This window comes from Phocoena sinus, chromosome 4, assembly GCF_008692025.1.
Source record: "Phocoena sinus isolate mPhoSin1 chromosome 4, mPhoSin1.pri, whole genome shotgun sequence".
Classification (NCBI taxonomy): Eukaryota; Metazoa; Chordata; class Mammalia; order Artiodactyla; family Phocoenidae; genus Phocoena; species Phocoena sinus.
Genome location: NC_045766.1, coordinates 20,240,852 through 20,312,940, shown reverse-complemented (window position 1 = coordinate 20,312,940; position 72,089 = coordinate 20,240,852). Strand labels below are relative to the sequence as shown.

The window sequence follows — 72,089 nt, the reverse complement described above, 5'->3', positions numbered from 1 at the left end:
AAAGAGGGCATGAATTTAAGCAGGTTAAAAAACATGATATCAGGAAGTAAGCACTATGGGCACTATTAAGAGACACCACCTGTATTAGGGTTCTTCATGAAACAGGACAAATACATGTGTGTGTGTGTATATATATATATATATATATATATACATAAAATGAAATTTATTATGAGGAATACAGTTATGGAGGCTTAGAAGTCCTGTGATCTGCCATCTGCAAGCTGAAGGCTCAGGTAAGACAGTGGTGTAATTCAATCTGAGTCCAAAGGTCTGAGAACCAGGGAAGCCAAAGGTCTAAGTCTCAGTCCAAAAGCAGAAGACTGATGTCCCAGCTCTAACAGGCAGAGAGCAAATTCTCCCTTCCTCCACTTTTTTGCCCCACACTGGGGAGGGCCATCTGCTTTACTCAGTCCAACTCAAACGCTAATTTCATCTGGAAACACCCCCGCAGACACCGCCTCCCCCCAAGATAATGTTTAGTTAAATAGCTGGGCACCCATGATCCTGTTAAGTTGACCCATGAAATTAACAATCGCATTACCCTACCCTGAAAGTTACAGGAACTCTAATAGCCGTATACAAAGATGAATTGACTGCCCTCTATGTCAGCTTCAACACACCTATTGAAAGGGGCCAGTGTGTTCTCTGGACCTGTCTAGAGTCAAGCTGCAAGTTGTCACAAATAGTTGGGTGACAGTGTCACCTGTTTCTAAGGTGCAAGGAAGATCCACAGGGGTAGGGAGAAAAGGAGACACATGCTGTAAACCATGGCCAGGGCTAAGTGCCTTGTTTGGCTTCAGGGTCACTTGGCATAGAGAATAGTGAAGCCCATGATTTGAGGAAAAGCTCTTCCACTCTACATGATTGCTAATTGTCCAAGGAGAAAATCACAGTAGAAATAACAGGCAGATACAAGACTCCGAATGTTGGTGATAACTGTATTTCACCTTTCCTAAAGGAACGTTAGAGAGGCTTTAATACTTTGGTTGGGGGAACCCCAATGTGTGAAAAAAGAAAGAGCAATTGCTGAAGAGTCACTTTCCACCCGAAGGAACCATGCCAGAATCAGTTTCTAATAGGAGGGAAGGGTAACGAGAGTGCATTGTGGATAACAGTCACATTCAACATCACGTTCTACATCTCTAAAAGCTTCTCTGGACAGACTGTAAATTACTCTGACCTTGCAGAAAATGTTCACACTAAGGCTTTGGTTTTTATGAACATTGCACCTGGACAGTCTGACCTGGCTTCTGATAAAATAAGAAACCAACCAAGAAATCAGCTGAGCCACACAGAGCCGAGGGTCAGGCCTGGTTTGATGGTTGATTCAGATTGTTTCCTTACCACCCATATATCTAAGAGAGAGAAGAGCATAATTTCCATAAATGATAACCAAACCCAGGGCTAATTTGGAATGGCTACTTGCTACCCCAAACTTGCTTTGGCTATTGTTAAAATCAGTGTGACATCTGGGGCTTTCTTTCAGGTTTCAAAACTACGGTTGAGAGGACCATACCATCTTTTGTTTGTGGGCAGGTTATTGGACGCTGTACTACGCAGGGCTCTTTATTGGAAACAACAGACACTAACTCTAGGTTTGTATCAGATGCATATTTGCTGGGGAACAAGGCCCACCCATGATTCCACCAAGGATCTGTGTATGTAGCATAGTGCCATGGGCACTGCGTAGGCATCATGGTCCTGCATCCTGTCCATTGGTGCTACTGCAACTTATCACCCTGGACATGCCCGCTATACTGTTGGATTCCACTGTGAATTATCACCAGCTGACCAGTCTCTCAAGATTCAGCTCGGACAGGAACACTCTGACAGTCTGTACTGAGGCCACATGGCCATGCTTAAGTCCAAGCTGCCAGGGGATGGGGAAATACCCCACATGGGAAGGACATACTGAGCACACAAACATCTACTCACTGTAGATGAGTTAGAAAAAAATAAAAATGGCTACCCTCACATGATATCCAGATAGACAGATAGATAAATATATATGGTGTATTAGATATATACCATATATTTGTGTGTATGTGTGTGTGTGTGTGTGTGTGTGTGTGTGTGTGTATTTTTTCTGGAAATCAGTCAACAAATATTTATAGATAGTAGGTTTAGGTGTCCTCGTGAAGATCTTATTTTCAACTCCTTAGCAATAGAAGACCAGCTAGAAACCTTTACATGGGATTTGCACTGGGTCCTCTTCCAGCCTGCCATGCCCCAATGATTTGTACCAGTTTCCTGCCCTACACACCTCAACCCCATCCTCCAGCCCATTTTTTCTTGGTCCTTTTCTTAAACATTTACTTCTGAGCTAGATGCTGTAAAGAGACACAATATAGAAAGATGGGAAGGGAAGCCATTTTCCAAGTGCTCGTTTATTATTGAGTGTTCTGGGACCTGGTTAAGTTAACATTATCCTTATAATAGGTAGGGCTGTTACCTTACAAGACTCATCTGGATTTGAGGCCCAGCTCTTTCACATACTGTGACCTGGAGCAAGTTATTTAACCTTTGCAACCACCAGATTTCTCATCTACAAAATGGAGATACTTTCAGGATTGCTGGATGAAGCGCCAAACCCTGTGGCAGATGGCCAACTGTTGTTACTAGTCATCAGCTGAAATCTGGACTATTCTCAAGTGTCTCCTCCTCCCAGAAGCCTTCCTCAATCTCCCAAGGCAGGTGGTATCCCACCCTCCTCCTTTTGTCTTTGGTTTTCACCTTCTCGGTGAAGCTCAATACAGGCAGTTAAAACTATTGAATACCAGGAATCTTCACCAAATCCCCAGCAGCACCTAACAATGCTTTGCACACAGCAGGTCTTCTATAAAAAGCCATTGAATTGAAATAGTCAAACTAAATTCTTCATGGCAAACTATCCTTTTAGCAACCTAAATGTGCTAGTTAGTTGTCTAAATTGCTCTTTCTCAACAAAAAAAGGAGATGTTTTGCACTTAGAGTCACACCAGCAAGGTTTGGATTCCACATTTAGCATATTATACAAAATCATGACAAAATAACCCTTAAACACATCCTTAGAAAGGAGCCATGCTGGAGACTGACATATGGCCTTCCCATAAATCCAGCATAGCCATTTTCCACTTTGATTACTGTCAAGTACTAGAGGACCCAGATGGATTGCATTTAAGGACAAGTGATAGGAATACCACCTGTTTTTAAACCCCAGGCTCTCATCCAGTGAGGGAACAGGTTCTCATCATGGGCGGTACAAAGGAACTGAGGTGTTTGGAAGGAAAGGCAGATTCACTTCTGGCTTGTGTTCATTCCAAGAGGAGAGAGGTACTGCTAATATCATTTAAATTATTCTTTTATTTCTGAGATCAAATAGCTGAATTTATATAAATTTAAGTGCGTGATGCAATTTCACTATGCAGTCACAGACTAAAGAACTCACTCTGTCTTAACTCACTGGTGAATCCTACTCAGGGTTTTGTTGTACACATCAGCCTTTCAGCAAATTGCAAAGAAAATGGTAGAGAATAAGACAGAGGGAACACATTTGATCTGAAAATGTTCTAAAGCTGCATTAAGAGCCCTCTTCACTGTAATCTTGACTGTTGGAAGGTGTGGCTAAATTTCTAGTCTTTCTGCCTTCTCCCCAAATATCAAATACAAGACTGATGTTCCTCCTTGTCCAGGGCTCTTAGGGGCTGTGCACACCTTGCATTTCTCGTTGCTGTCCCATGGATGCCCTCTTACCACTGCCATTTGTCCCAGCTCCGTATGGGAACATGGCCTTCCATGTCCAGGGTACAGGGGGGAGGAGCCTCTTGTGTAAGCACTGCTGATTCCTGCAGTGTGACCACTGCACTGTGTCCTTCATTCTTTACTTCTTTAGCCATGTGGCTACAGGCCATTAAAATCTGTAGCTAGCCCGCTACTTTTTCTGCTGTAATTGGAATTTATAGTGCATCCGATCTTCCTGGGTTTGGGCAGGTTTTTTTTAAGCAGGCAAAATAATTGTATAAAGTCCTTTAAAGAGTACTCACCCTGGATATGTTTGTGAGGACAATGTTTTTATTATATTATCACAGAAAGCTCAAGCACCTTTAGGATAGGAATGGTGTCTCTTTTATCTAGATCTAGAACTCTGCATGATTCCTAGCACATAACAGGTCATCAGGAAATGTTTATTGAATTTGATTGCATTGTCTGTATCATAGTCTTGGTGCTTGGAGTTTTTACACGGTTTCCATGAAATCTTGAAACTGTATGAAAAGTACATGTATATATACCTTTTTTCCCCTTGGGAGAATATTCCACTGTAATTTGGGAATACTAGTGACTGCTGTGAACCTTTCCCTCATATTCTGACCCAGGTGAGAGAGGCGGCAGTGGTGGAAAGAATGGAGGGAGAACCTGAGACAGATGATTGAACAGAGGTTGTTGGAGAGTCAAGGCTGAGAGATGCTGGCAGAAAATAGGCACATGAAGGAACATGGGGAAAATTCTTGTCAAATATGTCAAAATGTTTTCCTGCCACATCACCCATAGTGGGGTCAGTTTTCAGGAGTACTGTGAAGGGTTCTATCTCACCTCCTTTAAAAGCATAGAGTTAGCATATGCTCCTTGCCATTTCAGCCTAGATCTCTTTCCTCCGTTCTAAATTGGGATAATTTCTCATCGTTTTTGTTTTTCATGCCCAAAATGCCTTCATTAAGACCCAATTATAAACTCTCTCGAGGCTTCTGGTTTCTGTTAATAGCAAGCTGGTTTACTCAGATCAAAACTCTTGCTGAAAACAACAGTAAAAACTACTGCTAAAATAGATTTAAATAAATACCACTACCTTAAAATAATCAAAGATTTGAAAACACAATAAAGAACTTCCAGGTCAATATCTGGATGAAAGCCTGCTATAGAAATGGCGGGAAGACTATTGGATGATCAAAACCCCTAAGATCATCTGTCATTACTGCTGTGGCCACAACGGGCTAGATGGGCACAAGTAAAGGCCTGGAACCCACAGAAACTGAAGAGTCTTATAGGACATAAGTCTTATAATTTCCCCAAATTAATACACACACAGATTGAGGATAAACCAGATCTAAATCTGCCTTCCCTACCCCTCAACATCAAGGGACTGCAGGAAAGCCTGCCATGGCAATAAGCAAGGCAAAAGAATTAAAAAGAAAAGGGACAAAAAGTCTTCAAGAATTTGTAGCCACAGAATACCCTGTTGTGGGTTTGTACTGTGGGTACACTTAGCCTGGGTGGGCCAGAGGCATTTAAGCCATGAATTCGGTGTGAAGAGATCTAAATTGTTATCAGGTGCCTGGAAAAAACAAAATAAAACCTCTCTGGAGGGGGACACATTCACACAAGTCTTCAGAGTACCCCCCAAAATAATTTAAAGACAGTGACCAGTTATCCAATCAAAGATAACTAAGCATAAAGGGAACAAGAACCAGCAAAACGACAGACAGAAGAAATATACCCACAGAGACTTCTGCTGTTAGAGCCAGGTTTAAAAACCCAGGTTTCCATGTTTATGGAAATGACAACCTTGAAAAGAACTGTAAGGAGACTATGAAAAGTTACATACTATATCTGAAAAAAAGAACCAAACTAAAAATAAAGATAGTAATTGAAATTTAAAACTCAATAATCACGTTTGCAACATACTGACACTATGAGGGAGAAATAATGAACTGGAAGGTGGGGCAGAAGACCTTATACAGCATGCAGGACTGAGAGAAGAAAATGGAAAAAATACACAGAAGTGTGGAGAAGATGTGGAGAATGCGGTACAAAGTTCTAACTTTGGCATGCCAGGAAGAGACAAAAGAGGGAAAAGAGGATAGGGGTTGAGAATCTCTCAGAACTGATGAAAGATACCTATTCACAGATTTAAGACACTCAGGGGATCCCAAGCAGAATAAAACAAAACCCATGCCTCAACAACTCATAATGAAACTTCAGAAAACCAAGACAGAGAGAAAATCTTAAAGCAACCAGAGAAAAAAATTATCATCAAAGGAGGAACTGACAAAGGACTTTTAACAGCAAGTCAGAAAAGGGTAGACTGATACAGCTTTAATGTGCTCAAAGAAAATTAGTGCTAACCTAGAATTCTATATACAACCACAAAAAAAAAAACGCCATTCAAAAATGAATTTGGTCCCCTTTCCTAGAGTGTGGTCCCCTATAAAATTCTGGACACTCTGAGAGAGGCTTGAAAAACCCATGATGATTGATTACACTTTAAAGTGATGGGCTAGGTGATGAGTTTATCAGTCCGATATTTGAGAAAGTCATAGAACAAGTCCTTGTAACCACACACAGAGTTGGTGGGAAAGGGAGAAGAGGGTACCTGAAAGGTTGGAAGTAGCTGCCAAAGACCAATTACGCTTATTTGCCCTACCGTGAAGATAGCTCGTCAGTGTAAAATACCTGCTTTCTCCTTTCATTGATTCCTCAAATAGATGCATCAAGGACCAGTTCATTATCCTTACCTTACAGGCAGGGTTGATGCTCAAAATACTTAACAGTACCCAGGCACCAGCACTCATCAATCAGAAGAGTTGTGTAATATCAGACTAGATGCTGGCTGTTGCACAAGATCAGGGGCCTGGGGGCCTATTGCAGTGTAAATTGTTATCCCTTTCGTGGCCACAATAGGGAGAAACCCAGGGGAGAGACCTGATCAGCTTCAGCTAGGATGGTGGAGTCATTCAAGGTAGCAGCTATCTAATAACTTGTACATGAATACATTTGTTGACATACAAATACATACCTGCTGAACATGAGCCCTTCCAGCCCTTCCACCAGTCTCCTTAGTGGGTCTCATCCTTCCCCTGCTCCCTGATCACTGCCTCACCTTTCTCCCTTGCAACTTTAAACCTTTCAACAAAGCTGCCTTCTTGTCTAGTTTTACCAGGAACACACCTTACCAAAAAAATCCTTTCTCAAAACCCTCAAACAAGGATTGCATATTCTACCTTGGCAACTGTTCACTCCTGGATATGACCATACGATTTTGTTGCACCTCAAATGGGCTTTATAAAATGAAAATCACGATTTATGCAGAAAATAAGAGGTATTTCTTTGCTTTATAGTCAGATTCAAACTAAGCTTCCTTTAAATGAAAAGCTCCTTTGCTACATTTTATATTTGCATAAAGTAATTTATTTTCTTTATTATATATATTATAATATATATTATTATATATTATATTATATTAGATATATATTATTATAGAAAAGTTAGAAAATATAACCAAAAGCACCTGTAATCTTTTTCTACCTCCCTCAGATATTGACTTTACCTATATATGTATGTCTGTATGTCTGTATGAATGGATATATATATATGATCCAATTAACATTCACTTTATATATAAATCTTTTCAGGATAAAGTTATCTCTGTATTCATTGTCACTGTCAGATGCACCAAAGTATGGCCATATTTAGCAAAGAAAACACTTTCTTCTTCCTATATTTGGATTTTAATGACTGGATCAAGCATTATCAATATGAAGTTGCTTTGACATCAAGTGAAAAGTCCTGTAGCAGCACAGCTCAGTATAATTTGGATTATCATCTTCAGGTACAAAACCATATCATGAGTTCAGAGCTCAAGGACTTTAAAACTTGGAGCTTGAACTACATTTGAATTCAAATTCAGTAATGCCCTTAGATCAACTTGGGCTGACAAATTCTTTAGAAGACAGTGGAATAAGGCAATTTGATCGAAATTATACTGTGCAGTGCCTTGTCACTCCAGATATTTCACTTTTACATTAAATTTTTTTTCAATTAATTTAAAGGTAACTGCTATGTGCCAGATATCCAGGCTATTTGTCATTATTATTCATTTATTTATATGCAGCACTATCATTTACAAGCACATAATTCTTAAGGAAACATCATTGCTCTAAACCTCTCAATTTGCTTATATAAAACTTTGTAAAGTCTTTTCTCTGGAAAGAAAGTTAAGCATTGATTGTCAGAGAATGTCCCCCCAGGACCTCTGCATACCATGCACACTTGGGCATCTGCCGCTGGTCCCCTCACACCCACCAGGCTCCTTGCCCTGAGTTCCAGGACCCTCAAATTTATACAGCACCGTTTCAAGCATAATAAAGCCTCAACAAACATTTGCCGATTTAAGGTGGCTTCCTGAGAAAAAGAGCAATGCATACTATAAAATATGCAGGAAGAACTACTTCACTGGCACATGAATGAAGTAAAAAATGTCTAATATATCCTGCAGCCACTCCCTTTGCCCATTTCATTTGACGAAAATATAGAATCACAGACTCAAAATTCTAAAGAAACTTGGAGTAGAAAGGGACTTTAGAGTTCATTTTTCCAACATTATCTTGTAGGTAACGAAACTGAGACCCAGAGAGTTCATTCCACAAGACAACCCTGAGTCAAAGAAGTCTCCAGAACCTGCTGGGCATGACTTAACCACAGGTTGTCTTAGCACTCCACATGTGAAGAGCTGGATATAGAATGTCCAGGGTGTGGACCATTATGGAGGTCACTAAATGACCAAGTCCCAAAACTCTGCTGCCATATTTACAATGTGTAGAATTGCTACCTATGAAATCACTGCCTTCATTCATTCAAAGCTCACTTTAAACCCTGCCTCCTCTAAATAGGTTTATTAAAAAGACAAAGTGAATGCCATTTTTAAGAAGGTAAAATATACTCGTGTCAAAAACATGACTAACAATCTGGATATTTACACTTTCAAGTACACAAAAGTGAACATTCCCTCTATCCCAAATCCCACGTCAAACTCACACGGAGTAAATTGAACAGATTTTAAATTCTGAGGACGTAATCATACAAAGTGTACAGCACATTGTAATTGATCAGTGCTTTTGCAATCCGTCAAAGCTTTGCCTCTGTCAGGCAAGCTTATTAAGCTTCATTCTTCTTGGAAGACAACTCAGTGGTTCTCCAATTCAATTCAGTCTCCTGCTGGTTAGTATGTGATTATGTGGTCAAGACTCCAACTTTCATTCACTTCATGCAGAAATCCAGCTGAGAACCTTAACATTTCCTTTAATAGGGAAAGTAACTGACATGGAATGATGAATCAATACTAGAGCGTGAAGATTACCCTACTTAACATTCTTCAGTGCTTCCCTAGGTCCTTCAGGGTAAAGTCCAGACTTCTTAAACTGGCAATCATGGACTTTCAAGGATCTGAGCGTCATCTATCTTTGTAGTCCCATTTCTCACTCCTCCCCCTTCTTACTCTCTGGTCCAAGCATGCCAAACTACTTTTAGTTCTCTGGAAAAATCGAACTCTCAAGTCTCTCCACTTAAAATGCCCTACATATACCCTCTTGACACTTGTCTGGCTAGTTCCTAACTCATACTGTAAAGGTCCATTCAGTTGCATGCATCCACGTGGAGTGTCATCATGAAGTAATTAACGTCAAATATACCCCAAATATAGGAGCAATCAATCCACTTTCCGTAGGACATCAACATTTGTCTTTCCATGACTAAACTTTTGGTAAAATAGTTTATACCCACCACTTCCACTTCTTTATCATCCAATCCTTTCTTAATCCCTTGCAAACCTGCTTCCCCTAGCATTACTCAACTGAAAAAAAAAATTTTTTTAAGGCTACTAGTGTCCTCATAATCATCTAATTCACTGGCAATAGTTTTTTTTTTTCTCCAAACACCAAGTTTCCTTAAGTTCTCTAAAGCCATCTACACTGCTAGTCACCCTATTATATTCTACCTCCCTTCCCTTCTGTGGCATACAGTTTTCCTTGCTGCCTTATTCAAATTGTTCCTTTACTGTGTCATTTACTGGCTCCACTTCTTCCCCTAATTAAAGATATTCCTCTGGGTTCACTATTTTCAAAACATGAGCATTAGGATGCCTCTCAATTCCCTAACTCACAAAACAAATGCAAATTATTTGTGTACCCTGTTGATTCTAGCTTCTTAGTGAGAAAGGAAGAACTCACAGTCCAGTAAAAAGAGCATTCATTTTGGAGATAAACTTGGGTTCAGATCTCAAGTATGTCACCAACTCTGGAGCAGTGTGGCATGGAGCATATTTGCTCAACTCATTTGGGCCTCAGTGTTTCATCTATAAGTTGGAGAAAATAATGGCTATCTTTCAGTATTATTATATGAATTGCAGTAGGCAAAGTGCATATTTCAATGCTGGGTACAAAACTGGGCACTCTGAAATCTATTCAATATTATTATTTCCACACCCACTTCCTACAAACTTGTATAGTATCTCACTGTTCCAATCTATTTCTTCATACGCATCAACAAAAGATAAATCTTATAGAGGGCATATATGAACATGTTTTTTTTCTGGCTTAATTGTTCCCGAGTGCTTACTGAATCAAAGCCCGATTCCTCCCTATTAAAATAAATTTTCAGATTTTAGCCCCATCCTTCATTTCCAGCCTTCTCCCTCACTGCCATTTTAAATGAATACCATTTTCCAAACAAACTGGATTTTTGTGGTCCAAAGGTCCACCTCAAATTCTGCCTGCCTTATGAAAATTATCTCCCCAGCTGGTTATTTTATCCTGAGTATTTTATTGGTACTTCTTATAAATTGTAACCCTTTTGAAGGGAGAAACTAGGTTCTTATTCATTCTCCTACTCACCACTTTGCTAAGTGATGAGACATGTATATATTTTAAAAATACCAACTAGACTTTTCCTCAAGGAATTATTTTCACTTCCTCAACTTCTCATGAAAGGGTGGGAATAGAATAGGGAGGGAAGGGTGTATGTAGAGTACTGACAGAGACACTGCTGGCTGAACTTCCACTTGGAATTCTCCCAGCAGCAGCAAAAAGGCAGGGTTGAAACAGTCATCCTAGAAACTGACCAGGTAAGACTTTAAGATCTGTTGATCAATTGCACTCAAACTCTTGGGAAATCCTTTCCCAATTTGCTAAGCTTGTCCATATTTCTTTTCTTTCCCAGACTTATTTTTCTACCTTCTAGTCTTCTCTAAACTGAAGAGTAAACAAAAGATTTTATTTTAAACCCACAGTTGAACACACAGGAATATACACACATATATTTAATGTTATTTTATGTATTAGTTCATATTTGAGAATCTTATTTCTTTAAAGTGAAATTTCTTTCAACCCAAATCCAAGACTAAATTTTTACAGGTATAATCTTCAGGCAGCACCTAGTATAGTGCTTTGGATACAGTACAAATTCATTATGTAATATCTGAAAGAAGAATGAATTTATAAGGCACAGCTCCAGAACTTAATGTTGGTTAACTGCCATGGAAAAAAATGAAAAAATATATAGTCAAAGTTAGTGTGATACTACGGGACTCAGCATCTTGGGTGCCTAGCGGTGTACAAAGATTTTTTTTTTTAAGATGAGGAAAACTAAGACCCACAAAGAGGTCACACTGGCCACAAACTCCTGCTAAAGGCAAATTACTGAAGGCAAATTACCTGATGCAGAGTCCATATGTCTCCCTCTGAATATTACTTTCCACACACACACACACACACACACACACACACCTTTTTTTTTTTTCCTTTCTGATAATCTAGAGGTCTAAAAACACCCCAAGGCTACTCTCAGGCCTGAGGTACACATTTATATGTAGCAAAAGGGCAAGTGTTACTTGGCCCACGGTGTTTAAAAAATAAAATAAAATTTTAAAATAAATAAATTTATTTTAAAAAGTGGGAAGGGATTTCCCTGATGGCGCAGTGGTAGGATCTGCCTGACAATGCAGGGGACACGGGTTTGAGCCCTGGTCTGGGAAGATCCCACATGCCGCAGAGCAACTAAGCCCGTGCGCCACAACTACTGAGCCTGTGCTCTAGAGCCTGCGAGCCACAACTACTGAGCCTGCATGCCACAACTACTGAAGCCCGCGTGCCTAGAGCCCGTGCTCCGCAGCAAGAGAAGCCGCCACAGTGAGAAGCCCAAGCACCGCAACGAAGATAGCCCCCGCTCGCCGCAACTAGAGAAAGACAGGGTGCAGCAACGAAGACCCAACGCAGCCAAAAATAAACAAAATTAAAAAAAAATAAAAATAAAAAGGCAAGAAGAGGGTGCGGGTAGGCAAATGCTCTAGCACTTTACTTTGCAACCGCTATGGCTCAGGTCCTTATTCTAGAGTTCAACTACCTTAATGAAGATATACTTTGGTGTAATAGAGCACAGGACTTGGAGGAGTTATCAGTCTGGTATCAAATCCTGACTCTACCATTTAGTGTGGCCTTGGCGGGGACCCTTAACTTCTTTGAGCCTTAGCTTCCTCATCAGTAAAATGGAGATAATTCAGATTCGATGTGAAGATTTGAGAGGAAAGTATTCTGGCACACAGCCGAAGATCAATAAATAGTTATAAATGAATGAACAACGCGGTCGACGCTCAATAGAAGGAGATCCTGCAGGGTCGGATACTCCCATATCCTGGGGAGCTCCAGAGCTGAAGACTCTTCGCAGCCCTCAGACCACCAATGCCTGAAGCTCAGCCCAGAAACCGGCCCACATCCTTCCAGCCTCAATCAGGGCCCCGAGCAGGCCCCGCAGAGGACTCCCTGGGCCTCGTTCTCAGGTCCACCAGAGTACAGTAGGCTTAGAGCCTAGCTTCGCCTTCCCTTCTCTTCCCCGCCCTCTCCTCAGAGCCAGAATCAGAGGAAGCTTCACAGCGCTTCTCAGCCCCTGCGACACAACTCCACTATAGGGGAGTTTCTCCGGCCGTTAGCATTCGGATGAAGCATTTCGCTTTTCCTCATCTCATTTAACTCGCGGTTTTCTGATTCTCGTACAAGCTCAGCAGCCCCAGGACACTGTAGCGGATAGTGGAAGCCACACCCCCACTTCCCCAGCAGCGCCAGGTGGGCTCTAGGCCATTTAGGAGGCCCTGTTGCCTTGGAAATTGGGGCGGGGCTTGGGAAACGTCAGCCCCCCGCGCCGCGTTTGCGCAGGCGCTCGGGCCCTGGACTCGCGTTCTATCGCGAGAACTCCTCCCGGAAGTTCCACGTCAAGCAGTCGGCCGGTCGGCTGGTCGGTGGGTCTCTCCCGGACTGCTTCGTCTGCACCGAGTAAAGGCGTCCGGGCTCGGACCAACGGAGCCATGGTAGGTCCAGGCCCTGTAGGAGGGAGTGGGGCCCCTGCGGCCAAGGCCAATTCCTGGGGCTCCTGGCCTGAGGACCGTAGTCAGCAACGGCCTGGGCTCCCGCTGCGGCCGCCGCCTCAGGCCTTGCGGGGTCTTGGTCCAGTTTGAACTCTGGGAGGGAGTGGTTTGAGGAGGCAGTGCCTGGAATTGAGGGGTCCCTGACTCCTCCGGTGCTTAGGGCGTTTGCCAGAGGTCGTGCGGTCTGCAGCGGGATCCTTGGTGTAGGGAAATAGAAGAGACCGAAAACGTTGAACTCCGTAGAAGGCTTTGGCGAAACTGCCTCATTGTGCCTTTAAAACGACGACAGCTGATTTTGCAGTCATGTTGGGTTTGTTCTGGTATAGTATGTGCTGACCGCAAACTACGAACTTAAAGAGGCAAGCCCCCCTCCCCCCAAAAAAGTAAATAAAATGCATAGAGAGTCAAGAGTGGAATTTCAGATGCTTTGGGACCCCAGCTTAAGTTTCTAGGGAGAAACGAAGAGTTGGGGAGTTGTTTATAAAACTGGTTGGCGTGCTTTTCTTCATTTGCAAATACAGCGGCTGATAAGAATGACAGTCATGACAGCATTTTTTATTATCACCCCCAAATATGCTCTAAAATACTTTTGCACAAAAAGAGTTATAATAGTAAGAAAAACAGTATGATAGTGTGAGAATTTCTTTCCAAAAAGATGTAAGAAATTCAATATTTTGTATTTAAACATTTTCCTGCTTTTCTTCACTTGTTAGGAAGCACAGGTTCAAGGATTTTGGAGCTTGAAGACCGTAGGGATTAATAAGTCCAAGTTCCTCGCCTTGCTGTTAAAGGAAAAAAATAAATAAAAACTTAAAATCAAGTTAGTTTAAGGCTCATTGCTGCAGAGTTTTAACTACAACAAGTTGATTTCCTGGGGAAACTTGTGAACATTATGGATGCTTCCAGAAAAATGCATAGAGAAACACGCTGTGTTTTAGTGGGTTCACTGACAGATACCGCCCGCCCCCCCCCCCCCAGTCCTCATCCATGAACTTTATTGGGTTCCCAGGTTAAGAGCCTCTGAACAATACTGAAGTCACTTATTTATGCCACCTCGTATTACCACCACCTGCTCTGGGGTGTGCTGTGCTTTCAGCACTGGACATTTTTGGAAACAGCCTAATTTAGTTTAGTAAACATCTGCCTAATTTAGTTTTCTTTTGCAATGTTTAAGAGTATTTTTATAATTACATATTTCATTCTTTAACACATTTAAAATCTTTTATATAACTACAAAATGTGAATTTATTTATTCACTCATTTACCATAGGGTGTTTACTATGTGCCATGGATTGTGCTAAACATTTGCCGCCTAATTCTCACAGCAGCTGGGAGAGTGAATTATAAATGCTTATGGAGTGGTTACAATAGGCCAGGCACTGTTCTGTTTAACACTGAATTTAATTCTCATTATGCTAAGCGGTAGATAATAGTCAATGGTTTTACGTTTTTCAAACCTGAGAGTTAAGTAAATTTACCCACTGTTGTACGTTTGAAATGAGTAGTGGAACTGAAGTTTGAGTCCATCATGATTCTTTAGACCTCGATTATACTGTCTGTACTTAAACCTCTATACCCAAATATATAAGATGCTGTGGAGATAAACACATGAATAAGCAGTGACCCTGCCCTTAAGTAGCATCTGTTCTAGAAAGCAAAAACAGACATGTGCACAAATGTTAAATGTTAAAATTAAAACCTGTAGGATCCCGTAGGAAAGGATGCTTCTGGTAGGGTAATCTGAAAGATCATAGTAGTGGCAGTAGCATTTAAGCTGAGTCCTAAATGCATCCAGCTTTTGGGAGATATAAGGAGACATTTAGAGTTAAGGCTGCAGTATGAGTACCTTACTCGTTTTGGTATTCCACAGTGCCTAGTACAATGTCTCATTCAAAGTAGGCACTAAAATCTTGGGAGAAATACAGCAGGAGCTCTTGGCTGTACTTTTTGAACTGAGATTGGGGGTATGTAGAGTTATACTGGGGTTGCTCAGTCCCCTGGACCACCTTCCTGAAGCATCACTTTTACTCAGTAATCAAGCATTTAAAATATTTTTAATGGTAAAATATACATAGTTTATAAGTGTACAGTTTCCTCATTTACTAGAGGAAAAAGCCTCCACCGTGCTTCCTGGCATATAATAGACACATAATGTTTGCTGACTCTGAAGAGACCAGAAAAAAATAGTTAACATTTGTGATGATAATTAATGGGACAAAATTCAGAAATGGGTGAAGTAAGAGGTCCTGCTTCAGCAAGGTATGTGAAGATGATGGTTTGAAAGTAGCAAGTTTGAGATGGAGAAGAAGGTAAGACAGTGGAAACATTTTTGTGGCTATTGTAGAGAAGAGCCAGAGAACTCGGATCTTTTAAAGGGAAGTAAGAGGTGTAGGTTGTTGCCAAAAGTGAGGGAGGCCTGTATAGAAGTCAGAGCAAGGTTCGAAGCAGTCAGTGACCCAGATTTGATAGAGATCCAAAACGATGAATAAAAGCCTTGTGAGGTGTTTGCTTTGTCTCAGGAAATTATCTCTGCGGAAATAATGTAGCAGTCTTCATTTGTGTAGAAAAGTAACGTTAAATTTCTGTCCAATTCATTATCATCATGGAAGATCGCAAAAATAAAAATTGGATGATAACGCAACTTGCCAAATAAACTTTTAGGTTGTGTGTAAAACCTGTTGAAGGAGAAATATATTTTAAATCAGTCTTCCTCAGATCTGCTTCCAAGAGAGAATTAAGACTACTGCCCTAAGCCATCATTATATATGATGAGTTAACTTTTCTCCTAGAGAGGTATCCTTGGGAGAATTGAGAAAGTAGTTATTCAGATCATTTTCTTTCTGTGGTTTAGATGAGGAATCCAGGTTGAAGAAGGCTGTTTTAAACTATTAGTATTTTATGACTCGAGAGAGTATTTTAGCTTCGGTTTAAAATTGTAATTTCCGTTTGGTTCTTGTAACTTAAATACGTTAAAACATTATAAACATTACCATTTGGCTCCAAAGCCCTTCGTGGACATGGATATAACCCCTATTGATCCCACATTACATTGCCTAGCATTTACTGATATTATTGCCAAAATAAATCTAATACTTTTCTCTGAAGAACTCAATTTTTTAAAAAAATAATTGAGGTATAATTGACATATGACATTATATTAGTTTTAGGTGTCCAATATAATGATTTGATATTTGTGTATATTGTGAAACAATCACCACAATAAGTCTAAACACCTGTCACCATACATAGTTACAAAAATGTGTTTTTTCTTGCAATGAAAACGTTTAAGATCTACTACCCTCTTAGCAGCTGTCAGATATGCAGCACTGTATTATTAACTACCGTGCTGTACATTACATCTCCATGACCTGCTTACCTTGTAACTGGGAGTTTGTACCCTTTGACCCCCTTCACCCATTTCTCCCTCTTCCACACTCCACCTCTGGGAGTTACCAATCTGTTCTCAGTATCTGTGAGCCAGGTTTTTGAGTTTTGTTTTTTTTGGGTTTTTTTCATATACATCAACCAAAACAATATATCACAACATATTGAGGGCCAAAGCAGATACGGGAAAACAAATGTCCTCTGTTAAGTCAGAATTTAGCAAAAATGTGAAACATTGCTACTCTTCTCACTAAATTTCTTTTGAAACTATAGTTAGTTTTCATAACAATATCTTACTTAAGTTAACATGTAATGGGTTTAGTTCATTTTTGAAAATGAATTAATACACAAATATTTTAATGTCTCAATTTTACTTTTTAGCATGGTAAATATTAAATATAATCTACCTAAAAAGAAGCTTTTTAGTGTCCTCGAAAATTAAGACTGTAAAGGTGTCCTAAGACCAAAAAGTTTAAGTCCTGCTACAAATTAAAAATTCTTAAATACTCATATTTTTTTGTATATATGAGTGAATAAGTAGGTGCTTTAGACTTCAAATTGTGTCTGTAATTTAGCAAAGTAAAAACTGAATTGTTTTGTAGGCATGTTAATGCACTGTTTTTAGTTAAGATCTCAAGCATGTTTTATTTGGCATAGCAATTTAATGTTAGTTTGTTTTTTATGTTTGTCCTTAGCCTCTGCGACTGGATATCAAGAGAAAGCTAACTGCTCGATCTGATCGAGTTAAGAGTGTGGATTTGCATCCTACAGAGCCGTGGATGTTGGCGAGTCTTTACAATGGCAGTGTGTGTGTTTGGAATCATGAAACACAGGTAGGAATTTTTAAAGACTTTATTAGAAATACTATCTTAATCTGTTTACAATGAAAGAGAAGAAATACAACAGAGTTCAGTAGTATATGCCTACTGCTTTCTTAAATAAAATTGGTACGAAGTATTTTTAATAAACTAACATTTATGAGGGTAGAGCTTGTGGGAAAAACTGTCTGGGCTCATTATATCCAATATTTAAGTGTTAAGTTCTGAGATAGGTAGTATTAGCTCTACTTTGAAGTTAAGGAAACTGACACCAATATAAGATCACTTGCTCTAGATGAAAGTATTTAATGGTACTTAATTTTCCATTCAGTGAGTATTCTAACCATCTTAAGAATGGGATTTTTACTTTTATTAAGTTTTCCCCAAGTGCTCACTGTAATGCATGATGCAGGTAACTTCCAGTCAGCCATACAAATTATAGATTATATCAGAGAGAGATTTGTAGTCAGCTTTTCATTACACATGAGAATGTGCCTTTTACAGATTATTTCCCTTAAATGCTTTCATCTGAGTAAATAATAGGTCTTTCAGCTTAGTTTGTCTTATCTTTTCCAGTCTTTGTTGGCCATCCTTAATCTTTTTCTTTCAAAGTACAGAACATATCATAGTTTTGAGTCTATTTATACAGTAATTATCCCCAACATCCAAGGTTAAGTTCTTAAAATCCAGATAAAATTCACATTTGAGGGACTTAAGATGGCAAAAATAGGCCTTAGGGAACCAAGTTCAGGAGTAAACCTAAAAACACCCTTACAGCTTATATCACTCTAATGAAACAGTAAGGACTACACAGTCAGCCAAGTCCCACCAGTGACATTTTATTCACATTAACACTTTGATCTCTGCTGTATCCCAGTGCCTATGACATTACTTGACACACAGTAAGGGCTCAGTAATTACTTGTTGACCTAGTGAATAATAAACTTTCCTTTTATCAGTATATCACTAATTCAGAATTTCTGTCCAGCAACTTCAAATCTTTATCTTGTGAATTCCTTTTGCCTTGATGTGGAGAGTATGCTTGTTAACTGCTTTTGTGTGGGTGGGGTCGGGGGGAGGATCTACTCTCTCCATGTGTTTAAAACCTTTCAGATTTTATGCTTAGCAGATACACTGGTACCTGCTCCACCGCCACCTTGCTTCCTGATGCCCCCTGGAGTCCCCTCTGTCAGCTCCATTTAACCATTTCTCAGCTCTGTCATTTCACTATAGTTGTGCTCTAACGCCCTGGTGTACTTCCCTTATCTTTCTCCAGGCTTTACTGTAACATAACTGCTTTATCTGGGTCATCTACTTTGCTTCGTTTTTCTTTCTGTACCCTTCTGTGCCCTCCTGCAGGGCCACCTACTTCCCCTTTCATAATTCATCTCATTGGTAAGTTTTTGTTTAATTTCCTTCTTTCCTTCAAAAATGGAGGTTTTATGAGGACAGGGATTATCCTAGTGTTAATTCCCGTTGTTATTCCAAGTGGGTACCTGGCAGACAGGCTCATAGTAGATAACTCAGTAAGTTTTTGTTGAATGGTTGATCTATTTTTGGTTCTTCCTGCTTTTCCTCCTCTTTTTATCACCAACAGAAGTTACTTGCCACTTGTGTATTGAGAGCAAAATTCTTGAAAGAGCCAAAAAATGTTTTTGGAAGTAAATTCAAATGTACTTGAATTTCAAATAAGGAGATATTATACTCTTTGAGGTGATGGGTGCAGCAGTTAAAAAATCAGTATGTTATATATACAGTGGAATATTTCTCAGTCATGAAAAGGAACGAAACTGAGTTATTTGTAGTGAGGTGGATGGACCTAGAGTCTGTTGTGTAGAGTGAAGTAAGTCAGAAAGAGAAAGACAAATACTGTACACTAACACATATATATGGAAGCTAAAAAATTGGTACTGAAGAACTTAGTGGCAGGGCAGGAATAAAGACACAGATATGGAGAATGGACTTGAGGACGCAGTGGGGGAAGGGGAAGCTGGGACGAAGTGAGAGAGTAGCATTGACATATATACCCCACCAAATGTAAAATAGACAGCTAGTGGGAAACTGCTACATAGTTTCCCTGCTAATTAAATGATGTGGGCAAGCCTTTTAACCACGTTGAGGCTCGGTTTACTTACCTAAATGAAGATGATATGTTGCCTTCTTCGCAGGATTGTCAGAAGGATTAAATCAAATTGATAAAATTGTGTAGGAGACCTATAAGGCCCCATACAAGTGTTTCTTTATTTTCTTACATTTCGCTGCTGGTTTACATGTTGAGTGTGTAGCGTTTCCTCCTGTTTAGCTTGTTTAGCTTCTGGAGTGGGAAGACCATCCCTTAGGTCATTTGTATCAGCCACAGCACTTAACGTGGACCTGAAACATGACTGTTAGTTCTGTAGCTGCTTTATTTTTTACTGCTCAGCAGATCCCTGAATTTGTTGGCTCCTCACGAGCTTTCGTGGATTTGTCTGTCATCTTATAGGTTGCATGTTCTACCTGTTTGCAGTGTCTGTATCACAGTCAGCTGCTAGTGGTCGTGCAGGTTGGAGCTTATGTCCCCACTCATTCAGCCTTTGACTGAAGAATCTTTGAAGTCTTGCTCAGGAAGCCAGAGTGGGCTCAACAGTTCTTGTGAACCAGTCCCTATTTTTAAATTTGGTGCACATAGTTAATCAATCAGAATATGCTCTTTTCATTATTCTCTCGTACAGAAAGAGAGATTGAAAAGTGATAGTTTGATTTTCAGAATTTTAAAGAACAAAGCATCAGAGTGGGAGGACAAAGAGATGCATTCATCCCTGCTCTTTCTAGCAGAGTCTCCTAGTTTTCCACCTTTATCCTGTGTATATAATTCTATTCTGAGCAGCTTTAAGGGACATCTGAATCACTGTGTTCTCGTACTTCACTAAAAGGAAATGGCATCTGTATGGAAGCATATTGCTGAACTGTACAAAAGAGTTGTATCTTGTTTATAAATTTATTTTACGGGTTTATGGGTTTAATTTTTAAAAGGAGAAAACTAGGGGCTAATTCATTCAACAAATACTTATTACACATTCATTGTTTTTCAGCAGCTGTTCTAGACTCTAGGTATACAGTGGTGAACAAGATTCCTGCCCTCACGGGGCTTAGCAGGAAAGATTGACATTAAACACGTAATTATGAAGGTGCTATGTTGTGAAAGTGGAGTATAAGGTCCTCTGGGTGCGTTTTCAGGCGGAGGGAACATGAGCAAAGAAGGCACTGGGAGTAGCCAAGGATGAAGCTGGAGCACAGAGGATGGGGAACTTCATCTTGTTGACATTTGCTTTCTTTTGTCATTTATAAGTATTTGCACTTTGAATATGTTAAAGAAAAGATCTTTGGTCTATTGTTTTCATTTGACTGTTGCACTTTTATATTTTAGCCTGAGAACATTTTATGATTAGTAGTGATATAAAAAATCGGATGTTTTAAATATAACAGGATAGATTTTTCAGTTATTTTCTCATGACTCAAAGTGTACTCTTGTGAAATTTTTAAGACACTGGTGAAAACATTTGAAGTATGTGATCTTCCTGTTCGAGCTGCCAAGTTTGTTGCGAGGAAGAATTGGGCTGTGACGGGGGCGGTAAGTAATTCCCTGCGCTTCTAACCCATCCGTGAACCTGTCAGTGGCTGCTTTGGCGGCGGCGAGTCAAAGAGCTTTGGCTCTTGCTTTGTTTTGTTAATTAGTGCATTGTTTTGGAACCTGGGCTTTATACCCTGAGCCTATAATATACTTTTTTGTGCAATTTACTTCATAACAGTAATGATGGTGTTAAACTTTCCATTTCCAGGATGACATGCAGATTAGAGTGTTCAACTACAACACTCTGGAGAGAGTTCATATGTTTGAAGCTCATTCAGACTACATTCGCTGTATTGCTGTTCACCCAACCCAGCCTTTCATTCTAACTAGCAGCGGTAAGAGATGACCCCTTTTGGTCATGTGCGTCTCTTTGAGTAATTCATTTTCATTCAGTGAGACATGCAATTCTTTTACTGCTGTTACAAGCAGAGTTCTAATTCCAAGCAGCCTTTAAACTATTTAAATCCATTAACGTGCTGTCAGTGCTGCTTACTTTTGTATTTTAATGAATATCAGTTCTACTTAGGATTTGTATAGCAGTTGCTCCAATTCCCGTCAGGGAAGACCTGAAGGTCTAGATGCTGAAAAGTCTGCTGAACAGAAAGCTAATTTACATGCTGATTGAGTGAGTTTTTGGCAGATTGCCATATACCCTAGTCAATTTTATCTTTATACTCAGACTAGTTTGCTCCTTGGTATTATGTATAAAACAGTGGCGCTTTTGGAAGGCATTTAAAACCAGTTGCACTGAACTGGTAATAGCTCTTTGAAACATTTTAATTTAGAGATTGAGAAGTAACTCAGAACTTTTTTTTTTTTAACCAATCTTGTATTAAAAGAGAAATGCTTATTTCTGAAATAGTCACTGCCATCATTATTCGTTCATACTTAGACTCTAATCAGACTTGTTCCTCTTTCATCATTCTGTAAAGCCCATTGAGTCTGTCCTAAATTTTTTTCCATGAAATTTGTATATTTGCTATTAGTAATCTCTCTCTTTTATCTCCACTCTTTAGAGAGTTAAATTTATTCTTAGAATAAATAAGCATATTGAAAAATCTGTTCAATTCCGATTCTGTTTCTTTAAGACATGGAATATGTGCTTTGTGTTAGATTGGCTGCCTTAAAAGGCACAGAGACCCTGCACCTTAGTTCTGAATGAAAGAAATAGAAATTGCAACTAACTGGAGACTTTCTTTTGGTCTAGATGACATGCTTATTAAACTCTGGGACTGGGATAAAAAATGGTCTTGCTCACAAGTGTTTGAAGGACACACCCATTACGTTATGCAGATTGTGATCAACCCCAAAGATAACAATCAGTTTGCCAGCGCTTCTTTGGACAGGACTATCAAGGTAGGATGTCTGCTGTTGGTGTCAGTTATGATTGTTGGTGACATATAGTTGTGTCAGGTATTTTACTACTGGCTGCCCAGAAAGTTATTCCTGAGAAGTTTCTCTCAAAAGCTCATTTTGAAGCAAAATAGGACTTCTCATTTTGAACCAGAAGGGCATATTCTGTTGAGAAGAACAGTGTGGCAGCTCAGTGTCCTTAATGAAGGAGTGTTTTTCCACGTGGAAGCAATATGGTGTAAGACTTCTTAAACGTCTGCACACCCAGAATAAGAAAATGCCTGTATCTTCTCGAGGTCACTGTTTCCTCTCCTTTAGTATATTTGTTGTTGACTTCTGCTGATTATTAATCTGTTTTATATTTAAATGTCATCTGCCTCCATTCTTTTTCTTACTTCATTTCTCCATACTGCTTCCAGTTATCTTTCTAAAACATGGATTCCATCTTGTCAGTTCCCGGTCTAAGGATAAAGTCCAAATGCCTTGGTGTGGAATACAAGCGTTTCCAGGACTAGCCTTAGCTAATGTTATGAGATATCTCCAGTAACACTGGTCTACTCACCATTTTCTAGAGAAGCCCTGAATGTTCACAGAACCTTACCTAATTCAGCTGGTCCTTCTGCCTGCAGTATTCTTTATTCTGCCATTTTGATTTCTTTTCCTCTGGATAATTAATTACTGATCTTTCAAGGCTTAGCACAGTTATTTACTCTGAGAAGCTCTCTTCAGACATACATTTCACCTCTAGACAGAGCCAGTCATTTTCATCCCGTTCCTTCCATCGCTTTTTTGCCTCTATTATGACCTTCATGTTGAATAACAATGAACGTGTCTCCGGAAATTTTTATCCCTGAAATGTTGACGTTTGGGGCAGGAACTGTGTGTTACCCCCTCCCCCAAACAGACACACGTTAGCAAGCAGCACAGTGCCTTGCCTATACTAGATGCTTAATACATGTTGCAGTGAGTGTAAATACGTTTCTTTTCCCACTGTAGTATTTAAATTATTTCTGTATGCATAGATTTAAAATATACATTACATAAACTTTTGTTTGCATGTATAGGCTTACATCTATATAACATTTTTATTAGTTTTCCTTTAACTTTTATAAAATGTTATATGCTGTTTGTCTGACAATTTATTATTAAATGTTATATGTTGAATATCTTAGGACTTCGGCTTACTTTATTTTTTTTCCTTTCACTGGATTGTCCTTGCTTTTGACATAGGTTGAAACTTTGAAATTAGTTTTAAACTTTCTTCACTAAATTAGGTATGTCTTGAAGACAAAAATTATCCTATCTTTGGCTCTAGTAAAGTTTGTTTACACATCTTTATACTCCCCACGGGGCCTCCCATGTAGTAGGCATACAAAATAAATATTTGTAAAGGTAAAGCTCAATACCAGTGCTGTAGTAATATTTGACTACTTTTCCATACTTTTAATTTTTTGACTAAGCAGTAGTTTTCTCCTTTTAATACGTCCTACTAAGTCCACTTTCATTAGCTTTATATTAAATCTCTCATGAAGTCATTTCCTGCCCTTAAAGTAGTGTTTCTCAAAGTCAAGACACCTGGGGTGTCTGTTAAAAAAACCTAGATTCCTGGGCTTCATTGTAGATCCATTGAGTCATAATCTCTGGGGATAAAGCCTGGAAATCGGCATTTTTCAGAGAATGCTATAGTGATTCTGCCCCCTGGAAATTCAAGGAAAGTGAGAAAAAACAAAAACAAGTGGGTGAAAAAATGAGCTTTCTTCAGCCCCGTCCCCCAGCTTTGGCATTTATATGACCTGTCGGGGGTGTGGTGGAGCTGCCTTCTGAAAAGCAAAGCCCCATATTGACTGGCAGATGCTGTTGCTCTCTGAAGGTGTGGCAGCTGGGCTCCTCGTCACCAAACTTCACTCTGGAGGGACATGAAAAAGGTGTGAACTGCATTGATTACTACAGTGGGGGCGACAAACCATACCTCATTTCAGGTGCAGATGACCGTCTTGTGAAAATATGGGACTATCAGGTACAGTTTTTTCATAACTTACTTGCCATATGTTAGATATGCTTCTTACTGTTTCTTACAGGACAGTTCAAACTTGGGTTATTGAACTCTGTTATAGCGTAATAAGGCATCAGAATTTGCACCTAAAATGTGGTCTCAGACTTTCATTTATATTTGAAAACTAGCAGACAAATGAATAATGTCATGACATCACCATGGTACAATCATTTTGCCACAAAGACTCTTGTAAACCTAGGTATGTTACTATACTTTTTTTTTTTTTTTTTTTGCGGTACACGGGCCTTTTTTTTTTTTGCGGTACGCGGGCCTGTCACTGTTGTGGCCTCTCCCGTTGCGGAGCACAGGCTCCGGACGCGCAGGCTCAGTGGCCATGGCTCACGGGCCCAGCCGCTCCGCGGCATGTGGGATCCTCCCGGACCGGGGCACGAACCCGTGTCCCCTGCATCGGCAGGCGGACTCTCAACCACTGCACCACGAGGGAAGCCCTGTTACTACACTTTTTATCTCCAAGAGTATGTTAAATTTTTATTTTTTTGTTTCTCACATCAAAATTTCAATAAACAGTTAATAAAATGAGGCCTAGAAACCAGTTGTACTGAGATACTCAGATTTGTGTTTAAATACAGGATAAAAATATTAAAGACATTATCTTAGGAATTTGAGGGAATGACACTTAGATGAAGACCACATCTTTCAGGGGTGTGTTGTGTTTTCTTCTTTAAATGTGATAGTTACATTTACATTTGCCTGTACTATCAAATAGAGAAAATGTGTACACGGTAAGGTGGTTCTATTCCAAAAATCTCTGTATTGAATACTGTTAAGATGTCATAACCGCTCTTATTTATTATGTATCTGTGCACTGGGAAAATTAAGGATGAGTTATTGTTTGCCACTAATAAAAGTGTTTTCTGTGTACTGATTACAGAATAAAACATGTGTACAGACACTGGAGGGACACGCCCAAAATGTGTCTTGTGCCAGTTTTCATCCTGAGCTGCCAATTATCATCACAGGTTCAGAAGATGGTAAGTTAGAAATGAATATTTATTCCTGTGTTTAATATCATTACTAAGTGGATATTTAAGCTGGCTAGTGCCCTGCATTTTCATTGGTAGTTTCAAAGGATTTTGATATTTTTATTAGAGTAGAGACTACTTAAGCTATAAAAGAGTAAAGGGGCATTATTATCAGCATCATTCTAATGTGTTTTGACTCTGTTACTTAAATAAGAGGACACCCAGGAGTGCTAGAGAAAAGCTGAAAAAGCCTGTGCTTTGGAGTCTAAAAGCCCGGGGTCAAATTCAGCCTCTGCCACTTCATAGATGTATGGTTTGGGTACATTATGAAATGGGCATAGATATATCTGCCTCATAGGATTACAGTGAAAGGATGTGAAGAAATCATGTATAGAAAGCATCTGGCACATAGTGGGCACTGTACCCAGGAATCCTGTCATTATTTCACACTTAAGATCACATTTCTTAGTTTTAGTTTCTTATAAATTTTCTATTATTTATTTATGTTGCTTTATAAAATCACAGACTATAGATCAAGAAATTAAGCTGTCAGGAAGTGTGTTCTGCTTGAATATAAAGACTTCCATGTGGCTGGTTCACCTCACAGTTCATTCTTGGATGTTCAAATCAAAAGGGCATATTCACATGGTTCTTTTCAGGAACCGTGCGTATTTGGCATTCAAGCACCTATCGCCTTGAGAGCACGTTGAATTATGGCATGGAGAGGGTATGGTGTGTGGCCAGCCTGCGAGGGTCCAACAACGTTGCTTTGGGCTATGATGAAGGGAGCATCATTGTGAAGGTAATCTCTCATTACACTGTCTCTGAATAGATGGACGTAGGGGAAGCAGTTATCTTCCAAGTCACCAGTTTTGTTAAACTGGCATTTCTGTCATTAAGCTCAAGAGATTAGCACCGGAGATTTTAAGTGGAAGAAAGGAGCCCTCCATTAAATGAAAATAGAAAATGTTTATTTTGTCGTGGTTTTATTTTGTTGTGGTTTTATTTTGTTTTCCTTTTCATTGCTAAGAGTCATTTGTCATTCCTCCAGCTTGGTCGGGAGGAACCTGCCATGTCCATGGATGCCAATGGAAAGATAATTTGGGCCAAACATTCAGAAGTCCAGCAGGCCAACCTAAAAGCAATGGGAGATGCTGAAATTAAAGATGGAGAAAGATTGCCACTGGCAGTAAAGGATATGGGCAGTTGTGAAATATACCCTCAGACTATCCAGCACAATCCTAATGGGCGGTAAGCCACCACCAAAATCTCTCTCTGGGCTTCTGTGTATGTTTGCATATCCACAGCATATCCCACCCCTGCCCTTTGGTGGGCATTCCTCATTGAGCTTTTGCCGTGGCCTCACAGTCCTCAACACAGCAGCAGACAGCCATGCTTCTGATTGGGTTGGCATGCAAGGTGAAGTATAGTTGCCTTCCTGGCCTTATCCCACCACGCAGTTTTGAACAGTTGAATAGTTTTGTGTTGACTCTTTATTTCAGATGTGTTGGTATGTGTCCTTCCGCTCCTTCAAGGCATAGAATCATGTCTTATCCTGAGACTTAGTAGGTGCTCTCTAAATACTTGCTGACTCATTGGTCTTAAGAAGAAGAGTTGTGAGGTCTTTGTCTTTTGAAAACATTTGGGGACTGCTAATAATTCTGCTTCTTCTCTGTAATTTGAATCGTCCGCTCTGTTTCTCCCTTAAGATTTGTAAAGCACTGAACATCTTGTGAGAGGAGAGTTTCTAGTACAATAAGTTAAACCTGTGAGTTTTAAAAATTATTTTACAATAGATCTTGGCATTTTATAATGCTGTCCTGAGTATTAAAAAAGACAAGAGTATATAAACCAAGTATGTTGCCTAGTTCAGTAAATGGTATCCATAATTACTTGTAATAAGATTTTCTTATGAAGATTAAGAACGCATTGCATTTTTTCCCCTTAATATCATAAAATGTTTCTTGCTGAAGTTTTACATTTCACCTTTGGCAATCTAATAACAGCCAATATGTCTATTGAGAAAATTTTGACTATGGAACATTCTTTTTTTCTTATATTTAAATGTTAAAATATCCTGTTTATTTTGATAAATTTAACAGTCATTAAAAACCGGGGTAAGATATCTTTATTCATTTGAATGATCAGCTTTAAAATGAAGATAGTCTTGCAACAAGGTAGTGCCTTCCTATGGTGTAAATGTAATGAGCAAACTGCCAAGCATCTTGGTGCTCAACAGGTGCTCGTTGAATTAGGGGAATCTTCCCCTGTGTGCCTCCACCCTTTCTCATCTTCCTGACCCTTTGTTTGTAAGAGAGGCCACTGCAGTAACATTTTCAGTAGTAACCCCCTCTTCATAATCTGCTTTTGATTTGTTGGGTGGAATATTTATGTCTAGCTCCATATTCAGAGAAATATATAACTTTAAAAGGTAATAGGTTCATTTGTAACAGTCAACTGAAATAACGTTTGTTATTAGAAATATTTCACCATAAAGATGAATCATTGTTACTTAAATTTTACATGTCATTGGTCCTTTGTACTTCCCTCCCTGGGTTCTATAATTTCTAGGTTTGTTGTGGTGTGTGGTGATGGCGAGTATATCATCTACACAGCAATGGCACTGAGAAACAAGAGCTTTGGGTCTGCCCAGGAGTTTGCGTGGGCCCACGATTCTTCAGAGTAAGTTTTGGCTGTGTCATATCCAGCTTGCCCTGATTGCCAATGTGTGTTCTCTGTGCAGCTGTATTAAAGAGGTTTGCAAGGCTCAGTGTAGGCTATTCTTCACCATGTTAAAGAACAGTTCTCACCAGAGCTGTGTTGGAAGATTGGTCAGGGGCAGCTATGCAGCCTGAGCTGCCTCTGCCTTTTCTGTGTTCAGTGTTGAGCGGGCACTCAATCTGATATAATAATCACATTAAACCGGGGACCCAGCACCTATTTCCTTGGTGGAGCCCATGGCAGGGCCTGGTACTTATGGGCTGAAGGCAAAGTAGGCCCTCAAATCAAGACCATGGCAGGCCCTCCCCAGCACCTGGCATCCTGAGCTGCAGCTGCCCTTTTCTGAGCTACTGGGGAGAGATGCTAAATTCTGATGTAATCTTGATGAAAACCTCAATGAATCTTTTTTTTTTTAATATCTTTATTGGAGTATAACTGATATACAATGTTGTGTTGGTTTCTACTGTACAACAAAGTGAATCAGCTATATGTATACATATATCTCCATATCCCCTCCCTCTTGAGCCTCCCTCCCACCCTCCCTGTCACACCCCTCTAGGTGGTCACAAAGCATCAAACTGAATCCCTGTGCTATGCAGCAGCTTCCCACTGGCCATCCATTTTACATTTGGTAGTGTATATATGTCAGTGCTACTCGCTCACTTCATCCCAGCTTCCCCTCCCCACCGTGTCCTCAAGTCAGTTCTCTACGTCTGCGTCTTTATTCCTGCCCTGCCATTGCAGGTCTGTTTACAATAGCCAGGACATGGAAGCAACCTGAGTGTCCATCAACAGATGAATGGATAAAGAAGATGTGGCACATATATACAATGGAATATTACTCAGCCATAAAAAGAAACGAAATTGAGTTATTTGTAGTGAGGTGGATGGACCTATAGAGTCTGTCATACAGGGTGAAGTACGTCAGAAAGAGAAAAACAAATACTGTTGCTAACACATATATATGGTATCTAAGGAAAAAAAAAAGTTCATGAAGAACCTAGGGGTAAGACGGGAATAAAGACACAGACCTACTGGAGAATGGACTTGAGGATATGGGGAGGGGGAAGGGTAAGCTGTGACAAAGTGAGAGAGTGGCATGGACATATATACACTACCAAACATAAAATAGGTAGCTAGTGGGAAGCAGCTGCATAGCACAGGGAGATCAGCTCCGTGCTTTGTGACCACCTAGAGGGGTGGGATAGGGAGGGTGGGAGGGAGATGCAAGAGGGAGGGGATGGGGGATATACGTATGCATATAGCTGATTCACTTTGTTTTACGGCAGAAACTAACACAACATTGTAAAGCAATTATATTCCAATAAAGATGTTAAAAAAAACACCTCATTTTCTGTAATGTTACCTCCCATTCTTTTTTTTTTTTTTTTTTAACAATCTTAGGATCCATTTAATTTTATTTAAATATATCATCAACCTCCTTGAGAATCTAAATCAAGGACTTGGGATCCTAATTTGAAAATGAAACAGAACAACAAAGAGGAACCTGTTTCCTCAAAACAGTAATGGGCTTACAGAATGCCTTCTAGGAACTTATACCTAATTAAGTCTGTTCATTCCTTGCATAAACTTTAAGAATCCTCAAATTTTATACATCTCTAAATAAAGTGGAGAAAAGGGGAAAAACCACATTTAGCTGCGTAATTCAAATAAAAGTATTTCTTTACTCACGTCCCATTCTTAACAAATACTGTCAGAATTCAAAATGTTCATAAAATAGTCTCATTAAAAACAGGAAAAATTTACGTCTCAATTATTATAGTCACTGATCGGTTCCATTTTGATTCCTGTTTGGTGCATGTCATAAACTTCGGGGCTTACACGTTTTTTTCAGACACTGAATTACATCTTTACAGTTTTCTTAGTTTTGTTTTCCCCATATTTTGTGTTGCCTCTTCTGCCAGCAGTGGGTAACGTAAGCCTCAGTGTTGCGTAGTAAGATGCATGCTTTTTATTTTTTAACAAAAAGGTTACTGAAAGGTAAGATCTTTTCATAAATTTCCTAAATAAACTCATTCATGCACAGTTCCATATACTAAAAGGTACTTTGTAGGTACTTAGTTACCATCTTAAGCATGGTCACCTTACCTCTCTCAACATACCTCTCTCTCTGTTTTGACAGTTTCCTCTTTTCAGCTTTATCCAGCCCAGACCCTGTTCAGCATCTTTCCCGTCTTGAGCAAAGCACTTGTCAGATCACTTCCTCATATACTCCCAAGTATCCAACCACAGCCCCTTTTCAAGGCAGAGGCCTGAGTATATATGATTTATTAAGTTGTTGCCAAACATGGCTGACTAATGAGCCCCTTTATAATAAAAGTTTTATTTTTTAAGTTACTTTTATTGAGGAATCATTTATACCAAATAAAATGCACTGTTTTAAATGTATATTTCAGTGAATTTGGACAAATGGATATAATCCGTAACCACCAGCACAATCAAGATATATAGAACATTTCTGTCATCTCAAAAACAATCCCCTTGTGTCCCTTAGCAGTCAGCACCCCAGCCCCTACTCCCCAGTAGATTAGATTTGTCTTCTTTAGGGTTTCATGTCAGTGGAGTTGTGTGGTGTGCACTCTTAGTCTGGCTTGTTTTGCTCAGCATTCATGTTTTTGAGACTCATCCATGTCGTTGCATGGATGGGTAATTGGTTCCCTTTTTTGCAGAGTAGTGTTCCATTGTAGGAACAGACCACAGTTGGTTTAGTTATTCACCTGTTGAGGAACATTTGGATCTTTTCAGCTTCTAAAATAGTTTGTAAGCCCTAGTAATTTGTGTAATAGACCTTGTGAAACCCATTCATTATTTATCCAACTGTAAGCAGGTCACTGATCTCTCAGGAAAAAATATAATATTGAATTTTCAACTATTTAATATTTTTGCATAATTCACTACTCACATATATTTGAAGATATTTGTAACATTTGGTGGAATTGCTGTTTAGTATATACATAATATGCTATGTTTGCTTTCCTTTTTTTTCCCACCCCCCAGATATGCAATAAGAGAGAGCAACAGTGTTGTAAAGATATTTAAGAACTTTAAGGAAAAAAAATCATTTAAACCAGATTTTGGAGCTGAAAGTGAGTGCTGTTTATATATGATACAATTTTAGAAGCTTTGTAATGGCTCAAAAACATCTAAAGATCTAAAATTTTTTTTGTTCTTTTTAGGTATCTATGGAGGCTTCTTACTGGGAGTCAGATCTGTAAATGGCTTAGCTTTCTATGACTGGGACAATACAGAACTCATACGCAGAATTGAAATTCAGCCCAAACACGTGAGCTCCCTCCATTGCTGTTTTTGGAGTGTACATCTTTGTGACAAGCTCTGAGTCCCTGAGGCCAAAAAACATCCTTATACCCTGCTGTCCCTGTTCCATTGCGCTGGACACAGTGCCATGTACCTCAGGATTGCTTAGAAAAGGAGAGTCGTGGTATTTGAGTGAGGCAGTAGATGTTGGGCTTTTTGAAAAGTATAAAAAGTTATACAAAAGCCAAGTGCTGTTCATATTTTAAATGGCTTTAATGCTTTGAAGATAAGTAGCCAGGGAGTTCTTGACCTGGAAGGGCCTACAACTCTCCCACTCAGTTCAGAAAGCCTTTTCATACTTTACCTGATAATGGCTGTTTAAAATTTAGGTAGCCGTTCTCCAGTGACAAAGTTTTCAACCTTTAGATCTGCCTGCTTCTTTGACAGCTTTAACTGTCAGGAAATTATCTGTGGAGGCAAATCCACCTCCCCAGGGTCCTGGTTCTGTCTTCTAGAGCATGCATTTTCAGCAGGGGGACGTCGTCCCCTGAAACCAATTGATGAAAAAAAGTACTCTCTTTATCTACAAAGCATAGATGCTCATATGTTCATACACATTATGTGTTTGTGTACCTTATGTATATGTTTATGTATTAATATATGTATAAACATATAGTATCTGTGATACTAAAACTTCAGGGGAAGATGATTGGGAAAAAAATGCCTAAAAGAAGTTTGGGGTGGGGGTCATAATGGGGAAAAAAAAAAGAGTGAGAAACACTATTCTAGAGCAATAGGGAACAGCCTAGTGCTCCTCTGAATCTCAGCACACCTGGCACTGCCAGCGCTCCTTGCTGCCTCCCTTAGGTCTTTCCATTTCTATGAATGGAACAGTAGTGCCCTGTCCACCCTCCCAAATATGTGTGTATATACATGACAGAATTGTTAAGTGTATACTTAGTATCTTAATGTAGGAAGATAAATCTTGTAGGAAACAAAGTGTATGCAGTTTGTCATACCCACTTAGAAATCCGAAATCATTTATCTGTGTTTTTGTTTGTCATGTTGCAGATTTTCTGGTCTGACTCTGGAGAGCTAGTCTGTATTGCCACTGAAGAGTCATTTTTTATCCTTAAATATCTGTCGGAAAAAGTTTTGGCTGCACAGGAAACACATGAGGGAGTTACTGAAGATGGCATTGAAGATGGCTTTGAAGTAATTGCATCAGCACAACTTCAGCTTTGTTTTTAAATGATTTATATTCTTATAGCAGAACTTCACTCATTGTAACATTTTACTATAAAGTAGGTTTGGGGAGACTAATAAGCATTTAAGGAGTTACGGTAAAATGTGAAAATTAAAATCTTGGCTCAGAGATCAGGGTCTGAAAGCATTTGTTCAAAAGAAATTTGTGCTTTGATTTTAGGAAACCTTTAGACTAACTTTGATTATCTTTCAGTAAGGAAATTAGAAGGTGTTTTGGTCTTAAGATAGTTTAGCCAGAGTTATTTGAAATGAGCTCTCAAATGTAAAGATAAATCGTCCATTGTGGAGGTGTCTTGGAAGACATTTTGAAATACTTATGCCAGTCTCATGTATGTTAGGAGTTTAGATCAACACATTCTTAGATTACAGCTTTGACGCAACAGTGAGATTTTACAGTACAGATACTCATCCAGGAATCTGTTCTTAAATGAAGAAAGTAGAAATTCCAAGGAAAGATTTTCTTTCTTGAAATAGGATTCTTTCTTTGCATTTCTTATTTTACGTATCATCCCTAATTCAGTTTTTTGTCATTGACAGGATTCCTGTTGCTGAATAAGATAATAATAGACTTTATTTTTTTCCTGCAGGTTCTTGGTGAGATTCAGGAAATCGTGAAAACCGGGCTGTGGGTAGGCGACTGCTTCATTTACACAAGTTCTGTGAACAGATTAAATTATTATGTCGGAGGAGAAATAGTCACCATTGCCCACTTGGACAGGTAGCTGAGTATCGTTTTGCTTTTGTCTTTAGCACCCTAAATTTAAAAGCATACTTTTTAAACATAAACAAAACCAATTGCTGGCTTTTAACAATGATAGGCCTGATTTTTCAGTGTTATCGTTTTAATAGATGGCAATTGCTAACCAAAATTGCATCAATCAAATGGAAAGATTTTGAGCAAGAGGCAGAGTGAGTGAGTGACTGCAAGAGAGAGAGAGTGTGTGTATGTACTGACTTGGGCTTAGTTCTAAATTAGTTTCCGTTTCTCTTACAGGACGATGTATCTCCTGGGCTATATTCCTAAAGACAACAGGCTTTATCTGGGGGATAAGGAACTCAACATCGTTAGCTACTCCCTGCTGGTTTCAGTGCTGGAATACCAGACAGCTGTCATGCGGAGAGACTTCAGCATGGCTGATAAGGTCCTTCCGACCATTCCCAAAGAGCAGAGGACCAGAGTTGCTCACTTCTTGGAAAAGCAGGTAAGGGGGTGGGGGTTGTTTGTTTGTTTTGTGTGTGTTTTTGAAAACCAGCAATTTGAAAGAATGTTAATACAAATTTGAAGAACTTTATTTCTTAACTGCCACTGATTTCCTTATGGCAGTGGAATTTCTCTTGTAAATTTAAGTCACTTGTTACACTCCTCCTCCTCCTTTCTCATTGCCCTTCACATCCTCTTTAAATGTTGGAGGTGATTACTAGTCTTCCCTTTTTGTAGACTTCTTTTCCGTTCTATCAATATTTTCATTTCTATGCTGCATTTTTCTCTATCTTAGCTGGCTTCTCTCTCTCTCTCTGTCTCTCTCTCTTTGTAAAATATACATAAAATTTACGATTACTGATAAGCCTATTCCTTAATGTAGCACTTTTTAGTATAAATTCAAAGTTATATGTGCACAAAGTACGTTTTGCAAGGCTTAGGAAAAAAACAGCCCTCCCTCTCTCATTTCTCCTCCGTAGCGGTAATCACTTGTAATTCTTCTAGCTGAGTCTGTTGGCATTTATTTCCACATGTCTAACATGCTTATATTGCTGTTTCTCAGCTTTAGGCATTTCTTGGGACTTTCCACTCTATACAAGATGAGGAATTTACCTTTCACTCCCCCTGCTTCTACTACATACATGCCACATTCCTATTCCTTATCCTCGCAATATAGTTACATCATAATTTTGATTAAATTGGTATCCATTGTTTATATTATTGTGGCTGTGTAAACACTGTTCATAGCTGAGCCATGTGATATAGCAATAGCTTTCTCTTCTTGCAGTTGTTTGTTTTCCCCGGAGTTAATAATTGTTTCTTTTTTTAAAACTTTGCTTATTTTTCTATGTGCTTAGGCTTATTCTCCCTACTCTGATGGTTCTCCAGATTTCCTTGAAATCTCCTTTCAGTATGTTCAGTCTGCTTCAGGAGAAACTGGTTTCTGCCCTCATCATGGATATGGATATCCCCTCACCATCGTGTTGAGGCTTCCCTTTGGCTCTCTTGAGTTGGATCTGTTTCCTATATTCCCTATCTTTCCTGGTTTACTCCCTCATTTTGATGGACTATGTCCTTCAGTAGTTTCCTGAGAAAAGGGTTATTTATTAATAGCAAGTAAATTTTTTTGTGACCTTGATTATCTGAAAGTGCCATTGTTCTACCTTAAAACATATTTGGCTGTTTAACTGGATATAGAATTCTAGGTTGGAGATGATTTTCTCTCAGAATTTTGAAGGCGAAACTCTTATTTTGCCTTCTGCCTTCTAGCTTCTAGTTGTTGAGGTCTAAAGCCATTTACATGCCTGATTCTTGGTACCTGATCTGTTTATTTCTCTTCGGAAGTTTTTTGGATCTTGTCCCTGTTGTTCTGTAATGTTATCATGATGGTGGGCCTTGGTGTAGGGGTCACTTGTTCATTCTGCTGGGTATTAGATGAGCTCTCTTAATTGGAAACTCATTCCTTCATTTTTTTTTTTTAATTCTGATACAGTGCCTGTGAAGTTGGCACTATTTTAATTTATTTTTTATTTTTTTAACATCTTTATTGGAGAATAATTGCTTTACAATGGTGTGTTAGTTTCTGCTTTACAACAAAATGAATCAGTTATATATATACATATGTTCCCATATCTCTTCCCTCTTGCGTCTCCCTCCCTCCCACCCTCCCTATCCCACCCCTCCAGGCGGTCACAAAGCACCGAGCTGATCTCCCTGTGCTGTGCGGCTGCTTCCCACTAGCTATCCACCTTACGTTTGGTAGTTTATATATGTCCATGCCTCTCTCTCACTTTGTCACACCTTACCTTTCCCCCTCCCCATATCCTCAAGTCCATTCTCTAGTAGGTCTGTGTCTTTATTCCTGTCTTACCCCTAGGTTCTTCATGACATTTTTTTTCTTAAATTCCATATATATGTGTTAGCGTACGATATTTGTCTCTCTCTTTCTGACTGACTTTACTCTGTATGACAGACTCTAGGTCTATCCACCTCATTACAAATAGCTCAATTTCATTTCTTTTTATGGCTGAGTAATACTCCATTGTATATATGTGCCACATCTTCTTTATCCATTCATCCGATGGTGGACACTTAGGTTGTTTCCATTTCCGGGCTATTGTAAATAGAGCTGCAATGAACATTTTGGTACATGACTCTTTTTGAATTATGGTTTTCTCAGGGTATATGACCAATAGTGGGATTGCTGGGTCATATGGTAGTTCTATTTGTAGTTTTTTAAGGAACCCCCATACTGTTCTCCACAGTGGCTGTATCAATTTACATTTCCACCAACAGTGCAAGAGGGTTCCCATTTCTCCACACCCTCTCCAGCATTTATTGTTTGTAGATTTTTTGATGATGGCCATTCTGACTGGTGTGAGATGATATCTCATTGTAGTTTTGGTTTGCATTTCTTTAATGATTAGTGATGTTGAGCATTCTTTCATGTGTTTGTTGGCAGTCTGTATATCTTCTTTGGAGAAATGTCTATTTAGGTCTTCTGCCCATTTTTGGATTGGGTTGTTTGTTTTTTTGTTATTGAGCTGCATGAGCTGCTTATAAATTTTGGAGATTAATCCTTTGTCAGTTGCTTCATTTGCAAATATTTTCTCCCATTCTGAGGGTTGTCTTTTGGTCTTGTTTATGGTTTCCTTTGCTGTGCAAACTTTGAAGTTTCATTAGGTCCCATTTGTTTATTTTTGGTTTTATTTCCATTTCTCTAGAAGGTGGGTCAAAAAGGATCTTGCTGTGATTTATGTCATAGAGTGTTCTGCCTATGTTTTCCTCTAAGAGTTTGATAGTTTCTGGCCTTACGTTTAGGTCTTTAATCCATTTTGAGCTTATTTTTGTGTATGGTGTTAGGGAGTGATCTAATCTCATACTTTTACATGTACCTGTCCAGTTTTCCCAGCACCACTTATTGAAGAGGCTGTCCTTTCTCCACTGTACATTCCTGCCTCCTTTATCAAAGATAAGGTGACCATATGTGCATGGGTTTACCTCTGGCCTTTCTATCCTGTTCCATTGATCTGTCTTTCTGTTTTTGTACCAGATTACTGTAGCTTTGTAGTATAGTCTGAAGTCAGGGAGCCTGATTCCTCCAGCTCCGTTTTTCGTTCTCAAGATTGCTTTGGCTGTTCGGGGTCTTTTGTGTTTCCATACAATTGGTGAAATTTTTTGTTCTAGTTCTGTGAAAAATGCCAGTGGTAGTTTGATAGGGATTGCATTGAATCTGTAGATTGCTTTCGGTAGTAGAGTCATTTTCACAATGTTGATTCTTCCAATCCAAGAACATGATATAGCTCTCCATCTGTTTGTATCATCTTAATTTCTTTCATCAGTGTCTTATAATTTTCTGCATACAGGTCTTTTGTCTCCTTAGGTAGGTTTATTCCTAGATATTTTATTCTTTTTGTTGCAGTAGTAAATGGGAGTGTTTTCTTGATTTCACTTTCAGATTTTTCATCATTAGTGTATAGGTCATTCCTTCATTTTTGAGAGATTTTCTTGAATCATTTCTCTGTTGATTTCCTTCCTTTGTTTTCTATATTGTCTCTGTGCAACTGTTATTCAGATGTTGGACCTCTTGCACTGGTTTTCTCATTTTGTTATTCTCGGACTTTCAAAATCTTGTTTATGGACCAGAGTTTGTCTTCATACCCTCTGTAAGGGTATGAATGATAGTTTTGTTGCGTTTTCTTTTCCCCTTATGTGGTATGCTTTCTTCAGATTGCTGTTATTGGTTCATTTTGATCTCTGTCTTTCCTTTTAAAGATTTTCCTCCGGTATCTGATGATCTTTGGGCACTCATTTAAGAGTGGAGGTCTAAGAAGCAGGTCAAAAGATCTGAGTTTATGGGTGAATTTATTGGCTGGACTAAAAATATGTGATGTGGCTGGGCCTTTTGATTGGGGAGCCTCAATCAATATCAGTATCTTCATCTAATGAATTTAATGACTCTTCACTTATTCATTTAGTGAATTTAATGAGCACTTAGTATTGTACCAGGCACTGTTCAGGCTGGCATATGGCCCTCGTTGACATTTTAGTATTTTTAAGTCTTACCCCTTTGACTGGTTAGTTTACAGAGAAGCTCCCCAATCACCATCCTTGTGCGGGCTGAGCAGAGTATGGCTTGGTGTCTCAGTATTTAGTATTTCAGATATTTAGTCTCAACATCTATTCTTATAATCTCCTGTTTTCCTTTTGCCACTGAGCACCCCTTCTGGGTGTGCAGGGATCCCTCAGACTGTAGACCCTCTAGTTTACCCTCTCCAAAGAACAAGATTCCTGTCTTCTGTGTGTGTCGAGAGGTCGGGGCAGGGAGACGAGTGGGGACCTGGGGTATCTAACTGCTTCTTATGTAGACTTTCAGGCAGTTTTGTTTATTTGCTGGTTTTAGCACTACCCTTCACGAGACACCTCTGGGGATTCTGAGGTGTGAATCAGGTTGTTTCTCTGCTGTCTTCACTCCTGATTTAGGGATTAGTCCTCTCTCGTGTTTTAACTTGAATGTTTGTACTCCTCCACCAGCTTTCAAGCTTCCAAAATTGTTACTAATGTCTCTGCTGCCTTTCTGTGTGTCCTTGGGAGTTTATGCTTTTAAAAAAGAACCGCCTAAGTGTCATTTCAGTGGGGATTTGCAGGAAAGCAAAAGTAAGTGTATATAGCCCACCTCATTTCATCTGCTTTGCCCTCACCTATATCTGACTAGTTCTATAGATCTTCCATCCTCCACTCTTGGATTTTATATTGTCTACATCAGTGCTAGGGAAGAAAGGGAGTAATGCAGATTATTCAGAATGCCTTGTTACATTGTACTCCTGGGAGAATGGAGGGAGGGGCAGCTTGTATAGTCTGGGAAGTTATTTTAAACAGTGATACAGCAGTACTGAATATCTACCCAGACAGAACTCAGACAGCTGTCCAACTTCTCCATCCTGACCACCCCTAACAGAGCATTCACTCTCAGTCTGAGGAAGTCTTCTGTAGCCTGAGCTTTTTGTCTCATATACCACATCCCTGGAGCTGAAGAACTTGCCCATAGGGCAGACCCCATCAGCCCTGTTTGTCTTGAGGGAGAGGCTAATATAGTCATTACAGTAGTTGGTTTAAAAGCTTGTTGCTGATGACTGGAGCATGGGAAGGCAGTTTTAGACTTCTGTGCTCTGGAATACTTGCTCATGAGTAAACTGGACATGAGACCAACAGTAAAGGCATAGGTAATGACACCAGATCAATATCAGGACCTGAAAGCAAAATGTTTGCTAAATGACCTGCAGATGATAGAAAATTGGAAGGTTTTACATTCGACTTCCTTTTCTCTGAGGCACTGGACTAGATCTCTAAGGCCCAGCTCAGGAGATTACGGACAGCTAGGTTTACACCACTGTGTCTGTCTTTCTCTTTTTGAAGTGGCTCTTGTTCAGTCAACTTTCCAAAATCCTTTTCTTTTTGACATTCGTTTACTTTTACATTTCTAAATTTTACTGGTGGTTGTTTTACTTGAGTTTATCAAGCATTGGTCAGCTCCCACTGCTTAGAAAACAGTAGATGTTGTGTGACTGAATTTTGTCTGCCCTGTTTTTTACCAGTTAATTTAACAACCCCTTAATTTTTCTGTCTTCTAATTGAAGAGTATTTTTTATTTGTTACTTTGTTTAAGTAATGGGGCTTCCAATGTCAGCAGCCTATTTAGTTTGAGAGAGCAATGGATTGTTTGCCATGTGTGTGCACTGTATATGTAGACTACACACACAGGTTTTTCTGTACATAAACACGTATTTTATCTGTTTAGGGCTTCAAGCAGCAAGCTCTTACAGTATCCACAGACCCTGAGCATCGCTTTGAACTTGCTCTTCAGCTTGGAGAACTAAAAATTGCGTACCAATTAGCAGTGGAAGCAGAGGTATGTACTAATTTATGATTTTTTGTAACTGATGGAAGGGTCAGTAGGTACTTAACATGTGTTTACTATAAGTTGTGTTTTAAAGTTTTCTGAAATGCAAATTAGTGACTCATTTTGGTGAGGTTGTTGCCTTCCTTCGGTCTTCTTAAAAAATGAATTACGTTCATCTTTGCATATATTAAATGGATTATATTGGAGATATATATTATTATATTCTTAATATAGTCTTAGCATTCTAATTTAAGAAAAAGTGTGGTTTTTTTTAATCTTACATGAGATCTGTTTTGGAAGAGAAGGAAAGCTAGAAGATAGCAGATAAAGGAGTCTGGAACTCTAAAAGGATGCAGACACAGCAGTAATTTGCCAATATCCCAAACTAGTGAGGAAGATGTTGGTTTTAAAGAAGGGTTCTGACATTTTGAGACAGTTTGATGACATTTTTATGGATCGTTGTATATTTTTTATACGGAGGGCTCCCAGTTGTGGTTTAAGTCTAGCATTTACTGGTAAATTCATTTCAGATTCACTAAATAAATTTTAGCTATGTTAAGATCATCCAAATGAGCAGCATTTTATTTGATTTCTGAGAAGCTCCAAATGACAGAAATAATATTTATTATTAAATATTTAAGGACATAAAAAGTTTTTTCTGCTTTCAAAAAATGGTATTAAATCGTTCCTTAAAATAGTCTGATTACCTTGAAACTCGTTAGTTTTAGTTTCACTGTGTAATTACAAAATAAAAGCATCATGGGCTGGTGATTATTCACATGCATTAAATCTGTGTTTGAATTAATCTTATGTACGTGAATAATTTCAGTTTCCTCATTATACATTTTGTCATTCCGTTCTTAATTCGATAGAACCTACTTAAGCACAGCTCAGTATACATAAAATATGTATTTTATAATTATAGAAAATATAAAATTGTTATTACAGTAATGTTCAGACTAACAGAATAATGTTGATGTTGGAAATTCAAATGTTTATTTAAAAGATATTTTAATGTGGAATCTCTTTTCTTACAGTCAGAACAGAAGTGGAAACAACTTGCTGAACTTGCCATTAGTAAATGCCAGTTTGGCCTAGCCCAGGAGTGCCTGCACCATGCACAGGATTATGGGGGTCTGTTGCTTTTGGCCACTGCCTCTGGAAATGCTACTATGGTGAACAAGCTAGCAGAGGGTGCGGAGAGAGACGGCAAGAATAATGTGGCATTCATGAGCTACTTTTTACAGGGCAAGTAAGTATTAACCCAGGGTCTAAAAGAGGCGGGCACAGTAATAAAGCACTGACTTCAGGGGTGGTCTTTGGAGAGGAACATGAAGAAGGAACCCTGGAGAGAGCGCTGATGCCTGGCCAAGTGGTGCTGCTGACGGGAGCAGGCAGGGGGACAGTGCTGCTTTGGAAGAACGCAAAGGATGCTCTTCAGCAAAGGATGCTCTTACCACTAACATTAGGGCTGATGTTTGAGCAAAATGAGCTGCTCAGGGAGGCTCAACCGGGAGAAACGTTAAACCCCTTTCTCAACAGCCCTGCCACTTACTGGCGAAGGTATTTTATTTAATGAAGGCAGGAGGCTGTTGGGCTGCTTGCTTCATTTGGTACCTGAGTGGCAGTTCATTTTACCCAACTTGAATAATTCTGATCTGCTTACAACAAAAATAAGGCAGATGAGGATGTCAGTTACTTTTAGATTTGATTTCAACTATAAAGCATAAAAACGTCATGTATTAAAAAGTCTAGCAGTTAGTGCATATCAGATCATTAGTTGACCATATGATGAAATGAAACACAAAAGTATTCATTAACTTTGCCCTACATACTTTTTAAACCTCGCACTTAATCATAGAAACTTTGAATGTGTTTTTTATAACATGTATAAGTTTATATACCTGTAAGAATAGGTCCACTATTTCTTATCAATAACTCAAAAACCCAAAAACATTCTGAGAATATTTTATTTGGTGGCAAAACTTGGCCTAAACGCTTAAGTATTATTATTAGTTGCTTTTATGCCATTTGGTTTGTTTTTATTGCATTTAGTATTCATGTGTTATAGCAGAATATTGATGTTTGTGACTCTGATGCTGAGGGTATTATGTAACGTATGGTATATGTACTTTCTAAAATCCAAAAGGTATTTTTAAAATCCAAAAAATTCTGAGTTCTAAAGCATGTTATCCACTTTATCAGACTTACCCAGGAAAAAGTCAAAATTAAAAAAAGAAAATGGACACCTGGATATTTTCCTACTGGGCACCACTGGATTGTCCAGCACCGTCCATGTTAGAGATGCTGCCCTCAAAACTGTATTTGTGAAACCGAGTTTCTGCTCTTCATATTCTGAAGCCCTTAAATGTGCTCATCTAAGCTTCCTTGTTTAAAAAAGCCCCTTTAGATTCTTCTTAGCGAAGTTAAGGAGATTGAAAAATCTCTCACACTCCTGGAGTCCGTTATGTAACACACTGGTGATGACAAGTTAGTGGCTCAGTGACAGAAAAGAGGTGTATGTGTGAGAGTTGGAGAGGGAGTGCTGACTTGCCAGCACTAAACCCACATTTCTTTAATGTGTTAAGTGCCATTATTACAGCGTTTATTCTTGGTAACAGTGCCTCTCCTTTTTAATCTTTAGGCTTGATGCTTGCCTGGAGCTCTTGATTAGAACTGGACGACTGCCAGAAGCTGCCTTCCTGGCACGGACTTACTTACCCAGTCAGGTTTCAAGGTACAGACTTTTCATTTTAGGAAGAAATGTTTCAGATAAAAACAGAGCCCCTAACAGTCTCCCAATGGTTCTATGATATCTGTAATAGGGTGGTGAAACTCTGGAGAGAAAATCTCTCAAAAGTCAATCAGAAAGCAGCAGAATCCCTTGCTGATCCAACAGAATATGAAAACCTTTTTCCTGGATTAAAAGAAGCCTTCGTTGTAGAAGAATGGGTGAAGGAAACACATGCTGACCTGTGGCCGGCCAAACAATACCCACTTGTCACGGTGAGTGCGTGGGGTGCCTTCATCCCGTGTGACTACGGGGTGGAAAGGCATTCACGACTTAAGGTTTTGAACTGCACCACATACATTATGGTTTGATTAGGAGCTAGTATCTGGGATTTAGGCCAAGTTTATAGATGAATTATGCTTTCAGAATATCTCATTTCATCATTGCTTTATTCTCTGATAGCCAAATGAAGAAAGAAATGTTATGGAAGAGGCAAAAGGCTTTCAGCCCTCAAGATCTGTATCTCAGCAGGTCAGTCAGACATGAGGAAGTCTGGTTGAGATTTGGTGATTTTAAGTACCATTTCCCACTTCCTAATCCTCGTCTGCCTTCCCTTCGGGAAAAATTTCAAAGTCCTAAACAGATTCCTTTGTTTTTATGTGTGTTTCTACTTGGGTTTTCAGGAACTTGATGGGAAACCTGCTTCTCCTACTCCTGTTATTGTGGCCCCTCCCACAGACAACAAAGAAGAAAAGGTACGGACATCACACCCAACTTCCTATTGGACCCCAGCCTCACCCTCCCTCCTCACAAATGTCTGCAGGATGTGCAGGCCTCTGCGTTTTAAGTGATGTATCAGTTTCAGAGCAGGGGTTCTGAAATGAGAAAATGCCCCCTTTTGACTGTTGTTTTAGTTCTCTTTGGTTCATGAATCACAGATAACTCTTCTTTAATAACTTTGCTTTAACACAGTACTATATAAGTCACCCTCTTCCTTTTCTTTGCAGAGTTTACTTGAACTGGAAGTAGATTTGGATAATTTGGAATTATTAGAAGATATTGATACAACAGATATCAACCTGGATGAAGATATTTTGGATGACTGAATAATGTTTCCCATTTACTCAACTAAACAGATCATTATTATGGACAGGTATTGATCATCACCCTGACCACAGTGCTTTTTGGACTCTGAGAAACTCCTTAGATTTTTATATGCAGATGCTGTGGCCCACTGGGAGCACAATGCCCTCATCTTCGGAGGAGTTTATGTGCAGCATCTAAATCACAATGTTTCCTTGTTAACTAAGACTGCTGTGGGCTTTGATTTTTTTCATACTGTCATTAAGACCATATCTCATAAAATCTTTTGAATTAATGAAGATACTTCAAAGTTTCCTTTCTGCATAATGAAAATAGGATTCTAGTTTTAGAAGGCTGAGCCAAAACTACACCTCACCTAGGGATCAGCCCGCATTCTCTTTTCTTTGAATAAGTATTTTCAAATACCATCAATCACATTTTTCTTAGAACTGAATATCCATGCTAAACCATTTTCCTTGACCTCATGGCATTATTCCTCTCTATGTAGCTTTCTTATGCCTTGCCCTGACTTTGTCTGGTAGGTACCCGTTTCTGGAATCAGGGTCTGAGACTCCAGCTCGTCTGACCTCATTAAGCTGGGCTCTAGTTAAGTTGCCAACGACTGGCCCATCTGGTAACACAGAGGCATAGTACTTTCTTCCTTTCTTGTTATACTGTCCTCATCTGACATGATTAGAAACTCCATCGCCAGGCACTGAGATGTACTTCTCAGTCATCCCCTTGTAGCCTAGGAAGGTGAGCAGGGTGACAAGTTTTTCTTTGCATTTCTGATAGAGGCACTACTTGGAATTTAAAAAACAAAAGAAGTAATTTTATAGGGAGGGAACTCCCAATTTTGACATTTTTAAACCACTCAGTATTAACAGAGAAAACTAGCCAGTATTTAGTAAAACGAAATTTATTTAAAAAGTATTTTTAGGAAGCTGCAGAATTGCTAATGAATGCATCTTGATAAGCTTGCAGTGTTAATTCTATATATGCTCCCTTCTGTGCTTCTGTTTCTGCAAAGACCTGTTTAAAAAAAAAGTTTGAAAATAATAGAGCATATACTATTGATAGTTTTTAGTTTTGAGACATCACTAACATTTCTGTAGTAGCAAAGGAAAGTCCCAGTTTAAAAAGCCTTCCACATTTCCAGTATTTTTCTGATTACCAAACAATAAGCATACTACATGGACAGAAAACAGTATCACAGTTAAAGCAATACTAATTCTAAACACAGTTAAAGCAATACTAATTCTAAACACACAGTTAAAGCAATACTAATTCTAAACACGAGAGGTATCCAAATATGGATGCTATCTTTCAGAAAAAAATTAAGAAACCTGACATTGCTGGATCAAAATAAAAACCATTAGGTTCAAGAGAAATCTGGAGGATAAGAGTTAGCAAACTGATTTTTCACTTTAAAGAATGGTTTTTTTTCTACCCCACCTATGATGTCATCATCACTGGTTGTTTTTATCCTTAGTAAGCTTTGTAACTGCTTTGAAGTATGCATGAAGTAATATTGGGATAGAAGCCAGATCCACAAATACATGTCTATCCTGAGCATTAGAATCTAGAGATGAAAATTATACAATGGTCTCCCCTTCCCTTCCTGAAAAAAATCGTCTCTCAACATTTACAGAGACATCTATGTTAGCCCATAGTTTTGAGAGGTATGCAATTCCAAAATGATAGCACAACTAAGGCTTGGTATTATACAAGCACTACCCTCCCAGCTTCTGGACACTTGGAACAGGAATGTGACCGAACTGGAGGACAGGAAGCTGCGCTGGGGATGTGTACTACCCAGCAGTCCTCCACCACGCCCTGCTGGTGACCTGACCACTTAGTTGCCAGTACTGAAAAAAACAAGGGGGCTACTGCCCCACTGTGTGAACTTCTTGGACTCCAGCAGCAGCTCTGTTTCTACTGTCCAGGCTAAAGAAATATGGTAGCTCTGATCACTCTGGTTCAAGGCCACAAGTCTGTTTAGTTACCATTAAATATGACCCACTTAAAAATTCTTTCCAACTCAGTCACCACCCAGTAGCTAATGTGAAAAAAGTCCCTTTACCTTAACTAAATGTAATCCCTCAGCAGCCTGCTCTTTGGCCTCTTGAGCTGACTGGCCATCTGGATGGAGGATGTGATAGAGCTGGACCAAGCTGGTGGCATCATCGACTCTAGAGGGAAAGGGTTTACTGTTAAAAAGGTTTATTGTTTTCTTCTTTTTTAATTTTTGTTTGTACTGTTTTTCTTTTGCTTCACAGTCCTATAAAATGTGCCAAACTTTAAATTACATTTCAAACTTCCCTTGGGCCAGAAAAATTTTTTTATGGCCTTCAGTTTCATATTTTCAAAGGCACTTTAAGGAATACTGTCTAATTTAGGCTTCATTTGAACTCTGAGATAGGTAGGGCAGGAATCAATACAGGCAGGGCCCAATTTATGACAGTGAATGTATTCTAAATGTGGCTGTATCCTTTTTGGAAGCAGAACATCATTTCTTGTAGAGACAGCATTCTAATGGTAGATGATTTCCAAGCCAGCCCACATCATCAGCAGATAACATAATCCAACTTCATCCTACATAAGCCAGAGGCTGGTGGTCATGGGGATTGCTCAGTGCCACCATTGCAGTGACATCTGCTAACAAATTTTCATTGAGACAGATGCCTCTGTATGAAGCATTTCAGGAGTCCAAGCCAAGACTCCCAGGCCTCCTGTATTCACAGGAACCCATCAGTTAAAAATCAGCATCCTAGGGAAGCAAATGTGCAATTATGCATACCAAACAAAAGGAAAGTCAGGTTCTACCTCAGCAACCTATCTAGTGTCACACAACTATCTATGATGAAGCCATAACAAAAAAGCTCAATTCTTACAGTCTGTACTTATCTTTTGTGAAACCTATAAACAATTTTCAACCTTAAAACTTACCTAGCCTTCCCCAAACTAAATAATCTCTGTGCTCTCACATAGTCAATACCTTCCTACCATTTGCCACCTCAGAGCTGAGAGGATATATAAAAATAACCCTTCTATTGGCTTCACAGGCAAATTCTATCAAACATTTAGAGAAGAGCTAACACCTATCCTTCTCAAACTCTTCCAAAATATAGCAGAGGGAGGAACACTCACAAACTCATTCTAAGAGGCCACCATCACCCTGATACCAAAACCAGACAAAGATGTCACAAAGAAAGAAAACTACAGGCCAATATCACTGATGAACATAGATGCAAAAATCCTCAACAAAATACTAGCAAACAGAATCCAACAGCACGTTAAAAGGATCATACACCATGATCAAGTGTGGTTTATCCCAGGAATGCAAGGATTCTTCAATATAGGCAAGTCAATCAATGTGATACACCATATTAACAAGTTGAAGAATACAAACCATATGATCATCTCAATAGATGCAGAAAAAGCTTTTGACAAAATTTAAACCCATTTATGATAAAAACCTGCAAGAAAGTAGGCATAGAGGGAACTTACCGCAACATAATAAAGGCCATATATGACAAACCCACAGCCAACATCGTTCTCAGTGGTAAGAAACTGAAACCATTTCCACTAAGATCAGGAAGAAGACAAGGTTGCCCACTCTCACCACTATTATTCAACATAGGTTGGAAGTGTTAGCCACAGCAATCAGAGAAGAAAAAGAAATAAAAGGAATCCAAATCAGAAAAGTAAAACTGTCACTGTCTGCAGATGACATGATACTATACATAGAGAATTCTAAAGATGCTACCAGAAAACTTCTAGAGCTAATCAAGGAATTTGGTAGAGTAGCAGGATACAAAATGCAGAAATCTCTTGCATTCCTATATGCTAAAGATGAAAAATCTGAAAGAGAAATTAAGGAAACACTCCCATTTACCACTGCAACAGAAAGAATAAAATAGAAACCTACCTAAGGAGACAAAAGACCTGTATGCAGAAAACTGTAAGACACTGATGAAAGAAATTAAAGACACAAACAGATGGAGAGATATACCATGTTCTTGGATTGGAAGAATCAACATTGTGAAAATGACTCTACTACCCAAAGCAATCTACAGATTCAATGCAATCCCTATCAAACTACCACTGGCATTTTTCACAGAACTAGAACAAAAAGTTTCACAATTTGTATGGAAACACAAAACACCCCAAATAGCCAAAGCAATCTTGAGAAAGAAAAATGGAGCTCGAGGAGTCAGGCTCCCGGACTTTATACTACAAAGCTACAGTAATCAAGACAGTATGGCACTGGCACAAAAACAAATATAGATCAATGGAACAGGATAGAAAGCCCAGAGATAAACCCACGCACATATGGTCACCTTATCTTTGATAAAGGAGGCAAGAATATACAATGGAGAAAAGACATCCTCTTCAATAAGTGGTGCTGGGAAAACTGGACAGCTACGTGTAAAAGAATGAAATTAGAACACTCCCTAACACCTATACAAAAATAAACTCAAAATGGATTAAAGACCTAAATGTAAGTCCAGACACTATAAAACTCTTAGAGGAAAACATAGGCAGAACACTCCGACATAAATAAAAGCAACATCTTTTTTGACCCACCTCCTAAAGAAATGGAAATTAAAACAAAAATAAATGAATGGGACCGAATTAAACTTAAAAGCTTTTGCACAGCAAAGGAGACCATAAACAAGATGAAAAAACAACTCTCAGAATGGGAGAAAATATTTGCTAACGAAGCAACTGACAAAGGATTAACCTCCAAAATATACAAGAAGCTCATGCAGCTCAATATCAAAAAAACAACCCAATCCAGAAATGGGCAGAAGACCTAAGTAGTCATTTCTCCAAAGAAGAAATAAATGTGGCCACAAAGCACATGAAAAGATGCTCAACATCGCTAATCATTAGAGAAATGCAAATTAAAGCTACAATGAGCTATCACCTCACACCGGTCAGAATGGCCATCATCAAAAAATCTACAAACAATAAATGCTGGAGAGGGTGTGGAGAAAAGGGAACCCTCCTGCACTGTTGGTGGGAAGGTAAACTGATACAGCCACTATGGAGAACAGTATGGAGGTGCCTTAAAAAACTAAAAGTATAACTACCATACAACCCAGCAATCCCACTATTGGGCATATACCCTGAGAAAACCATCATTCAAAAAGAGACATGTACCACAATGTTCTTTGCAGCTGTATTTACAATACCCAGGACATGGAAGCAACCTAAGTGTCCACTGACAGACGAATGGATAAAGAAGATGTGGCACATATATACAATGGAATATTAGCCATAAAAAGAAATGAAATTGAGTTATTTGTAGTGAGGTGGATGGACCTAGAGTCAGTCATACAGAATGAAGTAAGTCAGAAAGAGAAAAACAAATACTATATGCTAACACATATATATGGAATCTAAAAAAAAAAAAATTGGTTCTGAAGAACCTAGGGGCAGGACAGGAATAAAGACACACACGTGGAGAATGGTCTTGAGGACACAGGGAGGGAGAAGGGTAAGCTGGGACGAAGTGAGAGAGTGGCATCGACATATATACACTACCAAATGTGAAATAGCTAGTGGGAAGCAGCCGCATAGCACGGAGATCAGCTCGGTGCTTTGCGACCACCTTAGAGGGGTGGGATAAGGAGGATGGGAGGGTGATGCCAGAGGGAGGGGATATAGGGATATATGTATCCATATAGCTGATTCACTTTGTTATAGAGCAGAAACTAACACAACATTGTAAAGCAATTATACTCCAATAAAAATGTTAAAGGAAAAATAAAAACCCTTCTAGAGTGGGGTAAAGAATTTCTCAAGACATGGGGACCTTTGAGAGATGCTCTGGGCTCATTCCAAGGCCCATCCACCCTAAAGGCCATGTCTTGGTAGAACTGAGAAGCCAGAAGTGAGAAAGTAAAACTTTCCAGAGGAATAATATTTTTTAAATGTTCAGTATAAATCTGTTGTGTTTGTTGTAATCTAATAGTCCAATAAACGTGACAACAAAAGATAACAGCAGTTCTCTTTAGAGCATAACCATGTGAACCCATAAAGAGCTTAAATGGGTTTCTATATCTTAGTCATGCTTAGGGCTTCTTTACGTTCATGCTACGGTACGATGCCTGTGTCTCACAGGATAATTTAGCTTCACACCCAGCCCATATTTGAAATTAAAAAAAAAATAAATTTACATGTAAAGATCTTAAAGGCATCTCAATTCAAAACCAACAGTGGAACTTCAGTTTGAAATAAATGTGCAGAATCTCAATTCTGGCCTGGGCTCCGTTCACTGAGGACATGCACCCTCTACTGTTTAGCCTGGGATTTGCAGCAAACTGTCCTGTTCAGCATTCCCACAGGAAGTTTTACTTAAGCAGATCAGGAAATTCAGGGAACTCAAAATTCCCTCCCAGTATGCAAATGAACTGCTTCAGAGGTAAAGCTTACGTGTGATGAGTATTACTATAATATTGCTTATTAGTACTCCTCGATAAAGAACCTTAATTTTCAAAGAAATATATATTTTTTTTAAATTTATTCCTTTTTGGCTGTGTTGGGTCTCCATTGCTGTGCATGGGCTTTCTCCAGTTGCGGTGAATAGGGGCTACTCTTCACAGTGGTGCGCAGGCTTACTGCGGTGGCTTCTCGTTGCAGAGCTCGGGCTCTAGGCAAGTGGGCGCAGTAGTTGTGGCTCGCAGGCTCGAGTGCAGGCTTGTGATGCACGGGCTTAGTTGCTCCTCGGCATGTGGGATCTTCCTGGACCAGGGATAGAACCCGTGTCCCCTGAATTGGCAGGTGGATTCTTAACCACTGCGCCACCAGGGAAGTCCAGAAGTACATTTCTGTGTTGCTCTAATTTCTTATAAAAAATGTTAAATTCGGGCTTCCCTGGTGGCCCGTGAGCCATGGCCCCTGAGCCTGCGCGTCCGGAGCCTGTGCTCCGCAACTGGAGAGGCCACAACAGTGAGAGGCCCGCGTAGCGCAAACAATTAAAAAAAGTTAAATTCTTTTTATAATAAAATAATTTCAGAATATTTACATTTGAGAAGCTTTATAAGAAAATTCATTCACAGGAGATGTCACTGCTAATGCACCTAAAGGCAAGTCATTTTTGAGCATCCTCAGGACCACCAGCAGCCTCTTGCTTATGTGGGATGAAGGTATATTTCTGCCCTCTCAATTGGATTACACTACATATGCTGGAGAAGAGGGCTAGCCTGGAAATCACTTACCATTAGGAATGATGTTTCTGTGAGAAATGACACTGTTTCCACATGGGCTGTAATTCTCAGACAATATGGAACCTTCTAGTTCCAACTGCCTTACCTTTGTGTGAACGGTTCAGATTACACGGAGGATAGTCTGAGTCAAAACTCCTTACATTCAAGATGGCAATAATCACTAAGCTCTCTGGTGACTTTCTTACTACAGCCGTGTTGGTTTCTTTTCCTTGTTATTTTGGCCTTTCTCTAACTCAACCAATGGAAAGATACTCGAAAATAATCTTCTCCTCAGTTCATCACAAGTTGTAAAGTATTATTTCAGCTAGAAGGCTGGGTGCACACCAGTTGAATGCTAAAATACAACAGACATTCTTTGTTTCACGCAACTTTGAAAAAAACCTGTAACCTTTTTAATGCCTTAAAAATCTTGCAAAAACAAGGAGGATCAAAAGCAAGAGTATTTTCATAAATTAAATGACTTTTACTGAAAAGCACCCATCAGAGCTTATGTCTACTTCTTTACATTTCCTATTTAATCCCCTTTAAGTATATGGAAAATTCACTGGTATCCAGGAGCACCAGTAAGGCCAGGAATAAGTCAATATCTAGGGTATACAGTACAGACCGAAAGCCATTTACTCTTTCAAAGAATCCAGCCCTGTTTACACAACACAGAACCAAAGACTGAGAAAACTGGATTATACTGGAAAAACAAACCCATAAACAAACTGAGGTAAGTGAAATCTATCACTGGACAGTACATTGTTATCACTGGAAAAATAACATGGATTAAATACAAGTTTAATGATAATAAGAATTTCTTTACTTACTAAGATCATACTTACAAATCTCTCTGAATCTGGTCAATCAGTAAACCATCAATCTTTTTCTTATTTACAAAATACCAAGCCATTCCACCGAAGTGTCTTGTTGAACGTAAAAGGTCATACTTTCCATATTTATCTATATCTTCGTAGGTCTGATGATGAATCTATCCACACAAAATGCAACTTTTCAGAAATATGAAAATAAATAGAAGTGAGCAGCATTACTGGGTATACATCTACTAGCATGTGAGCTGCCTAAGAAAGTATCAGTAAACGAGGTCTACTTATACCGGCCTCCACTATCACTAACCAGCAGGTATGATTTAGACCAGCCCTCTACTGTAAAAGTATATAGGGCCTGGAACAAGTCTGCCAAACATTTATAGCCAGATCAATTACTCTTCAGCAGCCACGCACTATTTTTTTTTTTTTTTTTTTTTTTTTTTTTTGCGGTATGCGGGTCTCTCACTGTTGCGGCCTCTTCCCTTGCGGAGCAGAGGCTCCAGATGCGCAGGCTCAGCGGTCATGGCTCACGGGCCCAGCCGCTCCGCGGCATGCGGGATCCTCCCGGACCAGGGCACGAACCCGTGTGTCCCCCGCATTCGCAGGCGGACTCTCAACCACTGCGCCACCAGGGAAGCCCAGCCACGCACTATTTATGAAGCTCCTATTACATATATATATATATATATATATATATGGACCACTGGAAATAATGGGCCACCACTCCCTTTTTTCCCTATCCAATCAACTACCCCACACTAACTTATTAACTAATGTTCCTTCAGTTCTTCTAGAGTGATCTTCCTAAATGAGGACTTTGATGAGGGCATTCTTGTGTTCAAAAGGCTGAAGTCCAGATTCATCAGCCTAGCATCTGAGGTCACCTGTGATATGGCCCCATCTACCTTTCTAGCTTAATCTTGAACCACTCCCCTACCTATACACTGCATGTACAAGCAAACCAGATGACTGGCCATTTCTCAAGTATACTTTGTTACCTGCCTGTTGTTCATACTTTCCCCTCTACCTGAAACACCTCTCCTCACCCAACTCCACCAGCCGTAATGTTCCCTGCCCTTCTAGAACCCTCTTCAAGAGCCCTATGACGCCTGAGAGCACGTTGTAACCTTCTCTTAGCACCTAACATCTTAGACCTACAGTGCTAATTATCTGTATACTTAACTAGCACTCTTCCCCACAATCATTTGTGGACTTTGACAGGGCTCCCTATCCTAGTTCATGCCATAACCTACACCTCCACAACAATACCTTATACATGGAAGGTACTATATGATTATTTATTAAACTGAACTGGAAGATACATACACTGCATTCTGGCAAATTTCCGTGAACAACTGTTTTCCTGTGTGATTAACTGAAAAAAGAATAGTCTTTGCCGTCAAGTTTGGGTCTTATCTCTACCACTGACTAGCTGTGCAACTTTCAACAAGTTACTTAACTCTCTTAAATTCTCTCATCCTTCAGTCAAGGGTTGTGAGGATGAAAATATCTATCTGGTGTACATCAGGCACTTGATAGGTGTTCAGGCATTTCCCTTCTCTTCCCCCTGTATCAAAGCTTATAACCGAACTCATTGTGCTGGATTAAAAAATCATACTCATAATCATACTTCAGCCCATACTTTAGAAACTGTAGAATATACTCACTTTGATATATTCAGCAGAATCTGGCTCAAACTGGGCAACGCAGAGATTGAGGACATCAGCATGCCGGTCCTGGCTGTACATGGTCTAAACCAACACACACAGAATTACATGAGAAGAACATGAGAGTGCAACACCTGTCCTGACGCCATGCCGGACCTGCCCATCCACGCACAGGCCACATCTGTGCCCAGCAAGAGGGATGCAGAAACAACACAGGCTTCGTAACTGTCACACCTGGATTCAAATCCTACCTAAGCCAATTACAAGATAAATAACCCTCCTTATCATTAGAAATGTCTGTTTATCAAAGCAAAATGCCCAGCAGCACCAGAGCCAACTGTTCAACAAAGAAACCATCAGCACTACCTCTATGAAACCAAAATCACCTTACCTGAAGATTTTCTTCCTTGAAAATTACTGGTGTTAAAACTCTACGACCTTCTTTTGGGAAATAAACTTGAATCATCCGGTCCCTTTCTTCCCAAGAGGCTTTGCGTAGTGTGCCACTTGGTTCTCTGACGACAATAAAACGCTCCTGAAATAGAAAACGTAGTCAAGGATGAGTCCGTGAGGACTTAATTTTTAGTTCCAGTGCCTCACTAAGCACCATTATAAGAATAACTTGCAATCAACAATATAAAATGCAACCGGGAAACATAAGACGCAATCATCTGTATGATTTCAATGATAACTGTAAGCCTCAAAGACCTGGCGAGATTTGATACTCCCTTCACTAATCACTGCCGTGCCTCTGACAAGCAGAAACCTAAATCAAAGTATGTACTAAATGTGATCTATAGCCTTCAAGTGGGTTCAATACATAAAACGGTTCAACTAAAAAAAGGTGACCTGAGATTCATCTAAATCCATTTCAGAAGAAAGAAGTGCTATAAAACCTTTCTGAATTATTTCATTTCCCCATCCTAAAGTCTCACACAGACAGACTTTACTACTTTATGATTTATGTTTAAAGTCCCAGGGATTGAAGGAACAAACCCAAAGGTGTGGAGTCTTAATCCCACACCTCTGCGATGCCTCATACTCGAGACAAAAGTGTCAGAGACTGGCTGGTCCGCCTGCCAAATCCCAGGCCACAGGACTGCTTCCTCCACTGAATTCCACCCACTGTGTGTACCACCCAACTGGCAATTTATCACGTGCAGGATTCTTAACACCTCTCAGATATTGTTAATATTGTTACAGAACTGGAAGAGGTCAGGAACTGTGGATTACAATTCTTTGCAACACCCAGAGTGACTTACACAGAGCTTTGCACATAGCAGATAAATGAGACCCAGCTGATTAATGTTTAAATTAACCAGATGGTACTGACACTCAACTCTTCAGAGATGTTAAGAGTCTCTGAATGTATTCTGAGGATAATATAATTAAAACTTTCATCAAGCACTGCAAATAGAAAAAAAAATAGCAGATGGCAAAGTAACACAGTTGTTCCTCAAAAGGATTTTGGTAATTTGAATTCCAAGTTCCTTTCTCCCTCTCAGGTTATAGAATGCTCTCACAACCAGCCTGCACAGCACTGCAAACATATATAAAAGCAAAAACTCTAATTAAAAATGAAACTGATCCCTGTTCATTATGTCAGATATACAGGTGATTGATGTACAGACATGGACATTGCTCAAATCATGTCTTCTAACCAAAATCACATATGATAAAAAGATTAGTACAGGGTGGCCCTTTCCCCAGCCCTATCACTATGCAATATTCTACCGCATCTTGTGGGCTGAACTGTAAATTACTCTTTTACTCTTTACTTGAAAAGGCTCAAACAACAACTAATATATTTTGTAAGTGCCAGAGTGTTCTTTTGGAACTGGCAATCAGAGGAAGAGGAGCTAGACAATAAAAACTACAACAGATGAAGTGGTGCCTGAAAATTATCTGGGGAAACCCAGCATTTTTACTGCAAATTCTGAACAGTGAAAATCCTTCAGGAAGTCTGAGCTTTTTGGGCATCAGCAAGAATTTCCATCTTAAAAAGCTTCAGCTACGGAAATCAGTCCAACTTGAGCAGAATCTCCCTTCTCCTATATTGCCTTGAAGATACTTTCCTATTTGTGGTTTGAGGGTAGGTTTCTGTCTTGTTCTGTCTCAGCACACCTGTCTCTTTTTCTGCAGTCAATCTGGAAATACTGTGTCCATAATCTGTAAGGAAATGGTGACATGATGATGTGGTGCTGGTTTGCATTTTTCTTCTTTATGCTGTATCTGCCAGGTCTCACTCAGTCGCAGAAATTCTGGTTTGGAAGATTCAGACAGCTGGGTCACACGATGTTGACCCTCGTCCCTCAGGCCCATCTCTACACAGTATTTCAAATAAAAATCATTTTGCAATTAGACATACACTTACCCGGTGTGGTATGCAATATGATATATCAGTAAACACGTATTTGGCTGTTTCTGTTCCTTCCAAAATCTTATCTTCAGCTAACACGTCATTTATTGGCGCTCGCTCTTCCAGAACTGGTGGCATTTTTAATCGGACTTTAGCCGCCTCGACTGCCTGTCTTGTAGCCTAATGAAATAAAATATTTCTTGGGAAAGCCGCAAGGTTACAGACCAAAAGGATCACCTGACAAAAGCAGATACTAATGAAAAATGCTAAAGACTTCAAAGAGAAGAAGCTGTAGCCATGAATAAGTGAGTAAAAAGCCAAACTTGGGCTCCTGGGCCCTGGTCCTTGCCTCTGTGGTGTGGCTGAGAGCAGTAGCTACAGGCTTAACCACTCTCAAAACGGCAAAGGGATGCTCAAAGACAGAGCCAGGCCACAAAAGCTGCCTGAAATACGACAAAGGATTTCACTTATTGGGTGCTTACTATATGTTTAAATATTTTGTATTATATTTGGCTCATTTAATGCCCACAACTACCTTATGAGCTAAGTGCTACTGTTATGTCATTTTATGAGAGAGAAAATAGAGGCACACAAATGTTAAGTAAATTGCTAAGAAGCTGCAGCACTAGGATTTGAACCCAGGCAACTTAACTCCAGAGCCCCTGCCCTTAACCACTGAGCACACTGCTCCATGCCATACTGTTAACGGTGGTTACCTCTGAGAGGTGAAAGGGGCCCTTCGTGTGATACGCTATTGGGTATTTGAATTTTTTGCTACGACTCTTAATTATTCTTGAATTAGAAAGAAGAGCTATTGCTCTTCACATATTCATACACCAAAGCATTTTCCACAAAGCACTCAATACCCACGACTCCAGGAGGACCCTTGCCTGGAGTTGGACGCTGTCCAGAAGGATCTCATAATCTCACCAAAGCCTCAGCCTCAAAGTACTCACAACAAATGTTCCTCTAGGAGGGAAGCTGGAACAGGCAGCACAAAGGGAGGCTGATCAAGCTGGTTCTGGAGCAGAGGCGGCTCTGCCGGACAGCCAGGCCTGGACCACACGCCCAGTCTGCCTAATTTTGGCCACACCCCCTGCTCCTCTCTGCCTGCTGCTCACATTACTTTTCTCATTTCTGTGCCTGCAACTCCCCCTCACTAGCACCTGTGGAAGAGCAGCTACCAGCGTCTGAAGGGGTCCTGGAAATCTTGTTTAATCCTTTAAAGGAAGGTATTACACCAATATTCTTACATTCACATACCTCTTCCAACTGTGCTTGGGTCATTAGCTTATAAGTTGGTGGCTTCACTTCTTGTATAGCTGGCTTAAAAATCTTCTTCAGATCTAAGCCTGTCATCTTGATGAGTATGCTTTGGACTTCCTCATCCATAAAGGTAGGTTTCTTGATCTTTGAGCTACCAGATTCTGTTAAAATGAATTTTTAGTAAATAAGATGTCAAAAATGACAAACCAACAAGACCTCTAAATGGAAAAGTCAACAATAAAAATTATTAACACAAGGTCTACCTCAGTATGCATAATACTAATACCTACAAGATTCCTTCATTCATTCATTTAAAATTACTGAGCATTCACTATGATAAAGATACAGTTTCTGCCAAAAAGGCACTGAAAGTCTAGTGAAGAAAGCAACATGAAAAAAGTAGCTAATGCAACATTAACAACAATCATGGTTACTACCATCTACAGAGTTGTCTCCTATATGCCACTCATTACATACATTTTCAGGAATGCTTACAACAACCCACAAAATACTGATATCCCAGTTTTGTAGATGAGGATATCGGATATTGGAGTCTTCCTAAAGACAACTAGCTATTAAATGATAGAGCCAGGATTTAAACTGCAGTTTATCTGATGCCAGAGCCTAGATCAATTCCACTCTTCCATTACATTCCTTAGAGCAAGTGCTACATACAAGGAAGGTACAGGGGGTTGTGTGATTACAGAGGCAGAAACTAAACATAGCCTGGGAGCAGAGAAGGGCATGGTAGGGTCCAAGAAGGCTTCCCAGGCGCCTGAATAGAGCAGAGAAAAAGGGAAGGAAATTCTAGGCTGAGGGGATCCAGCTAGGAAAAAGAGGCCTGGGTCACTGGACATGACACTGAAGAGGTCATGTGGCATCATGGAAGAAAGCTGGACAGAAGAGGAGGAGACTCAGATCTCAGCTCTGCCTTATGCAGCTTGCCTATCCCTTTGCCCAACCTCCATTTCCATTAGAAAAAAAAAAGCCATTCCTTCCCAACCACCTCTTCCTCTGCTAGTCCTATAAATGCTGGCGTCCTGGTGTCCCTCAGGATTCTGAACTACATTCTTCTTTTCTCCCTTCTCACATTCTTGATGGATGATCTCCTAACCTCCTATAATTACTTCTATATGCTGGAGACTCTAAAATCTGAATCTCCAGCCAAGATCATCTTCCATCCAACTACCCAATGGATATCTCACATGCAGTTCAATACTGCCAAAGCAGAACCCATAACTTCTCTCCTGTCACAAACCTGCTTTTCCTATTATCCTTAGCACCATCCAATAGGTCACGTGGGCCAGAAGCCTACAGTCATTCTTGATTCCTCCTTTACCCTCCACATCTAGCCAACAGCAGGAGTAATGTTAGCAACTGACACTTGTTAGATATTTACTATGTGCCGGTACTAACTACTTTACATACTTGGCACGTTTAATCCTCCTAACAACCCCACAAATACTACGATTATCCCCATTTTACAAAAAAGGATACTGACACAAAACATACCGCCTGTTACACCTCATAAATCGGTCTTTAATCCTCCATTTCCCACTGCCACTACTCTAGTCAAGGCCATCCTATCTCTTGCCTTAGCCTCCTAACCTATCCCCCTGCCTCCATTCTGACCGTTCTCCACAGAACAATCACAGTCATCTCTTAAAAATGTAATCCAAACAACAGAAAAGATTAACAAAGAGTTCGTTCATTGAAAAGATAAGCAAAATTGACAAACCTTTAGCTAGACCAAGGAAAAAAGAGGACCCAAACCAACAAAACTGTAACTGAAAAACACATTACAACCGATACTACAGAATTTCAAAGGATCATAAGAGGCACGAACAACTATATGCCAACAAACTGGACAACCTACAAGAAATGGAAAAACTCTTAGAAATATACAATCTACCGAGACAAAATCGGGAAGAAATAGAAAATCAAAACAGGCCAATTACTAGTAAGAAGACTGAATCAGTAATAAAAAAATTCTCCCAATGAAGAAAGGCCCAGGACCAGATGGCTTCACAGATGAATTTTACCAAACATTTAAAGAATTAATGCCCATCCTTCTCAAACTCTTCCAAAAAATCGAAGAGGAGTGAACACTCCCAAACTCATTTTATGAGGTCAGCATTAACCAAAGCCAGTAAAGGATACTAACAGAAAACTACAGGCCAGGACTTCCCTGGTGGTGCAGTGGTTAAGAATCCGCCTGCCAATGCAGGGGATATGGGTTCAAGCCCTGGTCCAGGAAGATCCCACAAGTCGCGAAGCAACTAAGCCCGTGCACCAGAACTACTGAGCCTGTGCTCTAGGGGCTGCGCATTGTGACTACCGAGCCCACATGCTGCAACTACTGAAGCCCGTGAGCCTAGAGCTCAGGCTCCGCAACAAGAGAAGCCACCACAATGAGAAGCCCACACACCACAACGAAAAGTAGCCCCCGCTCGCTGCAACTAGAGAAAGCCCACGCACAGCAACAAAGACCCAACAATAAATAAATAAATAAATAAAAACTACAGGTCAAACATTCTCAATAAAATACTAGCAAACTGATTCAGCATAACATTAAAAAGATCATTCACCATGGTCAAATGGGATTTATTTCTTGGGCTGCAAAGACGATTCAACATACTCAGGTCAATCAATCAATATTCATAGAATGAAAGGAAAAAAACATGATTACTTTGACAGATGCAGAAAAAGCATTTGACAAAATTCACGATTAAAAACTTCTAACAAATTAAGTACAAGAGGATCACACCTCAACATAATAAAGGCCATATATGACAAACCCACAGCTAACAATCTACTCAACGGTGAAAGGTTGAAAGCCTCTCCTCCAAGATCAGGAACAAGACCGGGCTGTCCAATCTCATCATTCCTATTCAACACAGTACTGGAAGTTCTAGCCAGAGTACTCAGGCAAGAAAAAGAAATAAAATGCAACAGAATTGAAAAGGAAACTGTCTCTATTTGCAGATGACATGATTTTATCTATAAAAATATCCTAAAGACTCCATCAATAAACCATTAGATCTAATCAACAAATTCAGTAAAGTTGCAGGACACAAAATTAATGTACCAAAACCAATACCATTTCTGTACACTAACAACAAATTATCTGAAAAAGAAAGCATCAAAAACAATACAATATTTATGGCTTCCCTGGTGGCACAGTGGTTGAGAGTCCGCCTGCCGATGCAAGGGACACGGGTTCGTGCCCCGGTCCGGGAAGATCCCACATGCCGCGGAGCGGCTGGGCCCGTGAGCCATGGCCTATGAGCCGGCGTGTCCGGAGCCTGTGCTCCGCAACGGGAGAGGCCACAACAGTGAGAGGCCTGCGTACCGCAAAAAAAAAAATAATTAAAAAAATACAATATTTAGTAATAAATTTAACCAAGGAGGTGAAAGATTGCTATACTGAAAACCACAAAACACTGCTGAAAAGAAATCAAAGAAGACACAAATAAATGGAAAGGTATCCTGTGTTCATGGATTAGAAGAATTAATATTGTTAAAATGTCCATACTACCCAACATCATCTATAGATTCAATGCAACCCCTATCGAGGGTCCAATGGCATTTTTTTACAGAGGCAGAAAAAACAAACCTAAAATTTGTATGGAACCACAAAAGACCCTGAATAGCCAAAGTAATCCTAAGAAAGAACAACAAAGCGGGAGGCATCACACTTCCTGATTTCAAGCTATATAATCAAAACAGTATGGTACTGGCATAAAAACAGACACATAGACCAAGGGAACAGAAATGAGAGTGCATAAATAAACTCATGCATATAGAGCCAACTAACATTTGATAAAGAAACCAAGAATACTCAAAGGAGAAAAGACAGTCTCTTCAATAAACGGTGCTGGGAAAACTGGATATTCACATGTAAAAGAATGAAACTAGACCCCTAGCTTACACCATTCACAAAAATTAACTCGAAGTGAATTAAAGACTTAAATGTAAGACCAGAAACCATAAAACTCCCAGAAGAAAACACAGGAAAACAGCTCCTTGACATTCGTCTTGGCAATGATTTTTTGTATATGACACCTAAAGCACAAGCAACAAGATTAAAAATAAACAAGTGGGACTACATCAAACTAAAAAGCTGCTGCACAGCAAAAGAAACAACCGACAAATGAAAAGACAACCTACAAAACGCAAAAAAAATAGCAAACCATATATCTGATGAGGAATTAATATCCAAAATATATAAAGAATTCATACAACTCAATAACAAAAAACCAAATAATCCAGCTAAAAAATGGGCAAAGGACCTGAACAGACATTTCTCCAAAGAAGATGTATGAAAGGTACATGTAAAGTACTCAACATCACTAGTCATTAAAGAAATGCAAATTAAAACCACAATGAGATATCATCTCATACCTGTTAGAATGGCTATCATCAAAAAGACAAGAGATAACAAATGCTGGTGTGGATGTGCAGAAAAAAGGAACCCCTCTGCACTGTTGGTGGGAATGTAAACTGGTACAGCCACTATGGAAACAGTATGGAGGTTCCTAAAAAAAAAAAAAACTACCATATGACCCAGCAATTCCACTTCTGGGAATATATCTGAAGGAAATGAAAACACTACGTTGAAGAGATACCTGCATCCCCATGTTAATAGCAGTATTATTTACAATAGCCAAGACACAGAAACAACCTAAGTACCGATTGATAAACGATACATATTTACATACATACATATTTACATACATATGTATATGTTTATGTGTACACAAGAGTGAGATATGTTATATACCTCACATCTTTATATACACATAAACACATATACATACACACGTGTATGTAAAATAGATATATGTAAAATATAGTGAATAACATATAATTTTGTTACAGATACTTCTGAATTTTTCCAGAAAGATAGTTTAAAAACATGTAAAAGGTGGTTCTGTTAGAGTAGGCACTCCTGATGGCATCCTGTCTTTACAGTTACTAAGAAAGAATATTAGTGAGAAGAAAAGCATCCCAAAGATCACGTCCTAGTAGAAAATCATGGCTGTCAGAGAAGTTTAAAATTTAATATGTAAAATAATACACACACACAGAATATTTTTCAGCCACAAAAAATGAGGAAATCCTGCCATTTGTGACAACATGGATGGACCCTGAGGGCATTACACTAAGATAAGTCAGGCAGAGAAAGACAAATACCGTATGACCTTTGTGAAGTGCAAGGTGCTGGGGGGGCGGGGCGGTCAAAAGGTATAAACTTTCAGTTTTAAGATAAATAAATTCTAGGAATGCTGTATGGTATACATGAAAGTTGTTGAGAGTAAATCCTAAAAATTCTCATCATGAGAAAAAAAACCTTTTTCTTCCTTTTTTTGGATCTGTATGAGAAGATGGATGTTAACTTACTGGGGTAACGATTTCACGATATATGTAAATCAAATTATGTTGTACACCTTGAAGTTATACACTGCTGTATATCAAATATATCTCAATAAAACTGGAAAAAAACTTTTATCTCAACTGTAATCAAGGTCACTCCCATACTTAAAATTCACTAATGGCTTTCAACACCATTTAGAAAAAAACTTAAGGCGATCTGCTTACTGCACCGTGTCCCCACTAGACTCTGTGTTCTCCCAAGGCCACAATCCTGTTTTGTACTGGTCTCTGGCACCCAGGGTCTCTTACAGTGCCTGGCACACAGTCGTGCTCAGCACTACTCTCCCCTCAGACAGTCCCTCCCATTCCGCCAGCTTCGGTTAACATTTTTACTCCAGTACTTCTCAATGTCTATGTAACTGCATACCCAACACCTCCACTTTGAATCTCAAAGGCACCTCAAATTTAATGCGTCCAAAACAGACGTTTAACTTTGCTTCCCTTCCCATCTCCTTACCTCATCTACTCCTGCCTTTTCTCCCCCATTTCTCCTCCTCTCATTCCCCTCTAAAAAACTGCCCTATAATTAATCTTCTCTGTCTTGGTGTAAATGGGACTACTCTCCACTCAACTGCTCAAGCCAGAAACTTGAGAAGTAACATTGATTTCTCCTTTGATATCCAGATTCGAAGTCATAACCAGCCTCATCAATCCTGCCTCCAAAGTGGGTTCCCAAACTACCTGTGTTCAGTCTCATTTCTGGACTTTTGCTTATGATGTTTCCTCCGCGTGGAATGCTTCTTGTTTTCTCCCTGGCACGATTAACCAGGTCTCAGCTTTGGCCGTATTTTCCAGGAATCCTTCCTTGCCTTTTCAACCTAGTCTGAGTGCCACTCTTCTCTGCGACCCCTATCACAACCCGGGTCACACTGTACTGCCATTCCCCACTGCGCCGCCAGTTAGCTCAGGGCAAAACCCATGTCAGTCCTAGTCCACCGTATCCCCTAAACGTAGCTCTGTGCTTTACAAAGAGCGGAGCCCAGGCACTGACGCTTAAATGAAGGAATTAATGAACAAACGTGGTAGACTACAGACCCCGCGGTTACAGGAGAGAGCCGACTGGGTCTAAGGTCGCGCTGCAGGAAGAGCCGGGGCCCCCGTGTGGGTCTCGCCAGCCTGAAGCAGGCTCTAGATATCCCAGGAGAACGTCCAAGAGGACGCCCCGCAGGTCACTTACCCGCCTCGGAGCCGAGCCCACGGCATGGCGTGCCAGCCCCGCAGACCCCGGGCAGAGACTGGAACAGGGAACCGGGCCGGGGCCGAGTGCGGGCCCGGAAACAGACCCGCCAGGTGACCCGAGAACCTGCCTGCGGGGTGAAGAGCGACACAAACGCTCTGAGGAGCGCCATACTTATCCGGGCCACTTACGCCGGAAGCGTCTGAGAGCGATCCCGGGTCTCGCGCGGTTCTTAGGGCATTCTGGGAAATGTAGTGTGGAAGAGGGAGGAGGCTGCAGGAAGCTACGCAATTTCTATTTATAAAACAATAAATTTCTGCTTATGAAGCAATAGATTGTTTCTTGTAAACCGCTTGTTCACAAGTAGAAGGTGTTTATGTGCTCTTTTTCCTAGACCTTTCCTTCGTTTCCATGGCTCTCAATAACAAATTTCCTGCCCAAACCTTTTCTCCCAGCCCCAGGTTTAAATCCAACTGCCCATTCGACTTCTCCGTTCAGACTTCTCACGGGGCCCCACCCCACCAACCCCGCCAAATAACACCTGATTCCAAGCTCTGATTGCCACCACCATTCCCCATCAACTCACGCACCGTTTGCTGTCTTGGAATCCTACGTCTCTTCTGTAGTAGCTCTTTTCTCAATTTGTGCTCAATTAATTTGCTCATTTATCTGCTTGCTTATTTTTCTCATGCCACGGAGACAATGACTTTATACACTGTATTATAATATCACCTAGCCTGGTACATATGTACACAGCAAACATTTGTTGAATAAATGACTAACTGAACAATGAAAGGATCCCGTTAAGTTCTTCCCAGCTGTCCAGGATGTGCAGGTTTTGCCCTCCACCAGACTATAGGCTGGTGCCTGTACTAACTTGTCCCAACACCTGGCTAAAGAAGGGTGTTAAGTAAACGATTGTTTGAATTAGCTAGACAGATAGACTCATCTTCTAACCTCACCTCACCCACTGCCCAGTAAGAGCTCTGTTTATGAACTCATTCCCTATTCAGGCAGGGAAGGAGAGAGCCCTAGGCTTGGTGATGCATTCAGGCATGACTGCTGCCCAGTGTGTCCCAACACTTCCTCTCACACCTATCGGATAAAAGGTGTCAGGGAGTGGTAGTGGGATGCATGCAAGTGTCTCCCAGCTATGTCCTTTCTCTGAGAATATACCAACTACTTTCCCAGAGGATAGGCCTCTGTGGTTGTTCATTTAACATCCCCCTGGATATAACTGATTGGACAATGAGTGGACACCTAACGCAGGAGAAGTGAATCCACTGGCTGCTGTATTAGTTCCCTGTAGCTTCTGTAGCAAATCATAACAAATTTGGTTACTTTAAACAACAGAAATTTATTCTCCCACAGTTCTGGTTGCCAGTAATCTAAAATCAGTAGTACTGGACTCAGGTCAAAGTATTAGCAGAGCTGTGCTCCCTTCAGAGGCTGTAGGGGAGAATCTGTCTCTTCCAGATTCTTGTGACTGCAAACATTCCTTGGTTTATGGCTGCATCACTCCAATCTCTGCTTCATATCACCTTCTCTTCTGTCTGTGCCCAATCTCTCTTTGCCTCAATCTGTAAGGTTATACATACGATTGCATTTAGGGCCCACCCAGATAAACCAGGGTAATTTCTCCATCTTCAAATCCTTAACACTTCTACAAAGACCTTGTTTCCATATAACATTCACAGGTTCCAGGGATTAGGAAATAAATATCTTTTCAGGAGAGTGGACATTTTTCAGCTGACCCCAGCTGTCCAGGTACCAAGCAGATTTTATCTCAGTATTTCAAACTAAGAAACACAGAAACTATAGTTGATGGTAGAAGCTTGAAGTGAGTAACTATTTAGAGTTAGGTTTGGAACAGCCTTTTTCAGCAATGTGCTCACTAATAACTGAGCAGAGAAAGCCAGTCTACAGAGAAAGGCAGGAAAACGGAGCAGAAGCAGAAATGGCAGAGTAGGAGGCCTGAGAAAGAGAGAGATGGAGGAAGGTGCTATCTTGGCCAGAGATGCTCCCACTTTCCTTCTGTTAACCTCCTTTTCTTGGGCTACACTAAATTTTACTAATAGGATGACCAAGTTTCCTGGTCCCAGCTTTAATCCTCAGCAGATGCCCACATCTTTCAGAGCCTCAGTCTCTCACCTGAAAAATGGGTATGATGATAGTACTTATCTTGCAGACTCTGAGGATAAAGTACTTTCAGGATCTAATGCCTGGTGTTTCCAAAGAGGGTACAAGAAGGTCATGTGGTAGCCAAGTCGGTGGCTTTCTGAAGATCTTCAGAGGGAGAGCTTTACAGAGGTATATGCTTATCAGTTAAGATTCTCTGGTTACAAGCAACTGAAATCTTTCCTATAAAGCAGAGATGGAAGAGATGGTAAGGATGCTTAATATCTTACAGAGTTAAAGGGGAAGCTGAACAGCCAAGCTTCAAGAAGGACTTGAAGGATGGAAGCTCCAGGCAAGAACTGAAGAGAAATCTCTCCAGGAGGCTGCTGTCAGAATGACATGGTTCCAACTACAGTTGGCCCTTTGAATCCACACATTACACATCCACGACATTTTTTTTTTTTTGTCTGCGTTGGGTCTTCGTTGCTGCATGCAGGCTTTTCTCTAGTTGTGATGAGCGGGGGCTACTCTTCGCTGCAGTGTGTGGGCTTTTCATTGGGTGGCTTCTCTTGTTGTGGAGCACGGGCTCTAGGTGCGCGGGCTTCAGTAGTTGTGGCTCGCGGGCTTTAGAGCACAGGCTCAGTAGTTGTGGCGCAAGGGCTTAGTTGCTCCACAGCACGTGGGATCCTCCCGGGCCAGGGCTCAAATCCGTGTCCCCTGCATTGGCAGACGGATTCTCAACCACTGTGCCACTGGGGAAGTCCCCATATCCACGACTTCTGCATCCATGGGTTCAAACTGTGGATTGAAAATATTCAAAGAAACAAAATTCCAGAAAGTTCCCAAAAGCAAAACTTGAATTTGCCATGTGCCAGCAAATATTTACGAAGCATTTACATTGTATTTACAACTATTAATATAGCATTTACATTATATTGGGTATTATAAGCAATCTAGAGATGATTTAAAGTGTAAGTGAGAATGTGTGAAGGCAATAAGCAAATACTATGCCATTTTATGTAAGGGATTTGAGCATCCTTGTATTTTGGTATTTAAGGAAGTCCCAGAACCAATCCTCCACGGATTCTGAGGGATGACTTTACATGCTTGCCATCAGATTCAAGTTCTGGTGAAAGAAGCTGATGGGCCTGGGTGGGGTTCTATTTACCCCTGGGAAATGGAGAGAGCTGGTCCTCCGACTGACAGTTTCGAGACAACTTGGCTGCATCTACTGGTAGGATTGATCAGGTCAAATCTGGGAGAGGGATGCCTAGCTCTGCGCAGCAAGAACGGGTCCTATTATTTGTAAAACAAAAGTGATGTTTCAATTACTCAACTGCCAGTGATTTTACAAAGTCTGAACTTTTCATTATGTCCCCAAAGGGACTAGGATTTTAATTCTTCAAGATGAGGGTATGAGGATAGATGTCAGGGAGAGGGACGGAGACAGAAAGAACAGGGACTGAGGGAGAAGGGTGACAGTCTGGACAATCTAAGAACCCTTGCAATTTTCAGCAACACCCTTGCAACTTCCATAGAGTCTTCAAAACCTTATCTCTGAAGCCTTTCCCAAGGGCCACACCTGCCCCATTTTTGTCCTCACCCAGAGTGTTTCTCCCCTGTTCCTGTTCATGGTCCAAACCCCCAACAGGTTCCTACAGACACAAATTCCTTGGTCAAAGCCCCGCTGTGCGCCGAGAAGGGACCAGTAGCAAGAGAAAGAGTAAAGCGAGAAGGGATACGTGATAAGGGGAGGTCCCCAAGGAAGTATCAGGAAATGAGATTCTAAGTGGGGATGCTGTCCATTGATGGGAAAGGGGCCTCTGAACCAGCAGGCAGGGAGTTAAAGATGGGTAGAGTGTGGATAGGTTCTGAGTAGAGAATCAGAGGGCCTTCCTGCCTCTTGGCCTCTCTCTTCTCTGAGCAATGGAAAGCAAAGTCATTGGCTGAGAAAAGGTAGGGTTGTGTTGGGAGCTGCAGGAGTGAGAATTTTGAAGTAGCTGCTGGGGGCTGTGCACGTGGCTGTGATGCTAGAACTTGAATCCACGCAGCCCACCGAGTAGTGGGACGGTCTGTAGCACTGCAGGGCAGTCCTTCCTGCTCACTCAAAGCACAGTCTTCTCATTAGCCCTGTGTGTCCTCATGGCAGACTGGTGAAGTAGACAAGGCAGGCACTGATAGTCCCACCTTCTATATATAAGCTGAGGCTCTGGAATTAAGGGTTTTGACCAAGGCCACCCAATTTATTCAAAGCAGAGATGAGGCTAAACTCTGTGGTCCCTGGCAGCTGTTACAATGGAAAAGCTCTGTTTCACTTGTGTTTCTTGGGATAGGAGAAACACTGAGACTTGTGAAAATAATAGAGACTGCCTTCCGAGCCCAGAATGTGGCCCAAAAGAGAGCAGGCAGGGAGACTGTCCTCCACCACGAGATGGTGCGGTGAATGAGTCAGTTCTTCCAACCCTGGAATTATCAGCTTATCCCCAATTTTCCACATGACACTCTGTCTCTTTTCTTCTGACAACACCTACTGAACTACAATTCTACCCCAAACTGAACACTCAAAACAGAAAATAACTGCCCAAGGCTAAGGCTACATCTGTCTATGATGACAGGCAGACTCTCTGCCCTATAGCACAGGGACATAAATGTCAAAGGCACTTGGGCCGGCTGCTTCCTGCCATCCCGGATGCCCCCACTGTGACGCAGGCCCAGGGCAATCATCCCATGTCACAGCCACCGTGGACATGATCTATAATAGCTGACACTTGGCTCCCCTACTCCCCAGAGCTGGCTGCTGTCAGGTTTGGTATGTGGAACATTTTGTCTGAGGGACATGCTGGCCTGGGTTGAAATTCCCATCAGCTCAGAACCGGGTGGTCTGTCACAAGGTTATTTTTCAGTTTGATCTGGACTCAGGAAGTCTTTGGGACTGAGAGCTGGTATTTTCAAAGGTTAATAAGCACATCAGAAATTTCTTTTGTGAGAAAATGTGATGCATCTGACTGCCCTGACTTGCATGCTGTTCCCAGATCAGAGGCCTGAGCATTATTTCACTTTAGACTCAGGACGGCAGTTTCCTGAAGATTCCCGGGGCCTGGGCTGGGAGAAGCTGGCAGTGGGATGCACTGGCCACTACTAATGGGAAGCCAGAAAGGACAGAAAGTATGTTCTTGGGATGCCCTAAGTGTGTGTCCGTGTGTAGGTGCACATGCAGTGTGTGTTTGGCTGTATGCATCACACAAATGTTTATGTGCATGTTTGTTTGTCTCCAGGGGACATGTGTTTGTGCATATGTGTATGTATATGGTGGTGGTCAATTGGTGTGAGTGTGCTTGTGTATTCAAATGTGTGTGTGTGTACACATGTGTATGTGTGTTGAACGTGTGTGTGTGGTCCTGTGTATGCATAGATGGACATGCATGTGTTCACACATCTATGCTGGCCTGGGAATGGGGTGGTTTAATGGTAAGAGCTTTGGAATCAGACAGATATGGGTTCAAATTCTAACTCTACAATTTATTAGCTATATGAGCCCTTGCTACTCACCACCTTGGCTTCCTCCTCTCCAAGATGGGATGATACCACCTTTCTCATAGGAGCAGGGTGAGGGTTAACAGCCATGAAGTAGATACTGCCCTGGCACATAGTCAGTGCCCAGCAAGTGGTAGATAATATTATTACTATGACTCTCATCACCACCATTATCATCCTTCTTGTCTCATCTTATTTTGTTCCCTGGCTGTGTGGCATCCGTTCTGTCTCTTTAAAACCCATCCAGGGGGCTTCCCTGGTGGCGCGGTGGTTAAGAGTCCGCCTGCCGATGCAGGGGACACGGGTTCGTGCCCCAGTCTGGGAGGATCCCACATGCCGCGGAGCGGCTGGGCCCGTGAGCCATGGCCGCTGAGCCTGCACGTCTGGAGCCTGTGCTCCGCAACGGGAGAGGCCACAACAGTGAGAGGCCCGCATACCGCAAAAAAAAAAAAACAAATAAAACAAAAAAAACCATCCAGGGCTGCAAACATTTCAGATGGAAATGAACTAACTTGAACTAGCAGTCCAGAGAAGTGGGTGACCACACCAATTCCCCTCACCCACTGTGACTTTGGCTACATCAGTGAATCACAATATCCCCATCAACTAAATGACATGAACAACCATCCCTGCTCAATGAGTTTTCTTTCTATGCTGGTACCTCTTGTAGAGATGAAAGTAATCAAATGCTTGTTGGCCACTTTCTGCACACCCAGGCCTGGCATAGCTTCCATGGAACATATGAGAAGAGAATACACATATCCCTGACCGTAACAATTTCCAGTGCAGTTGTCTTGTTGTTTTTAATAAATAAACAAGTAAACAAACAGGCTCATTCAGGTATAATTGGCATACGATAAACTACACGCATATAAAGCATATGATTTGGTAAGTTTTAACCTATGTACACACCATATAACCATCACCACAATCAAGATAACGAGCATGTCCATCACCCCATCCCTTCCTCCCACTCTTCCTGGCACAACCCTTCCCCCTGGCAACCATGCTTTCTTTCCCTGCAGACTGGTGTGCATTTTCTAGAGTTCTATAATCTTCAGATTATAATCATAAGCATGAATTCTGGGGGGCTTTTTGACTAAGCATAATTATTTTAAGCTTCATCCACGTCGTCATGTCAGTTTAATCCTTTTTATTGCCGAATAATGTTCCATTATATGGATGTACCACAATTTGTTACCCATTCACTTGTTGAGGGACTTTTGGGTTGTTTCCAGCCTTTGACTACTACAAATAAAATTCCTACGAATATTTGTGTACAAGCTTGGATGTATGTTTTCATTTCTCTTGGGAAAATATTTGGGGTGGGATGGTTGAAACATATGACAAGTGTATATTTAACTTTTTGGGCTTCCTTGGTGGCACAGTGGTTGGGAGTCTGCCTGCCAATGCAGGGGACACAGGTTCGTGCCCTGGTCTGGGAGGATCCTACATGCCGCGGAGTGGCTGGGCCCGTGAGCCTTGGCCGGTGGGCCTGCGCGTCTGGAGCCTGTGCTTTACGGCGGGAGGGGCCACAACAATGAGAGGCCCACGTACCGCAAAAACAAAAACAATATCTTTTAAAGAGAAATTTAAAATTTATCACTGTGTTCTTTTATGGGTTGTGCTTTGCCTAATCCAAGGTCACAAAGGTTTTCTCCTATGTTTTCTTCTAGAAAGTTCATAGTTTTATATTTCACGTTGAGGTCTATGGTCATTTTGAGTTAATTTTTGAAATATAGGGAATTCCCTGGAGGTCCAGTGGTTAGGACTTTATGCTTACACTGCAGGGGGTCCGGGTTCAATCCCTGGTAGGGGAACTAAAATCCCACAAGCCATGTGGCATGGCAAAAAAAAAAAAAAAAAAAAAATATATATATATATAATGAGGTATGGATTGAAGTATATTTTTGCATATATATGCCAATTGTTCCAGAATCATTGTTTAAAAGACTGTCCTTGGGGCTTCCCTGGTGGTGCAGTTGTTGGGGGTCCACCTGCCAATGCAGGGGACACGGGTTCGAACTCTGGTCTGGGAAGATCCCACATGCTGCGGGGCAACTAAGCCCGTGCACCACAACTACTGAGCCTGTGCTCTAGAGCCCGTGGGCCACAACTACTGAACCCACGCGCCTAGAGCCCATGCTCTGCAACAAGAGAAGCCACCGCAATGAGAGGCCCACGCACCACCGTGAAGAGTAGCCTCCGCTCACCGCAACTAGAGAAAGGCCACGTGCAGCAACGAAGACCCAATGCAGAGAAAAATAAATAAAATAAAAAAAAAAAAAGACTGTCCTTTCTGCACTGAATTGCCTTTGCAACTTTTTCAAAAGTCAGTTGTCTGTATATGTGTGGTTCTATTTCTGGAAACTGTTCTATTGTGTTGATCTACTTGTTGATCTTTATGTCAATACTATGCTGATTGCTACTGTGGTTTTATGATAAATCTTGTAGCGTTAGTTCTCCAATTTTGTCCTCTTTTCTTTCAAAGTTGTTTTGGCTATTTTATGTCCTTTGCATTTCCATATAAAATTTAGAATCAGGTATTCAATTTCTATAAAAATCCTTCCTGGAATTCTGATTGAGATTATATCATATCTCAGATCAAATCTAAGATCTCAGGTCAAATTAAACCTATTCTCTCCAATAAATCAACTTGGAGAGAATTTAGGTCTTAAAAATATTGAGTCTTCCCATCTATGAACAAGGTTTATCTCTCCATTTATGTAGATCTTATTTACTTTCTCTCAGCAATGTTTTGTAGCTTCCAATGTACAGATCATATCTTTTGTCAGACATATCCCTAAGTGTTTTTAACCCTCATACTAGTCTACACTGAGCCTCCAGCAATTTGTCAATTACAGTTCGAGTTTTCCCACCTCTGTGCTAGTTCCTGCAGAAGTTGTGATTCTATGTATCCACCTATCTGTCTCTCCAAT

The 72,089-nt window shown here is 40.3% G+C and overlaps 2 protein-coding genes across 2 annotated transcripts; one reads left to right on the top strand and one right to left on the bottom strand.

Annotated features, from left to right (window-relative positions):
• Positions 1–12,979: 12,979 nt before the first annotated feature.
• On the top strand, positions 12,980–51,257 carry COPB2 (COPI coat complex subunit beta 2). Its single transcript, XM_032630176.1, has 22 exons — positions 12,980–13,108; positions 17,245–17,382; positions 20,891–20,977; positions 21,186–21,312; positions 22,185–22,333; positions 24,201–24,347; positions 25,276–25,375; positions 26,026–26,168; positions 26,418–26,617; positions 27,938–28,048; positions 31,106–31,194; positions 31,285–31,391; positions 32,435–32,578; positions 33,217–33,347; positions 33,624–33,831; positions 39,628–39,738; positions 40,767–40,981; positions 42,374–42,466; positions 42,555–42,735; positions 42,923–42,991; positions 43,144–43,215; positions 43,468–51,257. Exons 1-22 carry the CDS (start codon positions 13,106–13,108, stop codon positions 43,564–43,566), a joined length of 2,724 nt encoding a protein of 907 aa, XP_032486067.1. The 5' UTR covers positions 12,980–13,105; the 3' UTR covers positions 43,567–51,257.
• On the bottom strand, positions 44,447–63,676 carry MRPS22 (mitochondrial ribosomal protein S22). The gene is made up of 8 exons (XM_032630177.1): positions 63,499–63,676; positions 56,883–57,046; positions 55,635–55,799; positions 53,652–53,795; positions 53,261–53,344; positions 51,609–51,754; positions 45,627–45,735; positions 44,447–44,575 (listed from the first exon to the last, which is right to left on the bottom strand). Exons 1-8 carry the CDS (start codon positions 63,668–63,670, stop codon positions 44,480–44,482), a joined length of 1,080 nt encoding a protein of 359 aa, XP_032486068.1. The 5' UTR covers positions 63,671–63,676; the 3' UTR covers positions 44,447–44,479.
• Between the last annotated feature and the right edge of the window lie 8,413 nt (positions 63,677–72,089).

Coding starts and splice junctions, on each gene's coding strand:
- COPB2 (XM_032630176.1), top strand. Junction 26,169..26,417: donor AAGGGAGCATCATTGTGAAG/GTAATCTCTCAT, acceptor TCATTCCTCCAG/CTTGGTCGGGAGGAACCTGC. Junction 39,739..40,766: donor AATTAGCAGTGGAAGCAGAG/GTATGTACTAAT, acceptor CTTTTCTTACAG/TCAGAACAGAAGTGGAAACA.
- MRPS22 (XM_032630177.1), bottom strand. CDS start 63,670: ATGGCGCTCCTCAGAGCGTTTGTGTCGCTCTTCACCCCGCAGGCAGGT. Junction 45,736..51,608: donor GACCAGATTCAGAGAGATTT/GTAAGTATGATC, acceptor CTTTCCCTCTAG/AGTCGATGATGCCACCAGCT. Junction 44,576..45,626: donor AGGGATTACATTTAGTTAAG/GTAAAGGGACTT, acceptor TTTTTTAAACAG/GTCTTTGCAGAAACAGAAGC.